The sequence below is a fragment of the Haliotis asinina genome, chromosome 4, assembly GCF_037392515.1.
Source record: "Haliotis asinina isolate JCU_RB_2024 chromosome 4, JCU_Hal_asi_v2, whole genome shotgun sequence".
Taxonomy (NCBI): Eukaryota; Metazoa; Mollusca; class Gastropoda; order Lepetellida; family Haliotidae; genus Haliotis; species Haliotis asinina.
The window spans coordinates 16229728-16301816 of NC_090283.1; the positions used below are offsets into that span (position 1 = coordinate 16229728).

General features: G+C 40.8%; 2 protein-coding genes across 2 annotated transcripts; one reads left to right on the forward strand and one right to left on the reverse strand.

The window, feature by feature from the left end:
- Nucleotides 1-2181: 2181 nt before the first annotated feature.
- LOC137280806 (serine/threonine-protein phosphatase 6 regulatory ankyrin repeat subunit C-like) lies at nt 2182-4182 on the reverse strand. The gene is made up of 2 exons (XM_067812010.1): nt 4167-4182; nt 2182-2987 (listed from the first exon to the last, which is right to left on the reverse strand). The coding sequence occupies exons 1-2, from the start codon at nt 4180-4182 to the stop codon at nt 2182-2184; spliced, it is 822 nt and encodes a 273-aa protein (XP_067668111.1).
- A 12914-nt stretch (nt 4183-17096) lies between these two features.
- Nucleotides 17097-28741, forward strand: LOC137281330 (acetylcholinesterase-like). The gene is made up of 4 exons (XM_067812505.1): nt 17097-17389; nt 22798-24252; nt 25443-25630; nt 26909-28741. Exons 2-4 carry the CDS (start codon nt 22805-22807, stop codon nt 27013-27015), a joined length of 1743 nt encoding a protein of 580 aa, XP_067668606.1. The 5' UTR covers nt 17097-17389; nt 22798-22804; the 3' UTR covers nt 27016-28741.
- The last annotated feature ends 43348 nt before the right edge of the window (nt 28742-72089 follow it).

Here is a 72089-nt window from a genome sequence, read left to right on the forward strand (position 1 = left end):
CACTCATAATACATTCATTCGAATTTTGTGTTATTTGTTCCGGTCCCCATGACAACTGTGAATGAAATAAATGTAGTAGTTATGGTACCACGACGAAACTAGACAGTCATTTGTACCTAACACGACCCCACTGAGGGAAAGTCATCTTTTGTTACATAATTGTCGGATGTATGCTCAGGTGAATCTCCAACACAACGCTATTTTTTCCTTTTCAGATGGTTGGCACTATCGTGTCCTATGTCATTGTCATCCTGCAGTTCCCTTCCGGCTCCTACCAAGTCCGATCCAATGCAACATTACATCCATAGTCACAAAAGTCATTGGACTATGAGAAAACTGAGCGTTAGTGGTTTGTACCTTTCGGGGTCGTTCATATTGTGATGGTAGTCAAGCTGTCAAATAGAAGTTCTGCTTGGGTTCTCATGTGATCCTACACTTTTCTTGATACCAGATATACACGATATGATAGGTATTGCATGTGCCAGATTGTGGAAAAAGTTGTATTTGCCTCTTAGTAGCTTCACCATTTAGAATTTATGTTCTGTTGTACTCTGTTGTATGTTTCTATCAGTTGGTCATGACACTTTTGTTACAGCATGTTTGTATGCATGACATTTTTGTCTAGAAAACAGTAATGGGCAATATAAGTCGATGATTTTCCTCGTGCAGTTGTGTTGTTGTGACTATATTCCAGGTGATAGATATATATAGGCGAGCTAGCTATACCCTCTCATCTCACATTACATCTCAAGTTAGAAGAAAACCAGCACGAAGTGCGACGATCATTACACCCTTGGAACTCTACGTCCTTAAAACTGATTTACTGTTGCAACCGGGTGAATCTTACAATCAGTGTCTTTATTGTTACAATCACTACCCTTGCTATATTGTAAGTTGTTCACTGGTTAGTAGAGGGACATGTAGCCTCGATGTTTGTTTATGTTCAATGAGCCCTATGAATGCAGGAAACATACACAAGCATGGGGAGCCCTCAACCCACAGACCCCGAGGGACCTGTGAACAACCTATTTATGCACACCTCAATGTTAATTCCGAACTGTTTGAAGCAAGGGACATTTCAGCCAGCCTGTGTAAATCAAACGATTCGAATTTTGCATCTTGCTGGGGGTTTTGTTCGTAGATATTGTCTTAGTTAAGTCGCCGCGGTGTAATTCCCTTTTTTAATATTCACAGACACTGCATTTCAACGTTTTGTCAAAATGTATCTATTGGAATGTGAGGCAACTCTTTTCGCAGCCTTCACCTGATTTTGCAAACGACACAATGAAAAAACAAGATCTCGAGTTATCTCCGTTCCATTGATTTGTATTAGCAAAATATCGCTGACTCAGTGTAAATCGAGATTAAGACGTACTACCATGAAGTACTGAGTGAGTTGCCATTGACAGCTGGGTACACTGCAAGTAAGTGGGGTACATTGAAAATAACATAAGAGCGCTTAGCCAGTCAGAGAACGACATTCATGCGTGAGGCAAGATAAATTACCTTGGACTCCCTTCACTGTTTCATGTTGCCATGGTGATGCCTATGTATTGATTTGTGAATTTCCCTATTCTGGAATTCTGTCGTTTACAACACATTTCAATCGTTTGTTCATTTCTCAAATAGTTCATGTGTGGACACAGTATTTTCACCTCAACTTGGGAATCGGAAATATGATTTTCCGTTCAGTGACACTCACCTGTGTGTGATATAGTGGGTCAAGTGTCATATTAATACTTGACACATGTGTACATTCACGCTCCCATCAACATTATACACATCCAAATATTTGAGAAAAAAGTAAGGTGGTACTTGAAGGATATAAACGAGATGGGCACAAGGTAATCTTTTGTGTAATTAGTACAGACAAATGTCCTTCCACTGAATACTGATATGTCCTGATCATTGGTTGCACAATTCAAGAAATGTTGGTCGCTGCGAATGATGACATGTCATTGTTTACACTAGTATTTTCTGGAAATATGTTTAAACTTGAAGTCCAAAATACATGTACAGTTCTTCCTTCTACTAAAACAGCTTTTCTACTGGTTTCAAAACAATATAGTTTCACTGGATAGTTAGCAGACTTGTATTCTGAGGGGTAAATTGGTTTGGGTGCCCGACCACCTTTTAATATGTCAAAGTTAAGTTAAGTGTCACACAACATGTGTGCTTCATTCACCTCTGGGACAAAATCAGTTCTTGCACTGATCCATGGCCGTGGTGTTTCGCCACAGCAGAGGCTGTGAATCCATAACTGTTCCTGCCATCCCTATCCACAACGTTGCTCGAGAGGAGATACTTCACGATCTCCATATGACCTCCAGTACATGCATAATGAAAGATGTTGTTCCCAACGAAATCATGTAGCTTCAGGTCACCACCCCTGTTAACAAGCAGATCAAACACGAGTTTGTGTCCTAGCTGTGCCGCCCACATGACAGGCGTCCTCAAGAATTTGTCAATGGAGTTGATATTGACAGGAGTCTGTGACAGGATATACTTCACTATATCTACATTTCCTCCGTAACATGCCGAGTGAAGGATGTTGTTACTGAAAGCATCTTTTAAAGTCAGATCAACTCCCTGGTTAACAAGAAACATGAACGCATCAACTCTTCCATACGAGGCTGCCAACACCACTGGGGTCCTCTGGTACTCACCTCTGCTGTTGATGCTGGCTTTGTGTTCTGAGATAATGTACTTCATGATTTTCACATCTCCTCCAACACTTGCATAGTGAAGGATGTTATTACCGCCAGCATCTAATATTGATAAGTCAGCTCCTTTAGCAACAAACAAGTCAAACATGTCACTGTTTCCTTCCTGTGCTGCGCACATGATTGCAGTCTTCCCGTCCTGTCCACGATGGTTTATGTCCTTATCGTCACTTGACAATATGTGCTTAAAAGCAGTCAGATTATTCTCAGCGTCATGGACGTTGTGTCCACCTTGGTCCTTGTCTGGGGATGGTGTCTGCGACTCTGTGGACAGAATGTACATTTAACAGCAAATTTACATCCAATACCTCGTGTCCACGGAATCACTTGTGAGCAGTCTTTAACCATGACATTGGTACGATTTCACATGCACTCAAGCATCTGTTTCGTGAAGATGGGAATGGGAGTTTTAGTGGACGGTGGGTGTACTGATTGTGCACAGCTTTATGGTTACATCGTCACATCATATTTCTCTTGCTCTCTGTTGGCGTAATGTAATTTTCATTTAATCAATTCACTGTGCATATTCCACGACCTGTTGAGAACTAGTGATTTGGCCCTATTGATGAGAAATGTGAAATTGCGTTTGTCCTCACTTTGGCAACGCACCAAATGCAAGAACGATTATTCATGAACAGATTTAAATTCTAATCGCACGCGCAACAAACTAGCCTGTGCCAGGGCTGTGTTGCTGACTGCCACCGCGGAGTATTCCTGTGCCACGTACTTCCGCTTTTAGTCATAATTTGTGAATGTTGGATGCATGACATAGTCCTTTCCGCGAACACCTGTTTTACACACAATGTTCCCTTTACACCCAACTGCTTTTGCTTCTGAGGATAGTTAATACTGGAGACGGTTTCACTAAGTTGGAATTACTCGTACCCTTTCTTGAATAAATATGTTATATTAAGGTTTTCCTTTGAATCGATGTTCTCTGTAAATCAACTGCACCAGCAATACCGACGTTAACATATGGTGCATTTCTTGTCTTGTTACTCGTGCTACGAACCTATACACACGCACTCACACGCATATTGACTTTGACGTTTAGTATATAGCTACTACAGGAGAGCAACACTCGCACTCACACGCATAATGACTTTGACTTTTAGTATATAGCTACTACAGGAGACCAACACATGATGACAAAGACCAAGGGAGGTATTCAGCCAAGTAGATAAAACGTTCGTTTATGCCCCCTCCCAAGTCTCAGACGGGTTGCCAACATCGGTACAATTCAACGTATGGATCCAGCTTTTGTCTTTTCCGCGCTGATATAGCGACTAATGTATACTAATGTTACTAGGAAACAAATAATGCATTACTCACCCATGATATACCTGCATGCACTGTCACTGGATCCTCTACCAGGGTATATACCTACCACAACAGCTTGGCTGACTAACATAGAGTTCAAACATTATACATGCATATGCGTACCTGGCTGCATGTGCATAGTAGTCTGGGTGTATTAAGAAAACGCTGATTGTGTATGGACAGTACTATACACTTTTTGAAAGCGCCCGTGCATTCAAAACATGTATGTACGGAAAACGGCCCATACATTATTCATACACATTGTGCTATTCTCTTCCATACATTTACTCTTCTCATTCTTGTAGCGATTGTTTACAGGCCTCTTTTATATGGCAGTACTGCTCCATGGTGTTAGGTAACAAATAAAGAGTGGGTATTTTATGCACACTGCGTGTGTGGAAGTTTAGTTTTATGACGTGTTAGCAATATTCGAGAACTACGGCGGGGGATACCAGAAATGAGTTTCAAATATTGCACCCATGTTGGGAATCGAACCTGGATCTCTGGCGTGAAAAGCGAACGCTGAAACCACTAGGATACCTCACCGGCACGAGAAACTGGTGCTGCTAACAGACCAAGACAGCCTTTCAGCAACGAATGTGATGACTGTTTTATGTCATTTTCAAAGGCAGTGTGCATAAAAAAATCCCATATGATTCTGGAAGATAACTGAAACATTGCTGACGATGTAGATTAGCAAAAAGATCACCGCAGGCAACACTGTGGGGTCTTCATTATAATATCAAAGCTTTTCTCTTTACATTTTTGTGACTCCCGCCTTAACGTTTTACGCTCTGTCGGATACATAGTCACTCTGGCCTTAGACGCAACTGTAACACAAGCGCCTTGACAAAGGTTGTTCTAAGCAAGTGCACTTGAAGAACAAACTCTCTGTACTCTGATCATCTGACCCCGCAGCTCCGAAAGACTTATTGTATAATGTAAACAACAAAGCTTCATAGACTCAAACTAGTATTCGGAAGTCATTTTCTGTCTTTTCTTGATATGATGAAGCCTTGCTGCATCGGTCCGCACCATTTATTATACACATATATTTATCTGTTATTATATACATTCACACATTCATAAAATCACTAATATACGCTACACACACACACACACACACACACACACACACACGTACACACACAGAGAGAGACACACAGACACACAGACACGTCTCTGTAGGAGCAAAATAGTCATTTGTGTCCGAGTTATATCCTTCAACAATCAAGACAAATAATACAACTTTGCCAAGCAAGATCAGTAGAGTCGCTTCCCTTAGACTATAACTCGAACAAGTAAACAGGCTTCTTCAAACACAAAGGAACTTGAAGTGTCGTAAAACCTTCAGTTGGGGGGGCTGGGTTCTGTCGAGCTCGTTCAGTTTGTATCGATGATGTTAGCATCGAGCGCGATGCCTCGGTGATGCAATAACTGAATCAGTGAGTGAGTTTAGTTTTACGCCGCTCTTAACAATATTCCAGCGATATCACGGAAGGAGACACCAGATAATGGACGTGCACACATTGTAACCATGTGGGGAATCGAACCCAGGTCTTTGGTGTGACGAGCGAACGCTTTAACCACCAGGGACCAGGGTACCCTCCCCCCACCTTGCTGCACTGCTTTCAACGTTACGATACATGAGTTTTGTAATGTTTGTAAACATTACGCAGAACTGCCAGAGGGGAAGACCCAGTGCTGGTAGTAGTTTGTAGAGCTGGTGTAGGTTTACCGAATAGGATGGGATCACTCATCAGCAGTGGGGACCCCGTGATCGGTGGTTTAACTTTTGTAGCCCGAACTTAGATTAGGTATGACGAAGGGGGTCTCCTCAAAGGTCCGATTGTCAGTAAATGTGTCAATTCTTCCGCTACCCGGGGAATCTAGTATCGGGTGGAAGGGGTGGAAGATCCTAGTCAGACAGTCGCAGTTTATCTGATCCAGCACCACCGGCTAGGTCCTTGTTGTACGCACCTCTGCCACGTGATGTGCTTCTGGGATTGTTTGGAATTTTGTTTTGTTTTATTTGTTTGTTTGTTTGTCCCAGGTCGAAAAGTGTTTCTGCTCCGAAATGAACATCGTAAGTCGATATTCGTCGAAGTATACTGGGCCGAACAACTCTTCATGCCTCTGAATAACATCATTCATGTAAACTTTGCATCAGCATTGAATAACAACATTTATGTAAACTTTGCATCAGCATTGAATAACAACATTCATGTAAACTTTGTATCAGCATTGAATAACAACATTCATGTAAACTTTGCATCAGCACTGAATAACAACATTCATGTAAACTTTGTATCAGCATTGAATAACAACATTCATGTAAACTTTGTATCAGCATTGAATAACAACATTCATGTAAACTTTCCATCAGTATTGAATAACAACATTCATGTAAACTTTGCATCAGCATTGAATAACAACATTCATGTAAACATTGTGTCAGCATTGAATAACAACATTCATGTAAACATTGTATCAGCATTGAATAACAACATTCATGTAAACTTTGTGTCAGCATTGAATAACAACATTCATGTAAACATTGTATCAGCATTGAATAACAACATTCATGTAAACTTTGCATCAGCATTGAATAACAACATTCATGTAAACATTGTATCAGCATTGAATAGCAACATTCATGTAAACTTTGCATCAGCATTGAATAACAACATTCATGTAAACTTTGTGTCAGCATTGAATAACAACATTCATGTAAACATTGTGTCAGCACTGAATAACAGCATTCATGTAAACTTTGTATCAGCATTGAATAACAACATTCATGTAAACATTGTATCAGCATTGAATAACAACATTCACGTAATCTTTGTATCAGCATTGAATAACAACATTCATGTAAACTTTGTATCAGCATTGAACAACAACATTCATGTAAACTTTGTATCAGCATTGAATAACAACATTCATGTAATCTTTGTATCAGCATTGAATAACAACATTTATGTAAACTTTGCATCAGCATTGAATAACAACATTCATGCAAACATTGTGTCAGCATTGAATAACAACATTCACGTAAACATTGTGTCAGCATTGAATAACAACATTCATGTAAACTTTGTGTCAGCATTGAATAACAACATTTATGTAAACTTTGTGTCAGCATTGAATAACAACATTCATGTAAACTTTGCATCAGCATTGAATAACAACATTCATGTAAACTTTGTATCAGCATTGAACAACAACATTCATGTAAACTTTGTGTCAGCATTGAATAACAACATTCATGTAAACTCTGTATCAGCATTGAATAACAACATTCATGTAAACTCTGTATCAGCATTGAATAACAACATTCATGTAATCTGTGTATCAGCATTGAATAACAACATTCATGTAAACTCTGTATCAGCATTGAATAACAACATTCATGTAATCTTTGTATCAGCATTGAATAACAACATTCATGTAATCTTTGTATCAGCATTGAATAACAACATTCATGTAAACTTTGCATCAGCATTGAATAACAACATTCATGTAAACTTTGCATCAACATTGAATAACAACATTCATGTAAACTTTGTATCAGCATTGAATAACAACATTCATGTAAACTTTGTGTCAGCATTGAATAACAACATTCATGTAAACTTTGCATCAGCATTGAATAACAACATTCATGTAAACTTTGCATCAACATTGAATAACAACATTCATGTAAACTTTGCATCAACATTGAATAACAACATTTATGTAAACATTGTATCAGCATTGAATAAAAACATTCATGTAAACTATGTATCAGCATTGAATAACAACATTCATGTAAACTTTGTATCAGCATTCAATAACAACATTCATGTAAACTTTGTATCAGCATTGAATAACAACATTCATGTAAACTTTGTGTCAGCATTGAATAACAACATTCATGGAAACATTGTATCAGCATTGAATAACAACATTCATGTTAACTTTCCATCAGCATTGAACAACAACATTCATGTTAACTTTCCATCAGCATTGAATAACAACATTCATGTTAACTTTCCATCAGCATTGAATAACAACATTCATGTTAACTTTCCATCAGCATTGAATAACAACATTCATGTAAACTTTGTGTCAGCATTGAATAACAACATTCATGTAAACATTGTATCAGCATTGAATAACAACATTCATGTTAACTTTCCATCAGCATTGAACAACAACATTCATGTTAACTTTCCATCAGCATTGAATAACAACATTCATGTTAACTTTCCATCAGCATTGAATAACAACATTCATGTTAACTTTCCATCAGCATTGAATAAGAACATTCATGTAAACATTGTGTCAGCATTGAATAACAACATTCATGTAAACATTGCATCAGCATTGAATAACAACATTCATGTAAACTTTGTATCAGCATTGAATAACAACATTCATGTAAACATTGTATCAGCATTGAATAACAACATTCATGTAAACTTTGCATCAGCATTGAATAACAACATTCATGTAAACATTGTATCAGCATTGAATAACAACATTCATGTAAACTTTGTGTCAGCATTGAATAACAACATTCATGTAAACTTTGTGTCAGCATTTAAAAACAACATTCATGTAAACATTGCATCAGCATTGAATAACAACATTCATGTAAACTTTGCATCAGCATTGAATAACAACATTTATGTAAACATTGTATCAGCATTGAATAACAACATTCATGTAAACTATGTATCAGCATTGAATAACAACATTCATGTAAACTTTGTGTCAGCATTTAAAAACAACATTCATGTAAACATTGCATCAGCATTGAACAACAACATTCATGTAAACTTTGCATCAGCATTGAATAACAACATTTATGTAAACATTGTATCAGCATTGAATAAAAACATTCATGTAAACTATGTATCAGCATTGAATAACAACATTCATGTAAACTTTGTATCAGCATTCAATAACAACATTCATGTAAACTTTGTATCAGCATTGAATAACAACATTCATGTAAACTTTGTGTCAGCATTGAATAACAACATTCATGTAAACTTTGTATCAGCATTGAATAACAACATTCATGTAAACATTGTATCAGCGTTGAATAACAACATTCATGTAAACTTTGCATCAGCATTGAATAACAACATTCATGTAAACATTGTATCAGCATTGAATAACAACATTCATGTAAACTTTGTGTCAGCATTGAATAAGAACTTTCATGTAAACTTTGTGTCAGCATTTAAAAACAACATTCATGTAAAATTGCATCAGCATTGAATAACAACATTCATGTAAACTCTGTATCAGCATTGAATAACAACATTCATGTAATCTTTGTATCAGCATTGAATAACAACATTCATGTAAACTTTGTATCAGCATTGAATAACAACATTTATGTAAACTTTGTGTCAGCATTGAATAACAACATTCATGTAAACTTTGTGTCAGCATTGAATAACAACATTCATGTAAACATTGTGTCAGCATTGAATAACAACATTCATGTAAACTTTGTGTCAGCATTGAATAACAACATTCATGTAAACATTGTGTCAGCATTGAATAACAACATTCATGTAAACTTTGTATCAGCAGGGTTCCGACACAAAGTGATGGAGAAATATATGATCACATGGTAGAATGACCTACGTTTTTACCTATGTGTTTAATCTTCATTCAACGTCGAAGTACGTCTGTCTGTCTGCTCAATTAGAACAGTACGAAAATACTTTTGTATCCTGTGTATTAATGTACATATTGAGGTAAAAGGTTACATATTATCTGTCTTTGTTACTCGCCCTTTTGGGTTACTCCAGTATGGCATTTTACGACAATATTTACACTAGTGTAATGTCGCTTAATGTAAGACGGTTCCAAGTTGTGACGTCACAATACTAATGCCGATGTCGCAATTTTACTAGACCTTGCTTGAGTCGCAGAAAGCTGCGAGTTCTCACACTGAAGGCAATTTCGCCACAGTTTTTGTTCATTTATGTTGGTGAGTAATAAACAGAATACTAAACTCGCTTCCTCGAAATACCATTTTTATTAAACTTGTTAAGGATTTTGGTCATTAACAAAATCTTTAACCCGTTTAATAAAAATGTCGTTTAGTATCCTCTATGTCTGTATGCTCAGTTGACCTAGTATACAATTGACTGTGCTTCAGCAGAGATTTCATATGGACGTGGAAATGGCCCTATCGCCTGTATAATTCACGGAGTATGATTGTTAATGTGATGTGACGGGCAGTACACTTAGTTCGTTCTAAAGTGCTTTCAGTGCTGAAAGACGTGTATAAAGGGAAGGGTTATTTCGCACTGTTACTGTCACCCCAACTGTTGGGCAGTGGACATATAAAATACAGGACTAAGTCGTGATCACTGAATTGTTGTATGTCTCCTTACATGCTTTACAGACGGATTTACAGCAGGATTATATTGAATCGTTGTATGTCTCCTTGATTATATTGAATCCTTGTATGTCTCCTTACATGCTTTACAGACAGATTTATAGCAGGATTATATTGAGTTGTTGTATGTCTCCTTACATGCTTTACAGACGGATTTACAGCAGGATTATGTTGAATTGCTGTATGTCTCCTTACATGCTTTACAGACGGATTTACAGCAGGATTATATTGAATTGTTGTATGTCTCCTTACATGCTTTACAGACGGATTTACAGCAGGATTACATTGAATTGTTGTATGTCTCCATACATGCTTTACAGACGGATTTACAGCAGGATTATGTTGAATTGTTGTATGTCTCCTTGCATGCTTTACAGACAGATTTACAGCAGGATTATATTGAATTGCTGTATGTCTCCTTGCATGCTTTACAGACGGATTTACAGCAGGATTATGTTGAATTGCTGTATGTCTCCTTGCATGCTTTACTGGATTATATGGACATATAAAATCACAAAGCACACTGAGTCTCTACTACATGAACACACATTCCACCTGTGGCAGTATCCAAGCGGTTAAAGTATTCACCTTGGTAAAGTTTCCCCAAAGTGGGTCAATTTGTAAAGTGTCCAGTTCAGTGATTTTATTTGATTGGATGTCATCCTTTCCCGCGTTAATCGAATGTGATATATGAGACCGAGAGTCATATTATTGCTAGAATACTGCTGAGAGCTGCCTTAAAGCACTCAATCAAGCCAAACTTCTCCACAAATCATTATTACATTTCTCTCTTTATACTATCAGTCTTCAGGTGAGTTACCACATACGGCTGCATCAAACACTATTAAATGTCTGCAGGGCACATTTGCTTCCAAAATTGACGAGGAAGGAACAGTTTTTTATTTGTTTCTCTCAGAAATACAGTTTGGAATGTTTAGCACATGTTGATGAGTTGTAGATTCAGTCACACTTACAGACACTCATTCTTATAGTGGACAAATGGATGATCCTGACGCGGCCAAGTCAACATTATTTTTTTTAATGCGGCTGTAAAAAGTTGTTACGCGTACAAATAAAAGTGAGGCACCGATGCCCGAGAAACATTTCACTTTTTTCATTTAGTCTATTTTGCATTCATCCTGTTTTTGTACCGTATTAGCACTGTTTTTATTTACATACTAGTTTTATACTCGTAAGTGTGAATAGATAGATAGATAGACAGACAGACAGACAGACAGACAGACAGACAGACAGACAGACAGATAGATAGATAGATAGATAGATAGATAGATAGATAGATAGATAGATAGATAGACAGACAGATAGATTATTTGCATTTAAGGCCATTAGACCTACAGTACAAAATAGTAGGTTATATAGATGCGTTACCCGATATGTATATAATATGGGTCAAAGAAGCAAATTGTACTGGCAGTAATTTAAGAGAATACACTTAGTATAGATACATCACAAGGTTGTGAATTATGTTACATGTTTGAGGATGTACAGAGACACTGGATGGAGATAAGTGTCCGGCTGTATATAACATGGGCACCACCTTCGACAGCTTTTTGTAAATAGCATGTATTTATGGTGACTTGCTTTAGTAACGATATGGCCGAATTTGTATTGATATGTAATGTTGACTCGCTCGCTATAAAACTGAGAAAACTCCGATTGCTTGGTAAAGGGCTTCTTGAACGAACACTTAGACCTCTAGTCTAACCATCTAACCATCATAAATTAGACAGGTACATCAGGTAGATGAGTTTTATCCTTTCAGTGAGTGATTTTCAGTGATTTATTGATATACCAACACTGTTGTGTCGACCATTGGTGTATCTAATGTGCAGTTATCTCAAAGTTGTTCAATTGATAAGTTAATCTCGAATCTTGTCCGAATTGAAGTACCCCTTCATCTTCAGCACAATCGCCTTTGAGTGCAGGATCAACCTTGATATTCCCTTTTATAGCAAATGAAATCTGATTCATCGGAAATCAAGACTAGCTATTATCTTAAATTTGAATTAAATATTAAAATCTTCATTCATCGTGGTCAGAAAAGAATTATTTCTAGTCACATCACGTCGAACCTTATATTTGGGATTACACTGTCTCAGTATAATACAGATTCTGGTTCGTGTGTGTGCAATCTGTATGATTAACACACGCCTGCGAAAAGAAATGGACCATTTTCGACCGTACTGGTTGTTGGGGCGTGTCTGTATTGACCACCCGAGGGCCGAAATCCATATCAGGCGGATTGGACGGCTATTACTCAAGCAAACGCTCGAAAATCCATTAGGCAGAGCCTAGTCTATTTTAGAGTTCCGTCCCCTGTGTCGTCTGCTCTGGAATATTGCTAAGAGCGGCACAATTAACGTCTGATGGGGTACAAGGTGTTCCAGTGACCTGGAGCTGTCGGGATCAAGCCCACCTGTGACCGGGTGTAGAATTCTTAGTGTCAACTTTTTGTGCAGGCTGCCACAAACCCTATTGTACAGTACACAATAGTACACAACGCTACAAAATCTTTTCACGCCTCGCTTCATACATTTAGGCTCGGCATCGAAATCTACAAGCTCCGACCGTCTGGTCCAACGTCCATGCGCCTAAATCATAAACGTCTCAACTTCCGAGGTTCGCACGCCCATGTGTTCCCTTTTCAGTCTGTATCTCTCTCTCTCAGTCACATTACCACAAAATAAAACCCAAAACCATGACTGCCACACCCACACCCACACCCACACCCACACCTACCACCGCTCATAATACATATGCACAATACAAACAACTATGCCATACACATGGGCGGATCCCTCCTTTTAAAAAAGGAGAGGTTGCGCTTTTGTCATTTTTATCTTCAAAAGGGGAGGTGGGGAGGGGGGGGGGGGGGAGTTGATTGGGAATCAGAACATGACTTCATATCAACTTTATCAGTGGCGGATCCAGCAAAACCCCACTCCTCGCTGGATCCGCCACTGATACATACGCACAACACACACACACACACACACACACACACACACACACACACACACACACACACACACACACACACACACACACACACACACACACACACACACACACACACACACACACCTGCATAACAACCCCGATTGGTAATGCCTATCATTTTTATCATTTTAGGTCCTTCTCTCCTTCAAATTCTTATATATAGCAAACCATTTCGGTTTTCCTTTCAATTCCTAAACTTCAGCTTTTTGCTTATTCATAATTTCATGTTTTGAACGTTTTCATTCTTCATTTGAAGGTAAATCATAGGGCTGCGCAATATAACCGGTTAACCGGTATTACCGTTTCAGAAAACCGTTTTTCTTATGTCATGCATTCTGAAAACTTCGTAACACTCGGAGATATTCATCTATTTCCGTTTTTCACACAGCAAGTAAGTTTCGATTTGGATTTGTGTTCATAATTTATTTACAAATGTGTCCGCAATGTGTTGGATGTATATGTTAGAAGTATTTACGCATTAATGACCAGTGGTCTCTGATATGTCCTGACCGGATCATGTTTCTGTAGAAAACCTCGGGGATATTTGAATGGGTCGGGAGAAGATGGTGAGAACCCACAAATTCCTACTTCCCTGCTTTTGAAAGTTTGGTCATTTATGAAAAGGATTAGAGTGGCTTTTGAAATATAATAAAAATATGATGATTTATTTATACTTCTGGTAGTGTGCAAAAAAGACGCAATATGATTCGATAGCAGAAAATTGTGTTCGAAGATACCTACTGTAAACATTTTGTGTTGGTTATCACATGATATGTGGTGTGTTTCGTGATCACTGTTTAACTGTTGACAGGATTATACCGAAATGCATTAGATTTGACAGAAAGAATCGTGACGCCCTTAAAAAAATAGATGCAGTGTCAAAAAATTGGCTCACAAATTTAGTATCGTGTGTGTCCACTGTTGTCCTTGATGCAGACTTGACATCGATGACGCACAGACACAAAGTGATTGAAGAAAGCTTGGGGAATGTTGTTCCACGTCTGATCCAACATTCAGCTAACATTAATGGCTGATTTTGGGGCCATGACGTAGGCAAAATGTATATCGAAATTAACATATTTTCCACCAGATTTAGAGTCTAGAGAATAATCTGCTGTTCTTCATTTCTCAAGTGTCCAAAACATGCAAAAAGAAAAAGTTCATTGTGCACAAAGTGCACATGCCACATACGATGTGTGATATCAGGTTTCATGGAAAGTGCTTAGGTACATGTTTGTTTAGGGTCAGTTAGGTTTTGGGATAAAATATCAGTCAAAAAGACTGAGATCACTTTTTCAAATGGATGTGAGTATAGAGTGACATCCCTCAAAATGTGACATTGTACTTGTACCAAAACGATAATAACACATAATTTTGTTGTATATCTCAGCTTTAGTACAATCCAGATCATACAAATTATTAAGTAATGTGTTTCTAGCAAGAACATGATAACCCACTTGAAATAATGAAAGAGTGTAAAAGTAGCATTTTAAACACTTAAATGTCAAGAAATGTTAGAAACAGTTCCTGGAGAAGTTTCTTCATTGTCGGGATCATGGGTCCATTCATCAAGTCTGCTCTGGGTGGAGATTACTCTCAAAACATCTCCACCAGACATCACATGTCCTGCCAGGATTTTGTGACTTGTCATGTTCTTGCCAAAAGGGTGCAGCTCTGCACACTGCCAAGTTAGGGGAGACAAATCATGCTCATATAGTAATACTGGACCTTGGAGACCACTAAATAAAATTATTTGGAAAAAGCACGACGTGTGGGTTGTACTTTACCCCGACCCCTTCTTCTTCTTCAGAGTGGGGGAACTGGCAACCACTGTGTTGATGTAAAATTGTCCTTTCCTTGTTTCCGTATATTGTTTATTTTGACACGATTAAAAGTTAAATCTTAATCAAGCCAGGGAGACTATACCGTTTTAGATTATCCTTGATCAAACATAGTTTGTTATGTGTATGTTATGTATAGTTTTGTTATCGTTTTGCTTTCTATATCAAGTATCAACACGATTATAAGTATTTTCTGTGAAGAAAAAGTATTCTTGCAATATATTGCAAGCGTATCGCAATATATGCTTCCGCATCGGAATATCTCGCCATATGAAAATTCTCTGCAATGCCCGTCCCTAGTAAATTATGAGAACGCATTAAATATCTATTACACTTAGTTCTAACTACTGTTTCAGCGGTAGGGAGACAGGAAACGTGGAAAAGAGACTTTATGGGGTGAAATTGGTGCCGAAATGAGCAATGAGTCGAAAGCTATTTATCTGAAACAGACAACAGTTCTTTACTAATTACTGTGTTGTGAAACTGTATTACAAAGGACACTTTCTAAACGTCCATTTTGAAATTTAGCTTCATAACAAAAGACCAGTGACGCAAAATTCTAAAACTGAAACTATTTAGTATGACGGTCACTGTAAAGGGAAATGGGTAGGAGGGGTCGTCTCCAAAGCAAAATCAGGACGGGTGTCGCAAACGGTGGTTGGCTTGGGTTGGGGTGATAGAGATATATCACCTAACATAAGATGTTTCTTCTGGCGAAAAAGACTAGGGAAGTAAAGGGTATGTCACAACAACTGACCAAAATATTAACACATGTTGTAGCCAGCCATGTCGACCCTCGGGTGATCATGACACTATCATATTTTGGGACACGATGGCTGATTTAAGCATTTCTATCACACGCTTTTGTATAGCTAAGCATAAACATTATGACAGAGAGACATGTAAGATGTTCAGCAAACATAAAGAAACAAAAAACATGAAATTCTCTGAGATGACCCCTGGTGCCTCTAGGCAGCACGTGCATTCCATTCCAGGTGAGTCGACGGCCCATCGTCATGCTTGGCTGAGCGACGTAATTGTCATCTGTAATCTGATCTATTGCTTTCAGCGATTGTTCGTAGTTTTGAAATAAATTTTAACCCGATTTTACGAGTAAACCTGGTTTTTTTTCTAGATATCCTACTACGCATCCCACTCAACGCCCAATAAGGCCAGTATGGGTTATTTCGACATATGCTATTTGAATTTGTGTACATTTTATAGATACATAGCAACAGACTAAAAACATTTTTCTCCATTTCCGACTTAAGGTCCCACCTACCCCCGTCGGCGACGTTGGCTACAGACAGAAGCCGACGTTTAACCCTAAACTAAATGCTAAGGAAGCTAGCATCCATGAACATCTTGCCTTTCGATTCAGTATATATTCAGGTGTTATGACAGCCATAGACGATGCCATAAGTCTTCCAGTCTTACCAGCGTTGCTTGCTTTATATAGAGAGACCCATAAGAAACAAATATCTAGTAAACACGCTACAGGTCATGTGGACGTATAGACACAGTAAATAACTCCACAGGTAGCACTCCCGCTTTCTGTGAACCCATTCAAGACTAATTAGATTTTGCTGCACATTTTGCCACGTCAAACATTGAGTGAAACTTTCTTTTGTTAAGTTCCGAATGCTTAAAACTGATTCCTTACGATGCATTAAGATTTGAGAGCCTGTTGAATTTTAAACGCCACATAGTGTGACCCACCTGCTTAACAACAATAACGATGAAATGTGAAAAAACGGAAGACGTTTCACCTTTTGTTGTGTCATTCGTCAACTGAATATTAAATTTCAGAACGCAGTGGCGAGTTCAGTGGGAAACTGTGTCAGTGGCGATGAAAAGTAGTAACCGGTAGCCGTCGCTAGCCTCTTGTGTCATTCGTAGAGGAGTATTTAAGTTCAATTCGTTCAATAGTGAATTCAAGCGGAACTGTTAGGGAATCGTCAGACGTATATCACATAACGTGAACGGTGTTAAGTCAGCGCGGCGGCTGAGAATACACGGGAACAGGTGTGCTGGGCACATTACACAGTTCTCCTCGGTTTCGTAATTCTGTGAAGGTATGATTTGTCTTTATCTGTTTCATAAATGTTAACATTGCGTAACACACATTTTATAACTTAAGTAATCTTAAAAATATAATGAACATTTCAAGTATTTTGCTATTGTGCCAAGCTAACGTTGTTTGTTTGTTTGGTTTGGTTTGTTTGTTTGGAGTTTTTTCTTGTTTTTGGTGTTTGTTTCTTTTTTGTTGGTTCGGTTTTGTTTTGGGTTTGTTTTGTGTCCGCAAAGAATTTGACGGCTTTGCTTGAATGATTTCGTAAATACGTAGCTATATTATGAAATGATTCGAACAGAATCAATTGTCTAAGTCATTTCCGATGGTAAATGAAAAAAAATATCATATCCCGTACAGATGGGTGTATTTACCATATCGTAAAATGTATTTTTCTCAAATTGCTCGTTAAATTTAGTCTTCGTTGACAATTCCGGTTTGAACATTGAACTATCATGTCCCAAACTCAGATCACTGCAATAACATATATTATTATGACTACAACCGAGACACCTTTCGAATTCTGTAAATCTAGTAGCGGGCAGGGGGTTAATATTGGTGGAGGGTGCACACAACACAACGCTACTGGTGGTTACAGTTTGCAGTCATTTATTCCCATTAAAATGAACGTTTGAGATCAGCCTGAAAACACACATACATGTAACTACATATTTGAGCGTAGCATACAATACATGGCATACATATAGATGTATTACACTTTCAATATATTCACGGAATACAGCTAGCCCCGAAAATGCACTAGCACAAATGCATTTTAAATATAAATTAAACATGAAAACTATTCATACGTACAGATATACCTATCACACATACACCTGAGGAATACTTATAAGGTCCTATAAAGTACACCTACCACTGTGTGGCAAGGAGTGAATACAACCTCTCATGCAGTCGTGTAGTCGCAGATCATTCTAAGAAAATTAAAACACAACCTTCATAATACTAACAGTGGTATATAAGATACGTTATGATAAAATCAACAAATCTCACATCTACCCTCACCATTTCATATCACATTCACACGATTATACATTCACACCATGTGTTAATTGTGTCTAGTTAGTTTTAAACTGGTAGAGACCAACTGCATATGCCATATTTAATGTAAAAAGGTAATTGATATTCAATAACGTAATTTACACAAATTTCACTGAAATTCCACATCCAACCGACTGTACTGATAGTTGGAGAACAATAGAAGATTGAGTCATACACGGAAGCATTAATATAACACTTCTGTAAGGAGTACACTATGTACAACACCATACACTATGTACAACACCATACACTATGTACAACACCATACACTATGTACAACACCATACACTATGTACAACACCATACACTATGTACAACACCATAAATGCATATACAACACATGCACCAACATAGTAAATAAGCTCCTCATTAATTTCCAGAATTGTTCCACAAATAATCCAATATATTGATCTGATCCTCTGTAAATGATCTGTGTCGGCTGTCAAAAAATCTATGTGTAAAACAAATGTTTAAAACTTAGCAGGCAATAGGTGGCAAGCTGGCCAGAGAAACTGAGACAGGACAAAAGAAGCATGTGCAGAGTGTAAGTGCATGGGTCAGAACCTGGCCTGACCCAGTAGAGTGGCTATTGCTAATTTGAGTGATTGTGGGTGCATACATAGTGAGTGAGTGAGTTTATTTTACGCCGTACTCAGCAATATTACAGCTATTTGGCGGTGGTCTGTAAATAATCCAGTTTGGACCAGACAATCCAGTGGTCAACAACATGAGCATCTATCTGCGCAATTGGGAACCGATGACATGTGTCAACCAAGTCAGCGAGTCTGACCACCCGATCCCGTTAGTCGCCTCTTACGACAAGCACAGTCGCCTTTTGTGGCAAGCATGGGTTGCTGAAGGCCTATTCTACTCCAGGACCGTCTCGTGTCGGGTGAATGCATATATTTAACTGAGAGTGTACGTTTTATTTTATTTGTAAACAAAAAAGCTGACACATATAAACTATATAATAACTATATACAAGTACGTAAAATTGAAACGTATTAACTATGAAAACAATAATGATTAAACCTTGACTTAGCCACGCAAACTCGGAGTCGGATTTCTTTTAAAATGACGGTTATGGATAGACTGTTAGAGAGTAAATACATGTCTGTAGGTTCATTAAATTATTCATTGTAACTAAGAATTGAGTTATTTTCTACGGATTGTCTGATCTGGTTAAATCCACGTTGGACAGGTAAAATTTTGAAATTTCCAGCCCTGATGTCTGGCTGTTTGTTGAAATTGCTTTCATCAATGAACAGACTAAATCTATCGTGAGTGATCGAAACGTTTCGACTATCAAATTTCATGATTTGTTTCCATAAATGTCACGGAAACATTTTATTTCATCACCAGTGTAGCGAGGCTTCTTTCACTCTTTGGCTCACTCGCTCACTCACTCATTCAACGCCCGTGAGTCTGGGCCAGACAATCCAGTGATCAACATCATGAATATCGATCTACCCAATTAGGATCCGATGACATGTTTCAATCAGACCCCCCTTACCTCCCGATCCCGTTAGTCGCCTCTTACCATAAGCATATGGGTTACTGAGGGTCGTATCTAACCCGGCTCTTCGCGGATTATCAGTTTTTATAGAAATCATGGGACATTATTAGCGCTATATATGAAGATTTGTTTATGATTTTGTGTTTAATGACTTTCGTGACTTGAACAATGAACCTCAAGATCAGTATTACGCCGACTTGCCTTTCACAAAGACGGAAGGGACTGCGTCATGTTTTATCGCACCTACTTGAAAGACGTTTGGACGTGGAACTAAACCATGGGCTACCGATCAGATGCTGCTAGAATATTGCTAAAAGCTGCGTAAAACCGTACTCGGAGCGAAAATGTTCGTATCAAGGACACCGACGATATAGCCTGCTGACATACCGTGCCACCCGCCTGAAAACGAGAGGCCCGACGGAGCCGTTGTCACGTTCTCAGTGAGAAACGTGTCGTTGACGAAGCTGGGCTAACAATGAGTGACAACGAGGGTTTACGTGTGTCACATGGTGACGCCGAGAGAGTGCGGAAGGTGAGGAAGGATGTAATACCGCAGATGGTGAAAGCTCTTGGAATAGGCGGGCCGTGACAGTGCGGATGTGTATGACAGTCACCGTTGGGTCACTGTCATGCGAATATTTCGCTTTAAGCTGCTCGTAATTCTCAAGACTCCATCATGAAGAAGTTTGGGTTGTCCTTGTTGGAACTGTACAAAGTGTGGGAATTCTGTAATGTAATTGGAACGGGGTTTATTATAAGCCATTCAACACTGAACTGTAATGTCGGAGGTCTGCTCACACATCTCAGGATGAAATTAAAACAGCTGTAATGTCCCTGGAAAAATAATACTCATCCGTTCTTTAAATGTGCCATATTTATCATTCCGCATTTAGAAATGTTTGTTTAATATTGCATTTATTGTATTGTATTTTGGATAAAGGTGTGTTTACAAGTAACCGGAATATTGGTCTAATTGTTCCACCATATTATGGAATATTCAGCAGTTGAACAACATAACTCTGGGGGAATGTCTTTACTAAATGTAATGGGGAAGTTATGTACGTCTAGTCTGGCAGCAAGGCTATGACGTTGGCTCATGAGACAGGTAATATGTGAGTCACAGTCGGGTTTTAGCGAGGATTATTCAAGTTTTTTATCACATATTTGTGTTACAATCTCTGTGTCAGAAATATTTCAGAAACCCGAAACATCGTTTTTCTCTCTTTGCAGCCTTCAGGCCTTTTCACCTCGTAGACAGACATACATTATGCATGCAGACACCTACTATGCGTCAGGTGGTGTTCTCCCTGTACCATGTACTGGTGTCGATTAATGTGTTTGGAATCTAGTACATACCCTAGGGCATGTTTTGTAATGCTTAGGGTTTATGCTGACAGTTTTAAAAATGTGTGCCAAGGGCTACGTTATTGCTATTTTACGTCTTTTTGTCATACGTCTGGATCTCCCAGGACATGTGGACATGCTGACATTATTTCATAGCTGCAACAACGGTGTAAAGATACGCTCCTGGATTGGCATTATGACATTAACATTTCACATTAACACAGTGTAACGTCCGAGTTGCAGTCACTGTCAAGTCCATAAATGGACATATCTTCACTTGCCTGCAAGGACATAATCAGATGAATGTTGTTCTGCAAGTTTCGTTGTCATTTACATGTTTGAATATTCAGCAGTGTCGGAATGAAAAGCTGCTAGAAACGCTGTAGCCTGTCCCAAGTGTCAGCTACAACACACTGTAGCCTGCCCGAAGTGTCAGCTACAACACGCTGTAGCCTGCCCCAAGTGTCAGCTACAACACGCTGTAGCCTGCCCTAAGTGTTAGCTACTACACGCTGTAGCCTGCCCCAAGTGTCAGCTACTACACGCTGTAGCCTGCCCCAAATGTCAGCTACAACACGCTGTAGCCTGCCCTAAGTGTTAGCTACTACACGCTGTAGCCTGCCCCAAGTGTCAGCTACAACACGCTGTAGCCTGCCCCAAGTGTTAGCTACAACACGCTGTAGCCTGCCCCAAGTGTCAGCTACTACACGCTGTAGCCTGCCCCAAGTGTCAGCTACAACACGCTGTAGCCTGCCCCAAGTGTCAGCTACTACACGATGTAGCCTGCCCCAAATGTCAGCTACAACACGCTGTAGCCTGCCCCAAGTGTTAGCTACTACACGCTGTAGCCTGCCCCAAATGTCAGCTACAACACGCTGTAGCCTGCCCCAAATGTCAGCTACAACACGCTGTAGCCTGCCCCAAGTGTTACCTACAACACGCGGAAGTACTTATTAGTACTTATTATACAGAAAGTCGTCAGACAAATGCACAAAAGCACAGCTGTCCTCATATATCATATTTGCACACAAGCGCTTTAGCATTTGATGCATGAAACTCGCTCAGTTTATCTGCATAGTGTTTGCTGTTGCAGGTTTCCTCCCCCACCCCCACCTCTCTCTCTCTCTCTCTCTCTCTCTCTCTCTCTGTATATATATGTATGCACGTGTGCGTGTGTGTAATGTGCGTGTGTACCTTTTGATGGAAAGGATACCTACATATCCTGGCTTAAAACTAAACTCAATATGTCCAGTTTGAAGTTTGATTTTGTTTTATTTCATTTATTGGATGTATCACAGTTCATGGTTGTACAAATAGCCTGTCAAGTGACTACGAATACGAGATGTCATTCAAATCCATTGCTTTTGGGAGCACGCACTCACACACTAACTCACATTGCATTTGGAATCATTCACTCACATTGCCTTGGGATCACTCACTCCCTCACACCTCGCGTACTCACTCACTAATTTTTAATTCGTTTCGTTTCGCAGACAAAGCATGACGCAGATACTTTTATGCATCCTGGTCTCCCTCCTCACAACACATGGAGCTTCTGGACAGCAAGTTAACACCACGCATGGCACAATTGTGGGTCTTAGATCTACCGTCCTTGGCAAGACCGTCGACACATATTATGGTATTCCATATGCCAAGCCGCCCATAGGTGATCTGAGGTTCAAGCACCCACAGCCATTGGACCCCTGGGGATCGAAGGACGCACGTTCAATGAAACCGTCTTGCTATCAACCAATTGAAATTGCTGACGGAATGCCATGGAGATCATTTCCCCCCAACTTCAGTGAGGACTGTCTCTACATCAATGCATGGGCACCAGCCAATGTTCCAGCAGGTACAAAACTTACAACCATGGTATGGATCTATGGTGGAGCGTTTCTGACCGGATCCATCAACATGGCTTTGTACAATGGACAATACCTTGCCGCTGAGAAAAACGTCATCGTAATGGCTATGAACTATCGTGTAGGAGCTCATGGATTTCTATATCTTGGGCCTGACACGTTTCCTGGCAACCAAGGACTTATGGACCAGGCTCTTGCCCTGCAGTGGATTCACAGCAATGTTGAAAGATTCGGTGGGGACTCAAGCATGATCACCTTGTTTGGAGAAAGTGCAGGTGCAGCTTCGGTTGGTCTTCATTTGTTATCCCCAGTCTCGCGTAATTTCTTCACGCGAGCCATTCTTCAAAGTGCGGTTCCGAATGCATTTTGGACATCCAGTACACCTTCGAAGGCTATTGGCAACACTAGAAGTCTCGCAAAGCTGTGGAACTGTAACGCTAAATCCGATGCTGACATTTTCCAATGCATCCGAGATATACCGCCAGAAACGATAATAAACAACCAGGGCCTCCTACAGTTCCGTCCTGTCGTGGATGGTCATTTCTTACCAGATTCTCCAGCATCACTCGTTGAAAAAGGGCAAATTAAGCAAGCGGAAATCCTTCTGGGAGTGAACAAAAATGAAGGCACGGAATTCCTCCTGGACCTATTTCCTTCAATGTTTTCAGCATCTACAGCTCAAGTTAATATCAGCAGAGCACAGTTCCAGGAGATTGTAACAGCCGTTACTATGGAAGGGCCACCTGCTGTTGTCCAAGCTGTTATAGCTCAGTATGCCGATATTCACGTCCCTTCTCTACATCCAAACTACGCCGAGACTGCTGACAACGCCTTTGGAGACGGTTACTTCAAATGTCCAGCTACCAATTTAGCTGCTTCGCATTCAGCAAATAACAGCGTTTACTTGTATTCCTTTGAGCACATGATCCCATCGTTACCAGTACCACAATGGATGGGAGTTCCTCATTCGTACGAGATAGAATCAGTGTTTGGGCATCCACTCGGGGATGCCTTTACTTCGACAGATGTGGATAAGTCGATAAGCCGGAACATGATGACTTACTGGGTGAATTTTGCGAAGACTGGGTAAGTACCTTATATTGTAGATATGAAAGAAATCGTGATGTATAATTGAGTGAGTGAGTTTAGTTTTACGCCGCTCTCATTAATATTCCAGCTATAAGGCGGCGGTCTGTAAATAATCCAGTCTGGACAGACAATCAAGTGATCAACGGCATGTGTATCGATCTGCGCAATGGGGAAACGATGACATGAATCAGCCAAGTTAGCGAGCCTGACCACCCGATCCCGTTAGTGGCCTCTGACGACAAGAATAGCCATCTCTTATGGCAAGCATAGTTGCTGAAGGCCTATTATACCCCGGGACCTTCACGGGTCTTATGTATATTTGACAGTGACATATCCCACTGTGCCTAATCTCATGCTGTCTCCTTGTTTGGTTAAGGCCATTAGCGGCATGGCAACAATAGTTATATCCTGTTTATAGTTCATGTCTGCTAGCAACCCATGCTTGCTATAAAAGACGACTATGCTTGTCGTACGAGGCGACTAACGGGATCGGGTGGTCAGACTCGCTGACTTGGTTGACACATGTCATCGGTTCCCAATTGTGCAGATCGATGCTCATGTTGTTGATCACTGGATTGTGTGGTCCAGACTCGATTATTTACAGACCACTGCCACATAGCTGGAATATTGCTGAGTGCGGCGTAAAACTAAACTCACTCACGTCATGTATGCTAAGGGATATGGTGCGCTTGATTGCCTTATAAGGTTGCCAAGAGGTAATAAGGTCGAACGCTTTTATAACGCATCCCTTAACTACACATTCTCTGTGAAATTGTAATGTGGGTGTTACGGGCAGTATATATGTCTCATATCACATCAGTAACAATCATCGTGCTTTTACGGGCAGTATACGCCTCATATCACATCAGTAACAATCATCGTGCTTTTACGGGCAGTATACGGCTCATATCACATCAGTAACAATCATCGTGCTTTTACGGGCAGTATACGCCTCATATCACATCAGTAACAATCATCGTGCTTTTACGGGCAGTATATATGTCTCATATCCCATCAGTAACAACCATCGTGCTTTTACGGGCAGTATACGCCTCATATCACATCAGTAACAATCTTGTATCAGCTTTTACTATCTCATCGGGACTACATAGGTCCAGTAGCTGTTTCTCAGTTGCACAGTCTCACTTTGTGATGTAAGTGTAGTGTAGTGAAACCATTTTTTTCAGAAACCCCAACCTCCCTGAAACAACAAACTACCAATGGCCGACCTACAACTGGATGGATGAGCGTTTCCTGGTCTTCTCATCGTCCGGACTTTCCACGAAGCAGGGCATGAGAAAGCCGCAGTGTGTATTCTGGAACACTCTCGTGCCACTGATCATGAAGAGCGAGGACCCCGCTACAGGTTCGGGCAGTAAGTCTCATTTATCTTCTAAAACAGACTGCCAGAGCGGACATCGCTTGTGTGAGATCAAACGATGTCTACACTGATATCGCGGCAACTGAATTGTCAAAACATCACTTAATGACCTCACATTGCTTTGATATCACAGATGACAAAGCTATTTACTTTGCAAAGCTGATGCTATAATTACAATGTTATGATATCATTAGCTAATGACGTCACAATGCTATGGCGTAACTGAAAGCACTGCTCAAGAGGTATATTGACAGTTTGGTGTTCAAACAAATTCAGTCTTTTACTGATAACAGCTGAAAAATGATTTTGATGATAACGAGTCTTCTGAAATCAAACTAATCAACTCGTGTGGACATATTTGATATCAGAGGACACTTGGCGGAGACACGTCTATATTTTGTGTGTGCCATAGACTTGTGTGATGCTCAGGGAGTCAGACTACTAAACCATATAGACGCATTGTTCATTTGACGAAATGGCGTTGATCCTATTGAAGAATATCAGTGCTATTGTTTAAGAAAATAATATGATCTAAGTTGCTGCAATCTTGATCTCGGACTTTGTGTACTCCTCCGATAAGTGAAAACTGCCACCACTCCCGTTGCTGATAGGTATGAATACACAAAGCAGTTTAGAAAGTGGTCAAATGCAGCACATATTGGGATTACACTTTTTTTTAGACTTTGTGAGTTGTTCTCTCACACTAAAGGTGTGTCCCTGATTGGACTCGACCCAACAAAAGCAACAGAATCTGTACTTAGCTAAGAATGTGTAAACCCAAATAAAACATGTGTTAGAAGTGGGTTCCGCATGTCATCTTGAATTTACTTATCGTATTTACTTGTTCAATAGAACGTTGGTATTTTCATTTGTGACTCAGTATTTTTGCAAGTTAATGGGGGAAACCAGAACGAGAAAAGCGTTGATAAAACCTCAATAACGACGAAATCAAGGTTGAAAGTACACAAGTTAACCCCTATCTATAAATTTAGAAGGTACATATAGCAGAAGCTGAACAATTATAGACAGACACAAAATGTCAATACTTTGACAGTGGATCATGTACTTTTGCATGTAGATTATGATATCTTTGTCAATTCAATTCAATTCTTTATTGCATGAAAGGTCGTACATGAAAGAGGTACGTGTCAACAGTGAAAAAACTATATCATAAACTCCTGGCTTAATTAATTGGTGGTTGTGCTCGGTAATGAAATTAAAATGGACTGCCTGGAAGCCAAACCTAGAACATTTCTGGTTCTTTTGTTTCAGCAACAACTGAGAACGTGGTTTACAGGTGTCACACCAATGGAAGCAGGGCGTCATTTGCTGTGAGCACGTGGCTCATTGCTGTACTTGCAGCATTAGTGGGTGTATAGACATGGAGCGATATACACAATGTATTCACAGAATGATGACAAAATATTCCCAGAACAGGACGCTCCTCTTACGTAATCATGGGATATTACAGAACTTTGTTTTGTTACATTTTGCTTCTCAGAGAAGGGTTCAATTGAAAACTGTTAAATACATACCGAACAACAAAATAAACCTTTTTGTCATGTTTTAAGCAGATTACACAAACATGCACGCTTACCTTTATTTTCGAAACTTGCGTTTCTTTTGCTGTTCAGTATATACGGCAAGAAGTCTGTGTGTCACAATGTGTCATGTGTTGTCATGAGAGGCTTATACACAATCGATGACTACCTCAAATATATCCGAAATTCAAGTGACATGAATTATACTACACGATTCAAAAGAGAACATTGTGACCGCTGCTATTTGATAATAGAATATGTTATATTGTGCTATTTGTGAATAGATGGACTCGGCTAGACTACATTCATTTTGCACCAACAAAGATACTTTATGCTTGGGTACGTAACCATGGTATGTACACGCGTGTTGCACGTAGACTCTTTACTAATAAACAATGTTCTCTGAACAAATATACATTTTACTTACATGTTTATATCTCGTAGATTATTTTCATGTACGTATGTATCCGCACCAGTGCATACATCTTTTCAACAACGTGGTTCATTTAGGAGCCAACTAAAAACCCATCTTTTCCTAGCCACATACTAGTTTCTCCACTTTGTTTGCACAGGGCCACTGAGCAGCACTGTTTGGACATTAGGTGCTTAACAAATAGATTACTATTAATATTATTATTATTACTACTACATTCACTTGTATGATTTCTAACACCTATTGTTTGTGTACGTCATTTTTAAATATTGGATATTTCTCCAGCCGAACATCCTGTCGTTTCGGAGATGTTTTTTCACATACTGCATGTTAGTCTATGACTTAAGGATGTGATATGACGATTAAGATTAGGATTTCTAACGTGATCACTAAAAAACTGGTGTCTTGTACAAGGATATTTTAAACTTTATGTATAAGATTGCATATTTTTTTTCTTCTCGTGCTCATTTTGTTTCAAAAGTAGCGAGGGCGGTAGGACTTTATTTTTGATTTTTGATAGAAAAAGTGAGGAGGGAAGAACACATTTTTTTTTCTCACAGAAATACGACTTGGAAAGTTTAGCACGTGTCAATGAGTTGTAGATTGAGTCACACTCGTTGCAAACTCATTCGTATAGTGGACAAATCGATGATCGGGACGCGGCAAAGTCATTTTTTTAAATGGCAATAAAAGTTGTTGCGCGCACAAATAAACGTGAGGCGCCGATACTCGCGAAATATTTCACATATTTGCTTTAGCCTAACCAGTGACGGAAATGCTCTCTGCTTCCCACCGAATTATATTCATGCACAAGCAACGTTATTTGACAATTGTTTAAAAGAAAACCTGAAATAATGCCAGACTTGGATTTGACAATATATCAGTAGTATGTTCGCGCTGACACATATATATTCATGTATTAAATGTCTTTTGTTTCATATTTTTGTGGGGCGGTGGGGTACCGTGAAAGCGTTGCTCGTCACGCTGAAGTCACGGGTCCTATTCACTACCTGGGTACAATATGTGGAGCCCATTTTTGGTGTCCCCCAATGTTATATTGCTGGAATATTCCTAAATGTGGTGTAAAACAAAACTCACACACGTTGGTGTAAAATAAATAATAGCACTCTAGTTTCAGTTTCTGGTTTTCTTTACGGACAGAATGATCAAACTGTTCCGCTTTCATGTTACATTGGAGAATGGCAGACGCAATATCACCCGAAACGACGTTCGTCGATATTCCTCGATGGAGGGTTTGGTTCCACAAGGAAGGTTTCACTCATGCCTACATGTAGGTCACATATCTGCTTTATCAATGAAAAATTAGTTTACGATGCCCGGGTGGGTTGAAAATCAATTCCGAACAGAGACCTGGAATCATCATTGGTTTTGATTCTGACATTGGAGGAACCAGCTGACTTATCAAAGATAAATGTGATGTAACACAGAGGTGGGCGAAAATTTCTTGCATCTGAAACTCACTGATGGCTCGATGGCCCCGCCTCGGCCGGCGACCATTGAAAAATTAGGTATATGTGATCAAAGCATTTGTCCACTTCTCCTTTGAATCAATGTGTTCACTGCCACTTCCTCTTGGAGGAAAGTTTGGCCGCGTCCAGGTCTTCCCCGTTGAAAGTTTGCTAAAGTCCTATTCATACGCGGGAAAGTTTTGACTTCAAGCTTTTAAAAACAGACTCATGAGCTTGATATATATTTAACATTCACGACCTTAGTAAAGCTACCAAGACATTGTCCGCCACTACTCGGATAGTTCCCGTTCGTAGACCGTTAGATATGTGGGGGACATTTCATGATTTCACACAATAATGACCGATGCAATTTCCAGTTGCATTTGTCCCATACAATCACACTGACTGTTCTTACATTCAGTCCTCAAGAGTGCAACTGCTGGAGTAGGATATTCTCAATTTTATATGCATGTGGGAATGGCCTCCTCGCTATTACTATATTACCAGAGTATGACCAGCATACCAGATTGCGATGTGTCATCTGGTTCGCGTGAGTCGGACCAGACGGTTAATATGCTTTCACAAACATAATGCTTTCAGTGCTAAGGATTATCTTTCTCACGGCCCTCAAAAGACCAGTTCTAACCCGGGTCTCGTATATTGTAGAGGGGTGTATAAAGGGAAGGGTTTCGTCTCATACTGTTACTCTATTCCCATTTATTCGGCAGTGGGTCATATGAATATATGACGGTTTCATTGAATGGACGGGTGTTTAATGGTGGGGATACTTTTGTGTCACCGGCAAATGTTCACCATTGTATGTATCTAGCATTACGACATGTCACATTAAGTCTCTCTTATCCAAAGCCCGTGCCTCATACTCTACATAGGTTCAGTTTGTAAAGTGTGTTACTAGTACCCATGCCACCTCGAGAGAAAGGTCAGCTACTCACATTCCAAAGCTGCGCCTAAAGAATACAATTTCTGTCAGCTCCAAGATGTATTTACTGATCCACCTGCCTTTCTCGACTGGAGGCCCTTGAAAGAATACAGTCACAGCCATCTATACCTGGTGGTGGGTGAGCGAGTGAGTTAAATGTAAAATCACTCTGGCGGTATTTCAGTCATATCGTGACTATGAGAGTTGTATAATAAATACAAACTTTAACAATATATATATTCCGACGAAGGACACTAAAACATATATGCTATAAACCTACACTTGCATGGAATCATCTAGTCGGTCGTACAGACCCTGAAGCAAATGTGTCCAAGAAAGCCCATGCAAGTCTAGAGAATGTGACACGTAAAGTCTCAGGGCTCCATTTCATTATATTACTGTTTTTTAACTATGAATTCTTTTCAGTAAAATATGTTCATTTCAGAGACTAGTTGTTAGTCTAGCAATCGTGAAACGATATTTCTACAGGATACAATATAAAAATGAGCTTTAGATCGCCAAAACCTGAAGGTAGATCACTATTCGTGGGAACAGGGGGAATATACTGCATTTGTTACCTGGGTGCATCCTAGATGGATTAACACCATCCCTTCAGTCGCTTGCGATATTGGGGAACTGTAACCAAAATATTCTGCGTTTAGAACCAGTGTTAAATAAAATGGACTTACTATACTTCATCAGGCTATGGTTGTAAGGAGAGACTAAAATATTAACAACGGACAAACTAACATTGCCACGTGAACGAAAAAACACAATTGAGAATTTTTTGTATGTCAAAACCCTCTGCCTCTGGGGAAACGCCATATAACTCTGCTGTAGTGACACACACCGAGTCGATGACTCAACAATTCTCCACTATTCAGTTTTGCTTGGATGGCGTGTCGTGTTACACAGTTCTCGTTTCCTTTCTCACAAACAGTGATCTATATGTGCGACGTTCTTTCTTTCAAGGACTAAGTAGCACATTCACAGCATGAAGTATTTATTTCAAAAGATCCTCGTGAGATTACGGCGAGAGAAAACACAGTGATAATTGATAGTGCATGTAGTCTTATGATATCTACAGTATTAATAGCACTTACAAACAGTAAATTGGTCCTCCCAGTTTTGTATTTTCCTTTTGTTGTGAACATTTAATTATTAACTCCCGTACGCTGCATTAGCATTAAGCTTGTCTAATTCTTAGTGTTATATAGCATGATCGGCTTTATCTATTCACCCGTACTCTTCATTTTGTATGCAAATGACTGTTACCTGTCTCTGGAGGACGTATTTCCTGTGAAATTAGCAGATGACGCAGTTGTTGCCCAGACAGAGCTGGTGGGTCTGCACTCAAGTGTATCGATACGTTGAGAGCTCATTATGCGTGTACAAGTGATCTGTTCGATTGGCATTTTAGAAGTATGGACTTCCGAAGTATGTCGTAATGGGAAATTAAGATTATTTATGGATAACAACTTCAGGAGTTACAACGGCATAAGCATTCATACTGAAATGTCGCATCATATACAATAGAAGAAGTTGTTATCCTTAAGAAATAGAGATGCTGCGTTTGTAAATACATGCTCTCTCTGCATTTGCGTTCGATCTTATCAACCAATACTGAAATGGTGAACTACTGTGCATCTGGAAACTGTCGTTCGTCCAAGTACAAACCACGACTTGGAACTGACAATCTGAGTTTGCACCGGTTTATTCCGATCCAGTCATCAGAGGAAAACGGATGCAGTTTTTTTGCAAGCCACAAGCATAACAAAATGTCAGGTATGACACCTGCTTGTCTGTGTAATTACATAATGTGACTGAGACATACCTCAAGTGCACGAGCCATAAATCAATGTAAACTAGTGGGCAAAATAAAGTGAACACCCTTATTAATGATCAATAAATCAAAGCAAAACATACTCAGCTTTTTCGTTTTAATGAAGCATTTAATGAATCCAGCAGATGGGACAATGCACCAACAATATCTATGAGAAACTCATCACAGATGAAGAGCACTGGTAATGGACAGATGGTTAGGAATAGCACAGTTCATACATGTAACAAGTCAATCATAGAATATCTCACTCATTACATGTGTTTGGTCACGCATACACACCTAGTAGACACACACACACACACACACAAACACACACACACACACACACAAACGTGAGCGCGGAGACATAGCAGCAATACAAGCCCATCGGCTGTCAGCGATGTCGTCAACCAACGAATGACGTCCTTCAAAATCCTATTCCACTCGTTCCTCAGAGCGTCTGCAAGTTCTTATCGGTTCACTGTGGGTCGTGGTCGTATTCTCACCTGGCGATCCCACAAGTCTATGGGGTTTAAGTCGGATGAGAGTTCTGGCCAAGAACTTCGATATTCTGAGCTTTCAAGAAGTTCTGGACCACTTGCGCTGTGTGGGGCCTTGCGGTATCGTGCTGCAGAAGTGTTCACCGTTGTTGCTGGCGAAGAAATGGTATTGTCACGGGTTGACAAATGTCATCTCTGTGTCTCTGAGCGTTCACGTTTCCACGCACTACGACCAGTCGTGTACACTGATCCCCGCAAATTCCTCCCCATACTATCCCACTGCACACAGTTCGGCGCTAGTCTTTCTACCTTACGACGGTATATTCGCGTCACTATGGACCTTGTTCAATCAACTTTCGTCTGTAACAAACATTTGCTGCCAAATTCGTTCCAGGCAGCGACGTATAGTCCTTGCTGACTGTAACCTACGACAACGATGTTCCTGGGTCGATGCCTTTCCATTCAGAGGTCGTCGACCTCTGACACCTGTTATAACTAGATTTCGTAGCACGGTATGTTTCCGTTGCCGTGATGACCCGATTGCGCAGATGATGAGTACGCAGACGGCGGTCTTCCCGCGGGATCGTCACACGTGGTCTGCCTGGTCGTGGCCAGTCTTGGGAGCTGCCAGTTTGCCTGTAACGCTGGAACAGCCTAATGATGGTACCATGTGTACAGTTCAGGGCCCTTGCAATATGGCTGTTGTTGGCGCCCATCTACCTCTTACCTCTGGCGCTCTTTCTCTTGGGCTCATAGCCGTGACATTATTTCGGTGTTGTTGGTTTTTTTTGTCAGCTGAGATGGGGGGCGGTGGGGTAGCCTAATGGTTAAAGCGTTCGCTCGTCACGCCGAAGACCGGGTTCGATTCCCCACATGGGTACTATGTGTGAAGCCCATTTTCTGGTGTACACCGCCGTGATATTGCTGGAATATTGCTAAAAAGCGGCGTAAAACTAAACTCACTCGCTCACTCACTCAGCTGAGATGTGTGACCACTAGATCTTATAATACTTCTCCACAAACATTTAGCATCTCCGAGATGCACGTTTCGCTATTTTTGGCAAATGTGCATGCTTCTTCACAGCCAACATGTTGCGTTTGGGCGCACGATTAGTCTGTGTGGGAGCGAACCGTTTTGTCCTATCAGGATTTTCCAACTTGGAAAACTCAACCAAAAACTCAACAAAATAAGCGTTCACTTTCGTTTGTCCATGGGTTTATTCTGTTTATGGGTATATCCCGATAGGTGCTAAGTTCAAAGTACACATGGCCAGTGATTGAAGTTGTGCATATGATATTGTTCTTAAAATAAATAAAGCAATCAATACAACAGCAGCTTATCACAATCAATATTTTTTTGGTTCCACATGTGTACAGACATGTGTTAACATCTTTCAACAATTGTTTTAAACAACGACACTTCAACGAAATCTCAAAGCTTTAGATGACGACACTGTATTACCTTCCATTGGTGCAAACATTATTTGTTGATTTCGAAGTAATTTCCCACACTGATCCGAGGTACTTATACTATACAGAATGTCACCTAACTGGGGTGTCTTGTAAACCTTATTTTGTCTTATTTAATTCAATTTGATCTCCAAGATACACGTTCAAGACCTTAGATGACGATAGTGGTTTTTTTTCAATTTGTGGATACATTATTTGTAGTTTAGGAGTAAATTGTGCCAACATACATTATACAGAATTTCACCCAAATTAGATGCTTTGTAAAGCTCATTTTGTCTTATCTAATTCAACCCGATTACCAATGTACCTCACGTGACCACCTCCAGCTGCTAACGCTGCCCGACCCCACCTGGATACAGATCGAATCAGTCGTTGGATGTTTCGTTGTGGAATCTTTCTCCATTCCTCCTGCAGCGTGTGGAACAACTGTTGAAGATTATGTGGTGGATTACGACGTAATTATCGATGGTAGGATTATCGATCTGATCCGAAAGGTGTTTGGGTTTAGATCCGGGGATCTAGAGGACCAGGGGAGGGTATTGATGTTGTAGGTAGTCCACGGTGGCACGTGTTGTGTGGGGCCTGGCGTCGTCCTGTCGGAAGAGCTGCCGTTGACGGTCAACAAGGTGAAGGACGTGCGGACGGAGAATCTGGTTGATGTATCGACTGGCCGTCAAATTGCCTTGGACAAGCACATGGTCCGGGCGGTACGGTGGCAGTCACGTAGGTGGGTTATCCGAATGTACCAATCTTGGGCAGGTGTGGTAACTCTTGGACTTCCTGATCATTTGTTGATGTCGATCCCACAGAACGCTGAAGATCCTTGCCACGTCACTCTTTGGCTGGCCAGCTTGCCATCGTCCAATTGCCTGATTTCGATCGGCAGCGTTGGGACGTTGCTTTGCACGTGATAAACAATCATTGTGCCTGATATTCGTGCTGAATGACATCCACGCATGACAATCCTGATTGATAAAGCCGTTCAAAATCATTTTTAGTTGCGTTTGGTCAACCATAATCTTCTAAAACATTCCAGAAACAATGTTTGAGTTAACATATATGTACAAAATTGTATCATTTATGAATTACATTTTGCGTTTCTTTGGTTTTTTTTAAAGTGTAGTTTCCAATTGTTTTTCTGATAATTTCTCAGGCGTGCACTTCAATTCCATGAAATGCATGTTCTCGGACAGAAAAATCTTGGTAAATCACGCAAAACATAGCGTGTGACTGCTGACGCAGAAGTTCAACTCGGTGTTGAGAGACTTCGGGGAACAGACTCAATGGGTAGCCGTATTCCACTGCAAGGACAGAGATTCGTTCCAGGAATGCTTGACTAGAACGGGAACGGGTGAAGAAACATCTCGCCGAAACTAAGCATGCCAAGCTTGTGTTGACAACCGACCAATATTTAGTAATGTTTTAGTAATGTTTCCGTAATGTTTCCGAAAAAAAACGCCGTAGCCAAGCTCCGTAAAAATAATTACACTTTGTGTGTGATTGTAGGTAGCGTAGTTGACACTGCTGTTGTTTAATTGTTTATGTAATTAAAACCAAAACAAGCCCAACCACAACCGTCACCAACATCCCACGGGGTGATCGACCCTCATATTATGTTATAATTAAAATTATATTTTCCAACAATATATATTATGTCTGAGCGAATAACATTCGTTAACGATGCATGCCACGCCTTAGTGGTTTCCGGATTAGCAATAGGATACACTCGGTTGACTAAAATGATTATCAAACAGTCGACTATAAAACTCGACTTCGACCTGCAGGACATGGCCATGCTTACTATGAACATTGGTATGGCGATGGCCACCAAAGACGTCCTTGTAAAACAAGGTATTGTACCTGAAAATATTTTAAGCTAATATATATAATGTGGCCGCGATAGCAATGATGCTCGAGTGGGGCTCTTGAGACTGCCCGGGCATTTTCCGGGACTAATTATCCATTTTCTCAATTACGAGAGTCACACGCGGCTGAGGTAGAAGAGCTAAAACGACACAATATAGCTGTGGAAACTCTGCAGGCCGCACAGGCTGAATACGTTAATTCACGCATGAAGAGACTAGATTTTATCAATAATCACCCTGTTCGAACGTTCAAGGACGTCGACGAAGCTATGAAAGAATACAACGTGTTAACAGGTAAACAACTAGAACCATTAGGTAATGCACCAACGATTTCTCAGTATTACACACCTTCCGAGGGGCAGAAGGATCGTGAGTTGGCCTTCGTGGCACTGGGTTTAGCAGCGACAGTGTTACTTGTGAAACAACTGGACTAATTACGCAAATTATTATATCAAAGATGAGACCAGCACCGTATCGTTGTCAATGTGTTCTTATTGCAAAAAACTGAAATTTGTGGTAAAAAAGCCGTATTGAGGGTTATTGTTGTTTTCACCGTAATGATGGTTAAGCTAATAAGACATGTTCATTGTGAGTGAGTTTAGTTTAACGCCGCACTCAGCAATATGTCAGCTATATGGCGGCGGTCTGTGAATAATCGAGTCTGGATCAGACAATCCAGTGCCCAACAGCATGAGCATCGATCTGCGCAATTGGGAACAGATGACATGTGCCAACCATGTCAGAGAGCCTGACCACCCGATCCCGTTAGTCGCCTCTTACGACAAGCATAGTCGCCTCATATTGCAAGCATGTGCTTGTAGGGTACAGGAGTCAAAGATCATTACTGATTATGTAGGTTTTTAAAATTTTATTATTTTTTTTATGGCTGTGGTATCATTTGTAATTCCTCACGTACGAATCTTCTACGCGGTCCGTCTTTCAACCAGCATATAGGTTAGGTTCCACATCTTTTATGTCCACTCGATCTATATATAAAACTAAACTCACTCACTCTAATTTCACGTCGGTTTTCTTCAGTAATGCATCCCACGAGAGCCCAGGACTTGAATAATACCATGCCGGGTCCAACCCGTAATGCTTCGAACACGTTTTTTTCTGAATATCTCGTATACATCGGTCTGTTTTCAAATACAAATCATGGTAATCACCTAGAATCTTATAACCCTGTTTTCCCCATACGTTTTTCGCGTGATGGTCATCGTCTTGTGTGATAGACGCGTCGGATAGCTTGCTATAGAAGCGGTCAATAGGAGGTAACTGTGCTTCGTTGAACTTACACCAGTCATCCATATATTCATACGGTTAGATACTCTTACGTAGCAGCAAAGCTCGTGTTGCCTCTTCTGTGTGACGACTGGTTATAGCCAAACCGTTCGGTGTTAGTAGCCTTGACCAAGCTGTATAGAGACGACAACAGAAACTGAGCACTATCTGTGAATCTCAACCCATTTACCGAAAAGGATATATATCTTTCCATATTGTTGGGGATACGAGTCATGTTGCCTTCAACCTTTGAAACAGCTTGCATAATCAAGCATGAATCATACCCGCGAAGATTGTGAAACACCACTGGGATGTGAATAGGGGTGTATTCTCAGCTCCAAGTTACATTCAGTGTGAGTTGCACCTCTGTTTTTACCATTAATGTGACAGTGAATCACCACACTGAGTCACCATTCAGAGTTTCACCGCACACGTGATAGTGTGTCGCCCCACACGCAGAGGGCGGGACGATACAGTGGGGGGACTGGCAGGGTATATCAGTGTATATCAGTGTATATCGCTGCACGCTTCTCTCGTATACACGAGGACTGGACAGACTGCATCTTCTTCACAAGCAACATCATGTATTCACAAACCAACAAACCCTCAATATTTGGATTCGTGTATGTAATAGATAGTGATATTTCTGTACAGTCAGGCCTTACTGGAATAGGTCTCCTGGAGACCAGACTGCATGTGCTATTAGGAGAACACCCTGACGCAACAATTGTACTTTTTGGTGACTTTAATGCACGGGTTGGTGACAAACAATATTTTATTGAGCACGACTCAACAGACTATATACCCATTGATGACATCGACTGTACAAATGGTACTTTTAACATCCCAAGAAATTCTAAAGATAAGATAATAAACCCAGAGGGAGCTAAATTGTTAGAAATGTGTCGCAATTTCAATCTACATTTTCTAAATGGTCGAGCTGGTAATAATGTTAGTGAGAATCTACATTTATTGGTCACCGAGGCAGCAGTGTTGTTGACTATTGTATTGTGTCAACTTGTGTCTATAAATACTTGACCCGGGAAGGTCCCGGGGTAGAACAGGCCTTTAGCAATCTTTATGCTTCTGCAACCTTTATGCTTGTCGTAAGAGGCGACAAACGGGATCGGGTGGTCAGGCTCGCTGACTTGGTTGACACATCAGTACCCAAGTATCAGTAAATTGGTTTTTTAACCTTATATAAGATGTTTGTTTAACCATGTTTTGGAGACAGGCCTGTTTCCCGATGCGTGGAATATTGGCTTAATCGTGCCATTGTGCAAATCAGGGGATAAGAAAGTTCCCAGTCACTACAGGGGTATAGCCCTGATGAACACTGTAAATAAGATATTCTCTACTGTGATAGATAATTGCGTCAAACTCTGGATCTCGAGTCATAAACTATTATCAGAGAGTCAGGCAGTTTTCAGAGAAGAATACTCTACTCTTGATCATATTTGCACCATGAACAGTCTTGCACACAAATATCTTTGTGGAAAATGTTAATGTTTTTGTGGATTTCCGAAAGGCATTCGATCGCGACTCTGTGAATACATCCAAACTCATTTATGTTATGATGCAGTCTGGTATACAAGCTTCAACGTTTATTAAAGGTCACTACAATCAGACATAATTAAAATACAATTATCAATTATTCGTGACATATAATATACATTGCTGCTTGCAAAAAAATAAATATGGACAATTATAAGCGTACAATGGAGATTCAAAAGTGCAATATTTTGTACTTGGGCTTACTTCCCTCGAAACGAAGCCCTCGGGAGACCGATCCCAGTCATGGCGGGTGGGGGTGCACTCGGCTTCCGATTGGCTGGTTCATTTGCTGATACGTTGAGGGCACATTGTGTGTACAGAAAGATGACCTGTTTGATGATCATTTTAGAAGTATGGCGAGTCACAAGAAAGTAAGATTCTATATGGATAACAACTTGTTTTATTGTACTTGATGCGTCGTTTCAGTATGGATTCATATATCGTTGTCAAAAAAATCATGTGCAATAGAAGAAATTGTTATGCATAAAGAATGTATATAGAGATGTTGGTTTTGTTGATACATGTTCTCGGAATTTGTGTCCGATCCAATCACAAATCATCTCTGTAGAGCTGGTAAACCGCTGCGCGGCTGGAAACTGTCATTCGTCCAAGTACAAAGCAGGACTTGAAACTGACACCAGTTTCTGTCAGATCCAGTCATCTGATAAAAATGGATGCAGTTTGTTTGCAGGCAGACATATAGGTGTCAATGAATCAGACATTGAGCTTTCTCTGTGACAGAGGCTGCTTACCACAATCAACAAGTTTGTTTTTTTATGTAACGAGTAGATTATTTACTTGTTTGTGTACACAACCAAGATTAGACTACTGCTCACGACCTCATACTCCGGGCAGGCATTCTGTTTCAAGCTCCGCGAAGATATTTACTGCGCATGGGTTATGGGCGCAGCGCAGCACAGCTGTTGAAACCACTTTTTCCCCCAACGCTGCAAGATAAAAGCTGCAAGGTTTTCTAAACGTCCGTATCATCACCTTACCACCTGTGGTCATTGTAACCTCACAGAGGATGAATACCATATATTTCTAGAATGCCCTAATCATATTTAAAGGGGCACTGATGCGGAGCAATTTCCGTGCTTGTTCCTTTTGTTATTGTTTTTCTCCGGTGTGTACCCGGATGATATCCCGGAATTCTTAGCTGGTTCGTGACCTCTGCTGTGCAGCCCGTACGCGCAATTTAGAGTTAAATTATGGGCAGATCAACTATGGTGAAGTCATTTTCACTTCGTTACAAATGTATTATGAATACAAATAAAACACTTTGAAGGTTAATCATCTGCCAATGGAAGAAGTGGTAAAAAACGATTAGGACGGAAAAATATCGAAGCCAATGTACGTCTTTATATTTTGTCTCATAACCCTTATTAGTTTATTGTCATATTTGTATGAATTTGAAAATTAATAAAAGAACACACGGTCTACTTATACTCATGGTACATTTCTAACATGACTGTAAGATTTAAACATTGTATAGACTGCCAGTGTCCATCCTGTATCACACACGCCCTATGCGCGATCTAGTGTGTGTTTTCTGTCATACAGATTCTGCTGAATGCTACAACAAATAAATTAAAACGAAATGCAAATACTGAATTTAAAACAGACTAATGTTATAGCAACAATGTCAGGCTACTGCCTTGTTCAGGAATGTATCCACCAATATCCACATAAAAGAACGATATTCCATTCATCTGTAGCTGGTAAATAATCCTGCTCTAAGCCGTGTGTCTTACAAAAGTCTAATTTGCGAAAAAGTGAAACATCGTTTCAGGTCTTACACATTGGTGAAAACCTGATAAACCTCTCATTGGTCACCCAAGAGAGCACACCTGGCAACTAATTGTATGATGTCCGCCATTCTAAGTAATTTAGTTAACCAATAAATAGCAATCAATCAACGCAATGATGGTTAATTCTTTGAAGGGAGGATGTTGTTTTTACACTCGCGCTTTATGACAGGGTGTAGTCAGTATAGATTAGTACATCTACACACACTACCGTGTGACAAATCTGCTGTGGAAGTAATTAATCAGTGTGGTATCGGTTAATCCTTTGATCGATGTTTGTTTTTGTAACTCAGCTGATAAACCCTCTTGCATCACTTACATGTACATATTACATAACATACAATACATTTGCCACTGCAGACCTTAATTTATAATGTTGAGTATTTACTCCAGACAGGAGAAATGCCAAATGGGAACCTTTGTTGAGTAATCTGAGTGGTGTTACCACCAATTATACCTGTTATAAATTCATTAAAAGACCAAGTGAATGGTGACAAATAACGTATAGGTTTATACCATCAAATGCGAGTTAGAGCAAGGAAGATGTAATCTCTGTGTTGCATGCTGCCTGAAAACACACGGAACTTCATTGTTACATAAGAAATACACACAGGCATTTGCTGTGTACTTGGGTAAATAGGTGTAATCATTTTGACGTAAGAAAATTTTCAGATTTCTCTGCCAATGGCAAAGTCGCTGTTTTTAGTTCATGAATTGAAATAATTCAACTGTGTGTCTTTATTGTCATATATAATAATCTAGGATAGCTACCATAGCTACCAAAATTTACGCATGATTTTTGCTATGACAGTTGGGCCAACCCCCAAAACTATATAAAAATAAAGCTTTGCAATCTTTCGGACTTATATGAAACAACTAGCTTACTACGTGCCTGTAGACGTCATATTTTCACATGACATGATTAAATATGGAGGTAAAACACATAAATAGGATCAAATTGGATAAATCTTCCAGTCTTCCAGGCATCAGAAAAAACTACACTGCTGGGATATTTTGTTACAATCAGATAAGGAAAACTAATGGCATATGATGGGCAGCCGGCCTCCTGACTGTTTAGGGTGAAGAAATTCTGCTAGTGTAGACAAGGAGCCCAGTCCCTTTGTCCGTCACGGTCGAGGGAGCGGGTGTTGACCAACTTGCATCTTGGTTTCGTAATTACACCGTTGGTGAGAAACATTCGCACCGCATCAGTGCCCCTTTAAGATATACATACCTACCCCTCTATCTGTATAGACAACCATCAAAAGAAATGTTTACTGCTGTTTTAGCAACGAATGACGTGCAATTACTGTTCAAGATAGCACTATTACTGTACCATATAAATCGCAATAAATCACACCGCCAATAGCTCTGTATTACAATTAACATTGCCTATCTGTGGTATACTATTTACGTCGTATTGCGTGGTAGCGCTGTCACTATGTACATGTCAATATATTTACACTGTACTGTTGGCCTCCGGGCCATATATTACCCGTGAAGGTCCTGGGGTAGAATAGGCCTTCAGCAACCCATGCTTGCCATGAAAGGCGACTATGCTTGTCGTAAGAGGCGACTAACGGGATCGGGTGGTCAGGCTTGCAGACTTGTTTGACACATGTCATCGGTTCCCAATTGCACAATCGATGCTCATGTTGTTGATCACTGGATTGTCTGGTCCAGACTCGATTATTTACAGACCACCGCCATAAAGGTGGAATATTGCTGAGAGCGGCGTTAAACTAAACTCACTCTCTCACTCACTCACCGGGCCATATATACCAATAAAATCTGTCTGTCTGTCTGTCTATTTAATGATAGATTCGAAGTCGGCGTAGATGACATATGGCACCGGCATTTGATTTTTGTGGTTGATAAGTTTCAAGATATTGTTGTTTTCTCTCGGGCATATCTATTCGCAGGGCTGTCTCCCCTATAAGTGGGCAATCTATCCTGTGCGAATCGAACAGATCAGCCTTTGAAAACCCATGAAGACACCTTTCACGAAAGTGTTTCTTTTCCCTGTGTTTCGATTGATGGATTGTACAACAGTCGGCTAAAAAACGCAATCAATGTGTAGTGATATTTTTCACCTTGTTGGACCATAAATATATTGATCTTTTTACGACCACCCTTATACAATAAAGGACTTATCCTGTGTGCTATTACGTTGATGCCTTCGTGTCCGAATACGTTGATGGCTAAGTCTGGATTCTGTTGTTCTATGTTTTTTTTTATGAGAGATACGGGTGGATTCGTTATACCTTCCCAGTTGAGCCCGTTATCTTCTACGTAACTGTAAAGTCTATCGGAATGTTTTTCAGCTGGAAATTTAGCAGATCTTATCACTACCCTTATACAATTGTTGCCTCGGTTTTAAACGTCAACCATGGCTTGTTTTCCTTGAAATACTCAGACGCGGGTAAGTACGTTCCACCTCTCAACGGTGTATAATTTGCTACATCCAGACAGACCATGTTAATCTTGTCAACAACCCAACCAGACCCATATTATTGTAACGTTATAGGGTTTCTCGCATTTTTTCTATAGATAGTTGATAGTGTCTGGTTGCGTTGTAACTTCTTGATTACCTCTGACGCACAAATTGGTGTATTCAGTTGTTCTTTTCGCCTTTGTTTCTCTTGTGTCATCTTAGACGTGAGTTGAAATTTAATACCTCTTACATCTTTCAGTTCATTTGCTTTGTCAAATATCAGTGCTTTTTTAATCTTCAATGTCTATGTTTCTTTGAACTTCCAACCTCTCAAATATTTACCTACAGCATGCTCAGTAGGCATGAATTGTAACTCTGTAGGTTATTGCTCTTTCAGTAATTCAATGAGCGCAGATTTCCTCATACGAGAGTAACCTCGCACTCCACGTGCTTGCTTTGTTAGTTCTTTCACAGTAGGTGTCTTTTGCTAAACAGCTGTTGTAAAAGATATAGGAATGTGCAATCTCAGGATATACCCGTTAAACTGAGCACATGTGAGCTGGTCCGCAGTAGAGCAATTGGTAGCGAAACTGACCCCCAGGTATACCGCAGCGCACCCGTATATTTGTGACTTCGTATCTGACGTTGCCTCTGTGATCCCCTTGCAACTTTTGTACAGCGAGGAACTTGAGACCCTTGCACATTCCGTGAAGCACGGGAGCGAGTGGGGCACTCTCATGGTGTCAGCTAGGTTAGGTAATTAGATTAGTTAGTTGTATTTGCACCTGTAGAATTAGTTTAGTATAGGCATTGTGGTTACTTATATCTTCAGGGGAGGAATAAAGTTTTGCAATACAAACTGTTCTTCTGTTGTGGTCACTTTGGTATGTGACATTTTGGTGGCAGCGGTGGGATAATTGGATTATTTGTCACTATCAAAGTGAACCCGAGTTGTGTTCTGTAGCGCATTTGATGTTGCGTTGTTGATTGTACATCGCTGGAGACTCATTGTGTCCATTAAGAGGGGAGAGAACATCCGGCACCATATCTGCGTCCTTGAGTCTATGATTTGGAATCAAGGGTGGAAGGTGTATTGTGGTTATTGGTCAGTTAAGGCCATTGGTTTGTCGTGAAACATTTTGAGCATTGGGATATATGGGAAATCACCTCCGGTTTTATTTTTCTTGGTAGGATCCCTATTTCTGTCAGACAGTTTGACTTTGTGTGTACCCTGCTTTGCTCTCATACAGACAATTATGGACATTGACAAACGTATCAAACTGGGTCAGAGTTTAGGGTATGAGAAAGATGGTTTGAGAGTGTTTGTGAAAGAGCAAATTGAGTTGGAGAATGTGAAAGAAAAAGACAGACTCGAACGAGAGGAAAGAACTAGGGAGCGGGAAATTAAAAAGTTAGAACTGGAGGAAAGAAAGGAGAAAGAAAGGTTAGAATGGGAACGAGAGAGAGAAAGATTAGAATTAGAGAAAGAAAAGTGTAAAATACAGTCAAATGAAAGAAAAGAGTAGAAAAGAGTAGGGCAGGAAATCAAGAACGGCAGGTAGGAGAGAATAGATCAGCAGCCATTGCCAAGATGCCTAAAATGCCTCCATTTCACGACCACAATGACAACATTGATGCATATCTGCAAAGGTTTGAACGTGTAGCTACAGTACAAGGCTGGGACCTGCCCCACTGGGCAGCTTACCTGTGTACTCTGCTAAAAGGTAAGGCTTTAGAAGAATACTCCCGATTAAATGCCTCTGAGGCTGAAAATTACAATGCAGTTAAAACTGCATTAAGTAAACGTTATGAAATGACTGAGGATGGATTCCATCAGAAATTTAGGACTGCTAAAACTGAAACAGGTGAGATTTTCACACAATTTGTAGTTCGAATTGAGAACTATTTCAACAGATGGATTGACCTGAGCACAAAGACGTTCGAAGGTGTGAGAGATTTGCTGCTGCGTGAACAGATTTTGAATGTGACTGGAAGGGATCTGGGTATATTATTGAGAGAGAGAAAGCCAAAAGACGCTATGGAAAGGGCCAGACTAGCAGAGCAATTTATAAAAGCTAGAGGTACGAGTCATGGAAGATACAATAGACCAGTTATTCCAGGTCAAACTGACAAGCAGGTTTCCAAAGGGAAAATAGTCGAGGGTAGCGCATCAGGTAAATATGGTACTTGTTCCAAACAATTTGTTCCTATTAAGGAAAAAACATAATACAACTGCAATCAAACTGGGCATTTGGCAGCACAGTGCAGGAAACCCAAGTTAAAGTGGCGAGTATCCAAGTGAGTGAAGACAATAAAAACATGTCTGTAATACATCTAGATAATACAAAAGTAGAGCCCTGCATACATTGAGGTTCTAGATGGTGATGCAGCAACTTCTGAGGAGGTTAGTGAAGCAGATGTAGCCTCAGGGAGTGTGCTTACCAAAGATCACATGTCATTTTATCAGGGAAAGGTAAACGGCACTCCAGTAGATGTGCTTAGAGACACGGAATGTAACGGTGTAACAGTGAGGAGCTCAATGGCAAGAGATGCATGTTTGGACTTCAGAAACACAATCTTGTAAATGAACAGATAGTATGATCTTGACACTTCCGGTAGCATGGATTACGGTAAAAACACCCTTTTACACTTGTATAGTAAGAGCAGCATGTGTGGACACACCAATCTGTGACTTAATATTAAGCAATATTCCTGGAGTTAGAGAGCCAGGAGATCCAGACTTGGTGTGGGATAAGAAGAACATCAAAACAGTAGGTGCTGTAGAGACAAGGGGCCATAGAAGAGTACGCCAAGAAAACATGGATCCCTTGAAGACACTGGAAGCTGTTGGGTTGACACTGAGTCGAGGGTAGTTCGTGTCCCTACGACATAAGTATTCAAGTCTGAACAAAATAAGAAAATTAGTGGAAGAAGGTAAGATTAGGGAGACCCGACATAGTACTTCCTCTTACTTTGTGGAGAATGATATGTTGTATTGGAAGCATACTTCCAATAAAACGGACAATGGTAAACAAGTTGTACAGGCGGTAGTACCAGTCAGACTGCGCACACAGGTAATGAAGGTATGTCATGAAGCACTGGTGGGTGGACATCTTGGAATCAAGAAGACTCGAGATAGGGTAATCTCACAGTTTTATTGGTCAGGAGTAATTGGTGATGTCAGAAAACATGTTCAGTCTTGTGATATTTGTCAACGTACCATGCTGAAGGGAAAGGTAAGGAAAATACCACTGGGACAAATGCCATTAATTGAAGTGCCATTTGAGAGGGTAGCTGTTGATTTGATTGGTCCATTGTATCGTGTCAAAAACAAGGGTAATAGGTACATACTGACGGTGGTTGATTATGCAATACGATACCCAGAAGCAGTAGCTTTACCCAGGGTAGAGACTGAATATGTTGCCGAAGCTTTGTTCGAGATATTCAGTAGGGTTGGTATCCCCAAGGAGATATTAACAGACATGGGAGCCCAGTTCACTTCAGGCGTGATGAAGGAGGTAAGTAGACTATTGTCCATGCATCAGCTTACTACTTCCCCTTATCATCCAATGTGCAATGGCCTGGTAGAGAAGTTCAGTGGAACCCTGAAGACGATGCTGAAACGGATGTGTGCAGAACGGCCAAATGACTGGGACAGGTTTGTACCTGCTTTGTTATTTGCTTACCGAGAGGTACCTCAAGAGAGTTTGGGTTTTGCCCAGTTTGAACTCTTATATGGACGCACTGTGAGAGGACCAGTGCAGATTCTAAGAGAAATCTGGACACGAGATACACCAAATCCAGAGGTAAGAACCACATATGAGTATGCGCTAGATCTTCAAAACCGTCTTGAGGAGACTATTCACGTAGCACAGCAAGAACTGCAACAGAAAGCATGTAAATACAAAAAGTTCTTTGATGTGAAGTCCAAGCCAAGACAAATGAAGGTTGGTGAGAAGGTATTAGTTCTGTTGCCCACTCATTCAATCAAACTGTTGCTGCAGTGGAAAGGGCCATATGAAATACTGGATACCTTTGGCATTGGCAATTACGGAATACAGGTAGGTAACAAGATTAAAACCTATCATGCCAATCTACTGAAAAGGTACATTGAGAGAGAGGAGGTCAAGGACACAGCTGTATGTGACGTCAGCATAGCTCATCTTGTGCATGTCAGTGCTGGTCTGGTTGATGTCAAGGCTGAAGAGGTGAGTATGTTAGACATAGCTTCACCTACTTTAGTTTCTAAGGAAACGTATCAGGATGTATACATTTCTGAAGATTTGACAGAGGAGCAACAAAATGAGGTGAGGGAGCTCATAAGTGAATTTAAAATGTACTGAGTGATTTACCAGGGAAGGTACATTATGTGGAATATAAGATCAAGCTGACATGTAATGAGCCTATACGATCCAAGCCCTATCCACTTCCTCATCACATGAGAGATGCTGTAGCCAAGGAGATACAGCTAATGTTAGACATGGGGGTGATAGAACTGTCTCAGTCACCATATGCATCCCCCATTGTACTTGTGAAGAAGCCTGACTCGACTTGCAGATTTTGTACCGATTTTCGCAAACTGAATCAGGTGACCGTATTTGATGCCGAACCAATTCCATTAGCTGATTCCATCTTTGCAAGGTTACGGAACTGTAAATATCTTACCAAACTTGATGTAAGCAAAGCATATTGGCAGATTCCAATGGAAGAGAGTAGCAAAGAACTGACAGCATTTATAACTCCTGATGAATTATACCAATGGAAGGTGATGCCATTTGGAGTAGATAATGCACCTGCAGTATTTTTCCGACTGATGAGGCAAGTATTGCACAACATACCAAATACAGACAACTTCATAGACAACATCATAGAAGGAACTGAGGACTGGTATGGTATTGTATGGTATGGTATGGTATGGTACCACATGGCAAGTCGGAGAGCAATATTTACAAGGTTAAGACAATTCCTTCTTACAGCTCGACCTTCAATGGTAAAAGTGGAATGTAAACATCTGGACTTTTTAGGGCACAAGGTGGGTAGTGGTCTTATTCAACCAGATGGTAAGAATGTAGAAAAAATCCTAAATGTGGAGCGACCTCAAACCAAGAAACAAGTGAGAGCGTTGTTGGGACTAACTATGCAGTTTTAGCAGTTCCGCTAACTGATCTCACAAAGAAAGTAAAGCTAAACAAGGTAATATGGACAAAAAGCCAGGAATTAGTTTTCACAACGTTGAAAACCCATATGTCAAGTTTTCCTATCTTGAAACTGCCCGACTTGCAGAAACAATTCTTGGTAAGAACAGACGCTTCTGATGTTGGAATCGGAGCTGTACTGCTACAAGAACAGGAAGGTGAGCGATTTCCAATATTGTTTGTGAGTCGGAAGTTAGTAGATCGTGAGAGAGCGTATTCTACAATAGAAAGGAGTGTTTGGCTATTCTGTGGGCAATACAGAAGTTAGAAAGATATATGTATGGGAGAGAATTCATCTTGGAGACTGACCATAAACCCTTAATATGGATGACCAAAGCAAAACCGACCAATGGACGAGTAATGAGGTGGGCCCTAACTTTGCAATCCTATAGCTACAGATTTCTAACTGGTGCAATCACAGGAAGTGAGAATGTTGGGGGCTGATCTCTTGGGCCGGTGTTCACCCTAGTCATACTATGTGTATGGCAGTGAGTAAATAATGTACTCTTTGCATCTCCAGATTATTTGTCAGCAGTTATTTCTTATGTATTATTGTGCCATTGTCCATTTAGACAATTGTGTTTTATGATATTTATGCATTAACACAAACTTAAATGTGACTTGAGTGTAATATGTAATTGTACTTGTGTACAATTATTTGAAGAGGGGGAGTGATGTCAAGATCACAGATGATTTTATTTATATAATTAGTTTATGGTACTGTAAATAGATGTAGTATGGTATTGTTAGAGTGGGTTATAAATCGTTGGGGGAGTTGTTGTTAGATAATATTCGGTAATACTATGGGAACAGGGTTATGTTCAGGGAAGCGTGACCAGTTATGGCCAGAGAGCTGGGGAGTTAATTCATAAACAATAGAGAGGTGTTGAGTAGCTTGGGTATGGGAGGTCAGTATAAATAGTGGGGAAGGGTAGTAATCTGCACAGTCAGCCAGAATCACCACTGTGTTCACCTGCATGGGTTCAACTTTCGTATGGGATTGCATCTCACGCTGGCTGGCGTAAGTTTTTATTATCATTATTACTTTTGTATTTATTGATTGAGTAGATGTAGCAAGAAATTGTTTAACTGATGTAGTATTTCTAGATGTATGTGTACATTGTAACATTATATAGCCACAAAGCCAGTCAAAATGTGAATATTACCGTTCCACAAAAACTGTTCCACTTTCACATTTGGTAATGGGAGTAAAGTACATGTATAAAGTATGAGACATTGACACATGTCTTAATGAGTAACTGTAGTTACTTATATTGTATTGTAGTGTCCCGGAACTGGCCGGTTATCCTTAAAGTAAAGAGAGGGGAATTATCTCCGCCTGTAAGGAGACAGACAAGAGTCTTGCCTTTTGTATAAGGAGCATGTATCTCCTAGTAATGTGCGATGTGGATGGCACAGCCATCAAACATTACACAGGCCCCTTAAACTCCGTGAGGGAAACCATCGCCTGAGTGTGAGGGATACCACACAAATACCATTGACGTCATCAAGTGGAACCAAAGTGCACTGACATTCTGATTACATCATATAGAGAAAGTGTTCTCTCTGAGTGGCAAATTCCTTTGTTGTTATTTAGTTCAATTGTTTAGTTTCCAATTTGGATTATATGTAATCATTATCTATATTAGTGAGGGTATTAGGATTTTAGTGTAGTTAGTAGTAGTAGTGTTATTATAACTTTAGCAATGTAAGTGGTTGACAGAACGGTATATGCAGCTAGGTTAGGTAATTAGATTAGTTAGTTGTATTTGCACCTGTAGAATTAGTTTAGTATAGGTAGTGGGGTTACTTATATCTTAAGGGGAGGAATAAAGTTTTGCAAAACAAACTGTTCTTCTGTTGTGGTCCCTTTGGTATGTGACAAGAATAATAGTTGATAATACTTGATAGTTAATCCTATCCGTCAGCACTGGTGGTCACAGCAATGATGGTCGTACGCGATAAGGCTGGTAAACCTCTGAGATTTGACGTCTGCCACTGACGGCTGAGTCACTGTGAAGTTTACAAGATCCGAGAACAAATGTAATGACGTCATGATTACGTATTTGACGTCACCGGCTTCAGACCGCCTGTCAAAGTTTATGCCAGAGGCAGATTTATGTCTTGTCCGACTGGTTAGAGAACACAAGATGGCTCTTATAATATTGTTGTTTCTGTCCATGATGGAGATCCAGTTCCCAGCCCTACCTGCTGACATACCACCATGGCAAAGCGGTTTACACGCAATGCCACACCACCCTATGCCACCCACGTGTGTTGATGTTAGTTTGATCCAGCCACCCGACAGGCACACATGTATTACTCGTTGTTTTGTAGTTTCTTTGAACGTAGGACCTGGTAAATCTTGAGAAGCTTGTTCTGAGTACCCCATAAACAGGGAACTAAGGCACTATAAGCAAACGAATCATGTTAGAAGTGGGGCGCCCCTTTCAGAGTGTCGGGATTAGGGCGTCCATGTCGAAGGTGAGGCATCTGTTTGAGAGTGTTATGGTTTGTGAGCCTTGTTAAGGGTGGGGCATGACTTTTACAGTCTTAGATAACCATGCTATGGTGGGGCACCGTCTTTTGGGGTTTTAGGGCTAGGGAGCAATGTTTAGGGTGGGGTACTCCCTGTAGAGTCTTAGGGGTAGGTAGACATGTTAGGATGGGGCACCCCCCTTTTGGTGCATCGCGAGTAGGAAGCCATGTTAGGGTTGGGCACCCATTTAGTGTCTTAGGGTTTGGGAGCCATATTAGAGAGGGTCATTCCCCTTACCGTCTTAGGGTTACAGAGCCATGTCAGGGTGGGGCACCCCGTTATAGTCTTACAGCTAGGAAGCCAATTTTGGTGGGGCTCCTGTTTAGAGCCTAACCTTTAGGGACCTAACCTTAGAGTCCTGGGGTTAGGGAGCTATGTTACGGTGGGGCACCGCTCTTAGTGTTAGTTGATTTAGGGTGGGCCACCCCTGTGGTGTCTTAGGGTAAAGGAGCCAGGTTAGGTTTGGGCACCCCCTTTAGAGTATTAGGGTTAGGGAGCCAGGTTAGGTTTTGGACACCCCCTTTAGAGTATTAGGGTTAGGGAGCCATGTTATTGTTGGGCACCCTTTTGGAGTCCTTGGTTTAGGAAGCCATGTAAGTTTGGGACACCACCTTTAGATTGTTAGGATGGGGCACCCCTCTTAGAGTCTTAGAGTTGGGGAGCCATGTTAGGATGGGGCACCCCTTTTCAGAGTATGGGGGTTAGAGAGCCATGTAAAGGATGGGGTACGCCTTGAGAGTATGATTGTTAAGAAGCTATGTTGAAGTCTTTGGTTACAGAGCCTTGTTCAGGGTGGGGCACCCCTTTCACAGCATGATGCTTTACAAAACATGTTAAGGGTGGGGCACACGTTTTTAGAGTGTGAAGGTAAGAAATCATGTTAGGATGGGCACCCCCCTTGACGCGTTTTGAACGATGAATGTGTATGTAGAGGTAGCATGTCCGACCAGTCCCAGTACATTTGGGCTTCTACATAGTACAGCTGTGGAATGCCCCTGGCACATCACACACAACAGAATGGGTGATTTTAACCTTGAATACATAAAACATGTTGATTAAATAACTCACGTTTGTTGATTTTCATTTATGAAAACCAGCACCAAAGTCAGATTGTTTTTAGGGTGAGTGAGAAAATTGATTGTCTTTGTAACCCCTGATAATGCTTTCCATCTTAAGAGGATTAAGTAAATTAGGGAAATAATGCGTTTTACTGTTCTTAATTGAACTGTACTGTGCTGCACTCTATTGTGCTGTGGTGAACTGAACTGTGCTATGCAGAACTCTTCTGAAGTTCACTGATCTGTGGTGTACTGTATTGTACTGAACTGAAAATGTACTGTACTGTACTGAACGGAAATGTTCTGTACTAAGCTGTATTGAGCATTGCTGTACTGTTTTGTACAGTAGTAGTTGATCACTCTGTGAGTCAGTCAATCAATCAGTCAATCAATCAGTCAATCAATCAATGATTCGATGATTTTAAATTGTAGAAATTGTAATTATTTTTCATGTATAATGTTTTTTCACAACTTTTATGCTTCATACCGTTTTCGTGTAATTTCAGACCAGAAAGAGACATGGTGACGGCAATGATGACATACAGGGTGTTGAGCCCGAATAGAAGACATGGGGTGTTGCCTCAATACATCACATGTGGATCACTAGCATCTCTTGTGGGTGGTGATCCTGCTTTCACAAACTATATGTGCAGTTTCAGGAGTTTCTTGTCTACGCTTGTCACATTTCTTGGCAGAACACAGCAAGGGTAGAGTAAGATCGCAGGGTGCAGTCTTTCACTTGATTGTCTAATCCACACCGGATTTTGTCAGTTCTATACTAGAATGTACCCAAGGGTAGAGTTGGGGTTTGTGTTAGGGTTGGGTACACTGTCATTTACATCACAGCAAGGGTCGAGTTAGATCACATTGTGCAGTTATTCACTCACCATATCAATCACTTGATTGTGTAGTTCACACCTGATAATTTATGACTGGTAATAACCAAACGTTTATGGTTTCACAAAATACCTTTAAGTGAAGCTTGATTTGATCTGCAGGTTTGACTTAATTACATACAGAAAAATAGTGCACTCAAGACTGAAATTTCAACCACTATTCAGTTACCTTAAAACTTCTTTTATTGCTATGAATATTGGGAATACCAAACACTTGTTTGTCTGTATGGTTGTTTGTGTTTTCTGCACTCAGTAATATTTTCAGCTATATCATGAGTGTAAATATGTAAATCTGGACCAGACAACTCAGTGACTGAGATCCTGAGCTAATCTACACAAGCTGGGCATAATGAATTGCATTACACAGAAACACACCTGTTCCACTTTGTTCTTATAACCAGCAAATGACGCTGGAGAACTTCAAGTCTATCACAACACTGGCATGGAGAAGATGTATTGATTGTGACTTTTCTTCAAATGGTCAAGTGGTTAAGCTGACTCTGGATATATCCTAGTATGGATGGATCTAGATAGCCTTCAGAGTGACCATACACACCACAGACCATTCAAATATTGAATTGGTAATACAGAGTTTCTAAAGGGTTCCATATCTTTAAGGTAGTTTATGTAGGTTCAAGGAGAGTTGTGTGTGGTTTTGTACGTAGTGGATGGTCAACATAGGGTGAATGGTCTCTGTAGGGTGAATGGTCTATATAGGATGTATGGTCACAACAGGGTGCATGGGCTCAGAAGGGTGGAGGATGATGATATAAGGTAAGGGCATTGCACTCGCGTAATATCTGAGGGGTAAAGGTACCCCATTAGTAGCCAAGTGGTATATATAACCTGAGTACTCTTTTGTGACCTTTGCACAATGCAGGTGAACTGAATCTATAATGAAAATTACTGTTTGCTGAAATTATGATATTTTTTTCTGGGTTCACATATGTATGGGCTATTAAGTGGTGTGTGTTGGTGGTGTCCAGGTTAGCTACAGGTATGGATAACATTCAGACTGCCAGATTACATTAGAATATCTTCATTATTCCAATCTTTGCTTTAAACATTGTCATGATAGACAGGGACACACCAGCCACATGTTGTCCTGGGAGAGAAATATATTGTGGTATCGGTAGAGTTCTCAAGAAAATTTAGTGAGTACATTACATATTGGTGGAGTGGAGTTCAGAAATAATAGCATTAAAATATTTGTTTGGTGGTGTTTATTGGCCGTTAAAGTCAGTCCCTTGAGTTGGGACAATAAGCTCGCACGCTCACTACGATGACTGAAACAGGTGTCAAACTTTACACTTGAAATAGCCTGTTCACAAATTACGCCCCAGTTTATTTGAAGAATATGGCTTTAAAAGCGTAATCTTCCTGTGTGTGTATTCCTCAAGTCTCCAAATGGCACAGGAAATTCCACGTAGCTGTGCCACTTAACAGCACTGACAGCTAGGCTATGTGTTTTTCAATTGTGAACAAATATTTGGTGAAAATACGCCAACACTGAAATTACGAGCGAACACGAATCTGTATCATTTGTCCTTGTTAAACATTGCTCGTTGCAACAAAAACACATGTGATACATAGTAACAATGGTCGAAGTGTGGAATGGTATCATCGAACTAGCTGTGGCCCTCTCGCCGGTTCTCAAGCATGGCACTGATCACGTGACTTGGTAGATGGAACGTTGAACGTAATATAACTCTTTTTCAGTATATAACTCCCTTTGAAAAATCACCCCTGTCTATATTAATGCGTGAAAATTAGGAGAAAAATTATGGCAGTTGTCCAACTCCAAATATGATACCATGCACATACACGCTAGGCAGAAAACGCTTTCTAAAATTTACCAGTTTTCAGGCAGAGGTCGATTGAAATTCGGTCATACTGAGTGACACTTTTTCTGGCCACTGCACCAAGGTTCCAGTACAATGGTACGTCATGATCGCCTGACCTGACGTCACGGGGTTCCAGTCGGCTGAGGGCTTGAGTATTCTGGCGCAGTCATGCGGCCGTGCCCAAGTCGATGCTGTAAGCTTGGTTTCGGAGTGTCCCAAATATCACTATTTTCTTATCAACTCAACACAAAACATTTTCCTAACATTTCGTAACAGTTTCTTTAATTTAAAAACATGAGTACTTGTTGTAGCTTTTTAGATATGTTTCACAACTCTGAAAATGATATTGAAATGTTCTGAAGAAATTCTGATTATGTTTAGTCATGTTTAACAAAAAAATTCTGGACACTACCAAATCGTACAAATAAGGTGTGAGTGTCTCACAATTGATATATTTGAAAGCCTCCTTCATATGTTAATTGTATTTTTAATTTTGTTAATATGTTAGTTGTGAATTTCAATCTCTTGCATCAGCAATTTCTTGACAGCAAACCTTTCCTGAAAGAGAGAGCGAGTTGTTTTCACCTTGAAAACAATTTTGATTGTTGCTAAAGGGATTCGAAAGAAATGTCCATCCACAGGTTACCCACACGGTCCGACCTAGAATTTGTACTTTACTAAGAAAGTGAAATCCCAAATATGATATATGTTGAAGTCTGCACCAGACAATACGGTAATCATTATAAATAAGAGAATGGTTGTCTGTCTCGTAACAACATGGCATTGAGTTCGGGGCCAACTGCGTGAAACCAAACGTCTGTTTTTCACGTCACGACATCATATCATGGATATATTGGAGGTTAGCCGTGCTTCGGGGGTACCAGGCAGTAAGAATCCACGTGCATGTCGCAGCATACAGGACGTCCGCACGCTCCCGCGCATTGAAAACAGGGCTGGTGTTCACACGTATCCCGGCTTTAATGGCAAATATTGCACCTTACGTTTCTACCTCCACGTCCACCCACAATTTCCCATCCAAACTGATTGGTCCAGACAAACAAATGACTGATATTATTATTGATATTATGACGATCTTTCTCCGGCGCTAAGTAGCGACCCTTCTGTCAACAGCAACAGCGGTCATTCTAAACATTCTGTATCTATCTGTAAAGATACACCAGCACGTCTCTTCAGTTTGAATGCTCTATGGTGCAGCACGGTGACACCGACGTGGCTTCAAAACGTTGCCGGAGGTTTGGGTTAATCTAGTTTGTAAAGCAGTTTGAAGTCAACTTCTGTGTGCATTCTTTCCGTGTTTTCACAACCCCCTGTATACAGTGCACATCCCTGTGCACTTAAATGAACCCACGAATCCGTTGGTATGTGACCAGATGATGGCCACATGAGTATGTGTAAACATTTAGTTGGAGGTACAGTAAAGTTTAGTGAACTTGGACAAAGTACTGTAATTATGTGACAGAGTCCACCCAGCTGTGAATGGGCACCTTGTTAGGGCATGATAGCCACAATAAACTCGGTGCACATGGCGGCAACAGTTGTATATTCCCCGAAGATTTGAGATTGATAATACAATGTGACATTGAAATGGATAGCCAATGACCGAGGGAAACAAATATCAGCACCTTGAGCAGGCACTAGTTGCATGGGTATGTGAGCTATGTAAATATCCTGTAATATAAATAAACGTTGAATGTTATTAACTTGTTGGAAGTTCCCACAGTCCTTTCGAATATTTTGTGTATAAATTGTAAAATTTACAATGTGTAGGGTAGTGTGGACTGTGGTGGTGTTGTTGGTGTTGTTGTTGTTGTTGTTGGTGGTGGTGGTGGTGGTGGTGTTGTTGGTGGTGGTGGTGTTGTTGTTGTTGTTATTGTTGGCGGTGGCGGTGGCGGTGGTGGTCTGTTGTTTAACGCCGCGTTCTGGGCACACAGTGCAGTAGTCAGCTGCATGGAAGGCAGACTGACTGTGAGTTAGTCTGTTGTACAGACCCTGAAGCAAATATATCCAAGAAGGCCTATGCAAGTCTAGTGGCAAGTCTAGTGGCAAGTCTAGATTCCAGTAGTTTCAATGAAGAAAGTCTCAGGGCTCCATTTCATTATATTATTATGTCTTAACTATGACCATTTTTTCAGCAAAATATGTTTATTTCACAGGCTAGTTTTTAGTCCAGCTGTGCGTGTGACCATGCCTTAAAGTGTCGGACACCATACACACATTGTCATACCCACTCAAAACTTCAGTCAGCCCAGCCCAGCCCAGCCCAGCCCAGTCCAGCCCAGCCCAGCCCAGAACGCATTGCTGCCTGGGTCTAGTATCCAAGGTAACATGCACTGTTTCCCTACGATTGGGACCGATTTGCGAAATATCATTTACATAATGATGATGATGATGATGATCTCACGATGGAACTCCAAACCGCAAGTCTCACATACTGTCAAAACTAAGTACAACGTCCACTCGAACACCACAGTTTTTGAAATGAATTATATATTGTTGCTCTCATGTCACCGATATGCACGCACGCATGGATGGATGGATGGACGTTCATGCAATTGATCACGGAATTGCTTGGTACAAACTCAAATATTTCTGTACCGTAGGCGTATAGCTGGATAGGTGCTGAGTGCGGCATGAAAACCGTGCACAGTGCAACATTCAAATACTTCCGTTCTACATTATATGCATGGTAGAGGGGAGAAAACATTCTTATCACATGGCAGGCCGGCTGACAGTGTGGCGGGTGCTATCTAAATGTGTAAACCCGTACACATACAAAGTTTCAATGTAATCATCTATGTGGGTGGTGATGGCGAGATTGACATTGATAGGTTAAAGTTGTTTCTTACAGGGAATACTACATACACATATCTACCACGACACCGTTGAGTATTTACATTTTCTGATGAAAATAACGTGAGTGTTCGGCAGGTTACCTACTTGATTGTATCGTGTATTACATTTCCTCCTCTAGGTTAACAGAGGCAGGGCTAACTAAGTGAAGCGGCCTACAAATATCTGAAAACCAGCCGTTCACGGAAACTCATGCTGGCGACGTGTCTTCAAGTCTGATCCAAAGTAAGGGATAATTTCCACGGGTTTACTTTTACGTACACTATACTCATCACCGTGTTCACATCAAGCTATAGAAGTATTTTTCTCTGTGCTTTAGTATGTCTGTAAAGAAATATTTTCAACGTGTCTCGAGCGTTTCGAACCCATGACGTTCAGGACGAATTAGTTTTATCAAACATATCTGACCACTGGTAAAACGTTGCTGCTGATATCTGCCGCAAAGACGACATTGCAAAGTGACTCTGAGGCGGGGAATGATTTGAAAAATAGGGGCGTTTTTGTGAAGGAACAGCGCGTATTGGTAGCAATATTCCAGCAATATCACAACGGGGAACGCCAGGAATGGCTTTAACCATGTTGACAATGAAAACCGGCGTGAAAAGCGAACGCTTTAACCACTAAGCTACCCACACAGGCCAGTGCAACATCACTTGTTTTGTGGATGTTCACATCCAAAGTTTTACGTATCATTGTAACATTTCTGTGCACACACGTGTACAAAGAATCACAAAACAGAACCTGAACTATGAATGATAAGATATACGCTGGGGTGAAGGGAAAGGGTGGTCTGATCGCCTGGTATCGCCCAACCCTCACAAGCTATAGCTGTATCCCGACATGGGCAATGCAACATGATGTACTCTGCTGCATATATGTTATAGTACATATATATTCTTTGATTATTAGGTTTGTGTAACTCAAACTTTCGGGAGTCATTTAATCATTGAGTGATTTCATACGAACCTATATGTATCAATATCTACACTAATCCCTGCTTGTGGTGAAGTCTTGATCTTGACAGCTTGGACGAGCAGCAGAGGAGTGGAAACCTGTGACGTCATTGCTGTACTTGTGCTAGTAGGCCTTGGTCCGGGGACGGCAAGCAGTGGCGTGTTATGTGCACAAATTTCAGTCAACCTGTACAGATACACTATCCACTTTTGATGGTGTTTCGGTGTCTGTTAAACTATCTACCATTCGCCCCCGCACTTGGTGATTCTAATGTACTCTGTGGCTGGGTATTTTTCGCAAACATAAATTGATTGAATGCACACGACAGTAACAAATGAAAAAAGAGTCCAAACATGTTGCGTTGTAACTGATGAACACAAAAGCAACTATATTATGATTATTCAGGATCTAACCTATTTAAAAAATAATGCATTTGCGTGAATACCACCAGTACAGGTCGATGTGAAGATGCTTAAATTGTTTTCCATAGTATATCCCGCTATATCATGTCTTCACGCTTCATGTATTAGTGTTTGGTTTGAAATATTTGCTACACTTTCCTAAAACAGACCATGTTTCTGTACAAATTGTTAATCGTCAGTACTTATTACTTGACACATTACATAACAGACTTTTAGGAGGACGAGGGAATTTATCATGGCATTGCGTATTTTAACACGGCGAGTGATAAGAACGGAACTATTGTAGTTTCAACATATGATATTTACAGTCCACCAGGACGATGCAAACACCATTACAAGACACAAACAAACATTTGGCCATTTGTGGTACTTTGAGTATAAACTAACATCGATTTGTATAGCCGTAATTTGAGTAATTACATAACATTATCGTCTCTAACACAGGACCTGCAAGGTAGGGCGGCCATAAGTGCACATGGGAAGGACAGCGCCCTCGTCATAATCGTGCGGTTAAGTGCCTATGACATCTGGATGAGGTCACGGTAGGACGATTCCAGCATTAATCGGCATTTCTTGATGGAAAACGAGGCAGTCTTACTTTTTGGAGTGATTGGATTGTATCTATTTTTAAAACTGATTAGTTATGGGGTATGGACAATGTAACGTATTCCTGGATAAAATAGTGATAGTGTTTTTACTGGGGAACGCCCTAACACTACCTGGAATGGCTAATTCTATAATAATAAAATGTCCGAAATACGACAGTACCGACACAGATTGACGAAAGGAAGATATTAACGTGCAATTCAATATATACACATGCACAAAAGTTAAGGGCCACCCACTTTTTTGTGACCCGTCACTTTGGATATCCAATGGTTACTATCATCACTGTCAGATCTATGCCTGTCATTGACATCATTGGTTTGATCATGTCTGGCAGCTAAACGGGTGATGACGCTGTGATGACGACCCATCGGCCTTGCAATGGCCCTGCATGACATGCCAGCATTTTTCATGCCTATCACCTGTCAGCGGTAGTTAACTTTCTCCGCAACATGAGTGATTTCCTAACTCTAAAGTGAAAGAAGAATCTGAGACCGGTGAAATTAAGAGTGTGAAACTTGATTTTCAAGATTGATTTTCAAGATTCAGGTGTAGGTGTAGGTGTAGGTGTAGGTGTAGGTGTAGGTGTAGGTGTAGGTGTAGGTGTAGGTGTCGGTGTCGGTGTCGGTGTGGTGTAGGTGTAGGTGTAGGTGTAGGTGAAGGTGTAGGTGAAGGTGTAGGTGTCGGTGTCGGTGTCGGTGTCGGTGTGGTGTAGGTGTAGGTGTAGGTGAAGGTGTAGGTGTAGGTGTAGGTGTAGGTGTAGGTGTAGGTGTAGGTGTAGGTGAAGGTGTAGGTGTAGGTGTAGGTGTAGGTGAAGGTGTAGGTGAAGGTGTAGGTGTAGGTGTAGGTGTAGGGAAATGCATCTGCACTTGCAGAACGTTTTCCTTGTTATAATCTTAGGTTCAAGAATCTAGGGAAGGCTAATTCAGTCATAAACATTTATACCTTATATTTCTGATCCTCTTCAATGGTGAAATCAAGACACTGTGAAAATAGTGGCGCTTAACGTTTGTGCATGTGTATAAATTTCCAAAACGGCATAAGGTGCGTGATGATCCACCGCCCCGCCGTATAGGACTCAAACGATAAACGTCTTTCTTTCTACAGCTGACACGCTGCGAGGTTGGTCGACGGGTCTGACGTCATACCTTACTTGTACCAGGTTGCCATTGCAAGACACTGACTTGTCCGAGAGGGTCTACAAAACTGCAAACGGCAATGTGGCTGAAATATGATAATATTTAAACGCTTAATACAAATTGAATCAACACTACAAACCGTGCCCTTCACTAACCCAGTCGCGTTCACACCCCCACTGAAATACTACCGAAAGGAGGAGTCGTTGTGGGCACAAATACCACATGTGCTGACATATATCCCAGGTATCATCCTATCCGAAATCAGAAGACGGAGCAATACCGGGTACGGTACCCAAAACGGAAATAGAGACCAAAACGATCTACCACTGTAGGTCCGATTCCCCTGATTGAGACACAGAGTACTGTACGTAATACACTTTGAACGTTTTTGAATAGCTTCAGTGCAACAGTTCCGATTCGAATCCGGTCCGGTCCGGTCCGGTCCGGTCCCATAACTACAAATTTTGCACTGTGTATGGCAAAACATGGTGTGTACAGTATACATTGATAACTTAACATCTTTGATGCATTGCGTGCTACTTACTATTTTAAGTTATTTATAACTTTACGATCTCATTGCGACATAAGGAGTCTGAATTTGGCTTTACTTGGTTGATATAAAAAGGCTTGAAGTTGAAGTGAAGCTGTTTGAATTTGGAACACACGAGGAGAAAGTGGTACTCACCCTCAACATAACCTTCATCACACTGTAAACATAACCTATCATTTCTATCTATGTTATATTCCCTTAGTTTCAATACCTAACAGTGAAAAGCGTCTAAACTGCGCGAGTGCTATTCTAAACTTTTTATTGTAAATCACATTTAAATACAATTGCTGGACAGTGATATTTTGAAAAAAGAATAAAACTTAGATTTGCTGCCATTTTGAAGTGCATTGTACCAATTCTGTTCATGAATACATTTAAGCCGAGTCACAAATTCAGTTAAAATCGAGGTAGCAGAATGAACAGATTGCTGTTTCCAGACAAAACCAAAACCAAAACCATTGCTGGTCCAGATACCTATCGGTGAAGATCTGGGCAACAGGCGACTAGCGGGATCGTGCGGTCAGGCTCGCTGATTTGGTTGAGTCATGTCATTCATCTTATCCCATTTGTTCAACATGTGAATAATTACCTGGAGTGCCACAGACTGCAGTCATTTTGCTGGAATATTGCTGCATGTGATCTTACAAACCAAACACAGAATCATACAGTCCACCACAAAGAACAAAATCTTGTACAGAGTTAAGACACTGTTTTATTCTTTTCATCTTTAAATTACACACTCAGATGCGGTTGTTCAAACAAGTATTGAAGAATGAAGAGGCATTGCCAGAGCTCCGGCAATATTTTCTCTTTGGTCAGCACCACTCTCTGAAAAAAAAATACAAATTGATGTAATCCGTAGGATACATATTGTTATTGTTACACTCTCATATCCAGAACTGCTTTTAACTTTAAATAACGTTCCTTGTTTGCAAAAACAACCATGTAACAACGTTGCATAACTTTAGGGAACACTGTTACTACAGGCTGGCGTGCCGCGAGCGAGACATACATATGTAAGTATATTGGCCACTGTCGACTTGTCGACTGCACATTTCCACCTACGATCCACCGTCTGATGTGGGCATATTTGTGACGATGAAAGTAATAATTAATACATGTAAACTGAAATCTGGAAGATGGACTCATTGGACGATGGTTAAAGTGTTACTGTGTTTCTTGAAAACTGGCATTGCGTCAAGTGTATGGTGTTTGTGTTATGCATTACTACCTGCAAATACTGTATACATGTATATAATTTCTACTGAGTTCTTTTGTTAAAACAATTACACAAATAAACAATCACTTTGAAACACTGATACAACCAATCCATTGATTTGCTGTCGACAGATTATAATTATTAAAATTTAGACACCAATCAATTTACCTTGGACCGACACGGCGACGGTCAGGTGACCTAGTAATTAACTAGATGTATATGTGTTGTCGATACATTCAGGGTATTTCTGCGGGAAATATGGACATTTGAAAAAAATAATTACAGCAATACTTGGAGGATTTATTGGGGTATGGAAAACGGCCACTGATTAAGTCAAAATTCGTTCACAGCTGATGCTGCAAACAAGTCAACAACAAGTTGGTGGACAGCCCAATGTAAGGACACAGATAAACATGATGTCAGTATCGCCAGATAACACAATAATTCTGCGGCAGGCCTTCGGCTGAGAGACTGTTTTCACCTCTGAGAGAGAGATAACAGTGGGAGAGATAACAGTGGGAGAGATAACAGTGGGATGTGGGGCATTCTTACATCTATGTATATGATTGTTCCCAGATGAGTGAGTGAGTGAGTGAGTGAGTGAGTGAGTATGGTTTTATTCGACTTAGCAAAATTACAACAATATAACGGGGAACCAGAAATGGGCTTGGCACATTGCACTCATGTGGGGAAACGACCTCGGGTTTTCTGCATGATGATCGTAAGCTTTAACGGCTAGGCTAGGCTAGGCTAGGCTGCCCTGCCCTGCCCTGCCCTGCCCTGCCCTGCCCTGCCCTGCCCTGCCCTGCCCTGCCCTGCCGCCAATGTTCCTAGGTGGACATATAAGCAAACATTTAAGCAAACATTTCACCCTTAAAATAAAGTCTTGTCTGTTCACGATTCCGATTGTGGTGGTGTTCATTTCACCGTCCATGTAATATAATGAAATACAGAATACGCAGAAGTACGCATGCACACACCACACGATCATAGAAGGCACATCTATTTTTCACCTTACATCGTCTAATAATTAGTTACTATTTGACAATCTAATCTGTGTATTCAAATCACTTGATGTGTCCAATGATAGGCTTATAAAAAATCGGTTTTCAATTTCAGAGTAGCCAATTAAAACGGAATTATCGCGAAAAAGCTTCAAAGCCATGTTTAACCCTTAAAGAATCTAGTGTTGCTTGGAGACGTGTTTGCTTGTATTAGTTACACTATTACTTGGACAGCTGAGTGTCTGACAGACCTACATACTCGAGTGCACACAAGCAGCTTGTTTTAAGGTGGTCTTCTTGTAACAACTAATGTGGCGACTTATATCAAACTATTCATTATCTTCATGGCACATTTCATTCCTGTTTGGACATCCACAGCATACATCCACAGCATACATCCACAGCATACACTGAGCCGGACAGGATATAATTCGTTGGAACCGGAAGTAGACTTCATCAATACCGGAAGTAAACTTCGACGGAACCGGAAGTAGAATTCGTCAGAACCGGAAGTAGAATTTGTCAGAACCGGAAGTAGAATTTGTCAGAACCGGAAGTAGAATTTGTCGGAACCAGAAGTAGAATTTGGCAGAACCGGAAGTACAATTTGGCAGAAACGGAAGTACAATTTGGCAGAAACGGAAGTACAATTCTCCAATACCGGAAGTAGAATTCGGCAGAACCATCAGTAGAATTCCTCAATACTGGAAATAGAAATCGGAGGAACCAGAAGTGGGATTTCTGTTACCCGGAGGTACAATTTGTCGGAACCGGAAGTAGAATTTTTCTGAACTGAAAGTAAGTAGAATTTGTCAATAGGAGAAGTAGATTTCTTCGATACTGGAAGTCGAATTTGTCAGAGCCGGATGTAGAATTGATAGGACTGTAAGTACAACTTCTCAGTGCCAGAAGTAGAATTTGCCCAGTGCAAGCTGTACAGATTGATACTACCAGATGTACAGCCTGTCAGTACTGGATATACTGGCTGTTAGCACAAGACACAATAGCTTTCAGTGTCAGATATACAGTCTGTCGGAATGGGATGAATAGACGGTAAGTACCGGATGGACATGCTGTCATAGATATGACATATAAATACTCTGTGCACTGAATATAAGTACCAGATGTACAGGCTGTCACTACTGGATGTACAGTATTTCAGTATCGGATGTTCAGATAGTCACTAAGAGATGTACAGAAACTAAGTGTCAGATTTACAGACTGTAAGTACCAGATACACAAACTCTAAGTACCGGATATACAGTCTGTAAGAATCTATGTACTGAAGTAAGAAACATATTTACAAGCTCCAAGTACCAGATGTACAGACTGCCCGTACCCGATGATGTACAGGCTGTGAGTACCAGACGTACAGGTTTTAGTACCAGATGAACGGAATTACAAGAAATCAGTGCTGGACATACAGGCTGTAAGTGTCAGATGTACGACGTGTAAGTACCAGACTTACAGGCTGAAATTCATGGATGTACAGGTTTTCAGCCATAAATTCTATTATTTAATCAGAACTCAAAACTGGTTGAATATTTTCACTACTGTTTAATGAAAGTCATAATACTTGTTTCATACCCTCACTTCAGGTGGCTGAAATAAAGGGAGTGAAGCAGTCAAAATAGAATGAAACTTAGCTATCAGCTGAAATTTGAAATCTGTCAATTGTACAAACTGACATCATGGTTGTTTTTTAAAGCGACACTGATCCAGAGCAATTTCCGTGATCTGGTTGTTGCTTTTGTTCTATCCCTTGAGTACCTGGATGATATCTAAGAATTCTTGGCTGTGTTTAGATTACTGCAGTGCAGGAGAGATGTAGAAAATATCGCCTCTCCACAGGACTGGCTGGTCAAATGTTTTTACCAGTCCTGCAAAATTCACCAGTCTCGGATGTTTAGACTGTGTATTATTCCTTCACTGGTACCTGAATGATATTCAAACATTCATGGCTGGGTTTCAATTTCTGCAGCACCACCCACAAGCGCAGTTGGTCGTATAAGGTGTATCCTTACATTGAACAACAGGGATGAAACACAGTTTAGACTGGAAATTACTTGGAAAAACTGTTCCTCTTTATAACACATTAACATTTTCATCTTCAATATCATGATAAGACACATCTGCCAGTGGTAAATAATTATAGAATTGAAAGAAACCGCAGTCAATGTATGTCTTTAAATTTTGGTTTTAGAATCCTAGCATAATTAATATATATTAATATTCTTTTATGCTTTGGAACCTCATATCTACAAAAGAATTTTGGATGAATTTTTTAACTATAATTTCTAGATGTGTTAGACGCTGGATAGTAAATCATATTTTACAAACACATACAGTTAGTGTGGCTTATGTGCATCCTGTCTGTCTCACATTGAAGAACTTCATGGTGACAAAATCAAAGAGTAATGATTATGGACACTGTACAGTGTCCTTTTAAGAAAATGTACAGTACGCAGGTGGTTGGTATGCAACACAGACTCTACATTCCTTTCAAACAGTGTACAGCAAAGGGGTGCCTACACATCCTTACATCCCTCTAAGACTGACGGTGCACACTACAGGGATGACTGTTATCCAAAACCGACCATAGTACTCTACATAACTTTGGAACAGTGTGCAGTACAGGGGGGACAAGTGTTAAACACTGAGAAATGTATCCTACATCCCTTTCAGACTGACAATGTACAGTAGAGGGGTAGCCAGTGTGCCAAACTGACCAGTGTACCCTACCTCCCTTTCAGACTGACAGTGTACAGTACAGTGGTGACTGGTGTCCAGAACTGACCAGTGTACTGTACCTCTCTTTAAGACTGACAGTGTACAGTACAGGGGTAGCCAGTGTCCCAAACTGACCTGTGTACTCTACCTCCCTTTAAGACTGACAGTGTACAGTACAGGGGTGACTCCTGTCCAACACTGACCAGTGTACTCTACCTCCCTTTAAGACTGACAGTGTACACAGTACAGGGGTGACTCCTGTCCAACGCTGCCAAGTGTACCCTACCTCCCTGTAAGACTGACAGTGTACACTACAGGGGAAGCTGGTATGCAACACTGACCGGTGTACTCTACATCACACAAACACTGACAGTGTACAGTACTGGGATGGTTGGTATCCAAGACTGACCAGTCTACTATACCTCCGTTTAAGACTCAGAGTGTGCAGTACAGGGGCGGGTGGTGTCCAAAACTGACCAGTGTACTCTACATCCCTTTCAGACCAACAGTGTACAATACAGGGGTGGCTGGAGTCCATCTCTGACCAGTCTACTATACCTCCTCCGTTCAAGACTGAGAGTGTACAGTACATGGGTGACTGGTGTCCAAAATTGACCAGTGTACTCTACATCCCTTTCAGACTGACAGTAAAGGGCTGGGTGGTGTCCAACCCTGACCAATGTACACTAAATCCCATTAAGACTGACGATATACAGTACAGTGGTGGCTAGTTTCCAACACTGATCAGTGTAGTCTACCTCCCTTTAAGACCAACAGTGTACAATCCAGGGGTGACTGGTGTCTAACACTCACTAGTGTACCCCACATCCCTTTAAGAGAGACAGTGTACTGTACAGGGGTGGCTGGTGTACAACACTGACCAACATGTGTAACTTGGAACCTCCCTTATCCAGAAACCTGCTGACAGAGGTCAGAGGATTTGTGAAGGAACAGCGCATGTGGAGGGGTACAACAGCAGGGACAGGAGTGGGAGGTTTTAGTTTGACACTGCTTTCAGCAATATCACTGCAATATCAAGGCAGGAACACCAGACATAAACTTCACACATTGTGCCCATGTAGGTAATCAAACCCAAGTGTAGTAGCCCAGAATAATCCCCTACCAGATTATACCCTGAGGTACATTCTGGACAGGCCAAAGTACACCCCTCCAGCCTAGACAATACCCCTCAAGAATTATGTTGACAATTCAATCAATTTGAGTGTGTGACACTTGGTGATGGTCTTGGTGTCATTAAAAGGTATATATAGGTGCATTGCATTTATATTACTGCATAATACTCTAACAGGACATAACTGGGGTGAGCAGAGTGGAGTGTGGGCTGCAAATGCAGAGTTAATGTCGACAGAAAGTGACATTTACAATGCCGTTGGTCTGTCAATGCCATGGCTGACATATCCTGCCAGTTTCAGCTTGAAAACCCAGACTTATTATGCTCTGTATCTGGAGAATGTATCAACCCATTTTAGTGTGGTAAATAGTGTTTAATTGTGCGAAAAGTACAAGAAAATCATAGCAGCATTCTTAATCACTTATTTTCTGTTGGCATATTATCTGGGCTGGGGGTAAACTATGGCCTAGTCCAAAATATTCCCCGGGTGTACATGATTCCTAACTCCACAAATAATGTTGAAGGGGTGTACATCAAATAGCACGGCACAACAACCCCATGGCATTAAAGGGGAGCCTCACCCATAACATGACACTTTAAACCTATGAAAATGGTGTCACACATACAATGGCACCCTAACCCTCTGACTTTTAAAGGGCTGTTACACCCCTAGCCTGGCACCCAAACACTCAGACTTTTAAAGGGGTGTTTCACCCTTGGCATAACACCCAAACACTCAGACTTTTAAAGGGGTGTTTCACCCTTGGCATGGCACCCAAACACTCAGACTTTTAAAGGGGTGTTTCACCCTTGGCATGGCACTTAAACACTCAGACTTTTAAAGGGGTGTTTCACCCTTGGCATGGCACTTAAACACTCAGACCTTTAAAGGGGTGTTTCACCCTTGGCATGGCACTTAAACACTCAGACTTTTAAAGGGGTGTTTCACCTTTGGCATGGTACTTAAACACTCAGACTTTTAAAGGGGTGTTCCACAAATGGCATAGCACCTTAAGCTTAAAACTCTGAAGGAAGTGACTGCGAGAATTCAGATTTGTTCCTGTAGTATTTGAGTTTAGTATTTAATCCAGGACAGTTCTGACTGGTCAGTTGGTGATTGAGCCACACTGCTGAAAATATTATTAATGTTCAGAGAATCCATGCTTGACTCTCTATATTTGGTCTCAAACAATGGCATTACAGGTCTTGAACAACATCTCTACTTGCTGGCTGTTGGTACTGTGACAAGCCAGGGATCACACTCTTGGTACTTGCAGAGATGCCAAACCTGAATCAAATGTAAACAAAGTGATGCCTTGCCCAAAGCAATTCTCAATCCTTGAAGGTGCAAGTTGGGGAGTGAGTGAAAGAGCGGGATCGGGCCCCTTTTGACAGGGGGGCTCCCCTACAAAAGTACACAGTCTGCTGGAAATATGTCCTTTGGGGGCTTGCTTAACCAGATAATACTAATTCTTTCAAACACTCTAAATTTATAAACATATTGGTATTTTCTAAAAAATATCTGAGTTTTTTACAGAGGAACACTCGACCTGTTGCAGGGTCACTACCTTAGACACCTTCAGAACACAGCTATACAGCCACATAAACACTCAAACTGTTACAGATCAAGTAATTTCCTGTGAAAAGTGTTCTTTCACCAACAATCCTTTGAAGTACTTACAAAGAAACATCTTTACTGACCTGAGTGACATTGTAGTGCTACCTAGTCTACCAAAGCAGCTGCTCTCTGCATCTCAGAAGACTTGGCTTTAACAAACATATTCATAATAATACAAACATATTCATAATCATGAAATTACTACAGAAAATATGTGATGTCTTTTTCTACACATCTCTGCAATAATTATGTATGCTGTCACGCAGATACCAAGTCCTAAGGCCCAGTCTTAGGCACAGACAATTCACAAAGCTGAATCAGATATAAGCACCCCAAAGGGAGCATACTCTTCCACCAAATGTTCTAAATTACCTCCCCCTTGTCTACTGCTCAGATACAAATAAATCCAGAAATATAAATGAAACTGATCAACTACATTTGACCGCTAAACAGTAGTCTATGATGTGTAAATGAAAACCATATTATGACAAATTGGGAAATTGTTTTTCAGAAAAAGTCCTCCTTAGGGGACATATAAGCATTAAAATGTCCATTTTAAATCCTCTGACAGTTGTAACTATATTTTTCAATGAAAAAAAGAAAGAAAAACCCCGATAAAATAAATATTAATAAATAAATTCCTCCAAAGTGTATGCTCACAACTTGAATATACAATGAGACCCTGGATACCCAGAAACACTTGTTTTAGTGCAAATAACGCAGATAACTGGATTTTTTGTTTTTTGTACACCTCATGAAACATTCAAATTGTTCATGATCTTTACTACTTGAATATACACGTGTATATCAATGTCTTAAGACCTTCTTGTGCATATCATGTGCCCTTGGTGGCGTGAGTAGAAAGCCAAACCTTTACATACACCTCCCTGGTGTAGTGTGTCTGTAAGTGTATCATACCTCAGGTAATAAACCTCAGGTAATAAATAAACTTGTGGCACCAGACAAGGACAGGTTGTGCCTGATTATTTAGAACATCATTGTGAAAAAAATTCTCTGATAAGATGACATCAGTTTACTTCACCAAATTTCATGCCATGAACTACAATATTCAGTCTATGTCCATGTAGTCATCAGAGTCATTAATCAAGCCAATGCCTCATCATTCTGTATTTCAACTGAAATCTGTTGTTTGGAGAGTAAACTAGGAACATGTATTTATTGTGGCTATTCCCACAAATACAGGAACTGATGGTTCTGAACACTGGGAGAACATGGCTGCTGGCAGAGGTCACACTCCGGCAACTTTGTGAAGTGACAGCATGTGTGGATGGGCTCAGCGGCAGTGACAGGAGTGGGAGGTTTTAGTTTTATCTCTCTTTTATCTGTGTCCCAGCAATATCATGGCAGGAACAGAAGACATAAGCTTCACATTGTACCCATGAAGGGAATTAAACCCAGGTCTTCTTCAATACTGAAAAGGATGTCGACCTCCACACATAACATGGCTCCTAACACCACAAGGAATGTGAAAAACATGTCATGCCAATAGCAAGTCACACTAACCCTAGGCCATCAAGGGAGTGCCCACCCATACCATGGTGCCCTACCAGTAAGACTCTGTAAGGGGTGTCCCACTCATACCATCAGACCCTAACCCTAAGACACTGAAAGGGGTGTCCCACCCATACCATGGTGCTCTAACCTAAGACTCTGAAAGAGGTGCCCCACTCATACCATGGTGCTCTAACCCTGAGACTTTAAAAAGGGTGCCCCACCCATACCATAGTGCTCAAAACCTAAGTCTCTGAAAGAGGTGCCCCACCCATACCATGGCACCCTAACCCAAAGACACTGAAACGAGTGCCCCACTCCTACCATGGTGCTCGAACCCTGAGACTTTAAAAAGGGTGCCCCACCCATACCATGGTGCTCAAAACCTAAGTCTCTGAAAGAGGTGCCCCACCCATACCATGGCACCCTAACCCAAAGACACTGAAACGAGTGCCCCACTCCTACCATGGTGCTCGAACCCTAAGACACTGAAAGGGGTCTAACCCTAAGACTCTGAAAAAGGTGCCCCACCCATACCATGGTTTTCTAACCCTAAGACTCTGAAAGGGGTCCCCACCCATACCATGGTGCTCTAGCCCATAGACTCTGAAAGGGGTGTCCCACCCATAATATGGTGCTCTAACCCTAAGACTAGGAAAGTGGTGTCCCTCCCATTGCAAGGAACCCTAACCAAAGGGCATTAAAGGGGTGCCCCAACCATATCACGGCACCCAGACATTACGACTCTGAAAAAGGTGTTCCATCAATAACAAGGCATCCTGGTCCAATGACATTAAAGGGATGAATACCCCCACCCACAATATGGTGCCCTAACCCTAGGATGCTCCATTCATAGCATGGCACCCTAACCCAAAGACCATTAAAGGGGTATCCCACCCATAGCATGGCACCCTAACCCTAACACCTTTAAAGGGGTGTTCCACCTATAGCAGGCTACCCTAACCCTACCATCTTTAAAGGGGTGTTCCACCTATAGCAGGCTACCCTAACCCTAACACCTTTAAAGGGGTGTTCCACCTATAGCAGGCTACTCTAACCCTAACACCTTTAAAGGGGTACCATAGCAGGCTACCCTAACCCTAACATCTTTAAAGGGGTATCATAGCATACTATCCTAACCCTAACACCTTTAAAGGGGTGTTCCACCCATAGCAGGCTACCCAATCCTGACACCTTTAAAGGGGTATTATAGCAGGCTACCCTAACCCTAACACCTTTAAAGGGGTATCATAGCATACTACCCTAACCTTAACACCTTTAAAGGGGTGTTCCACCCATAGCAGGCTACCCAATCCTGACACCTTTAAAGGGGTATTCCACCCATAGCATGCTACCCTAACCCTGTGTTCCAAACTAAGGAACCTATGCAAATGACAGAGATAACATCTTGTATGGAGAAACACAGGATAGTACACAAGTAGTTCCCCGGTTGTCATGTCATGTCATGTCATGTCATGCCAACAAGTAAGTGTCTCAACTAATATAACTAAAATAGACAGTGACTGCGAGACTAGAGATTTGTTCCTGTAGTATTTGAGTCAGAGGATTGGAATCCAAACGTTTAACTGTTCATATGGACACTCTGAAACTGGAACGAAAAAATTAATCCAGGATAATTCAGCTTGGTCAGCTGGTGTTTATGGTCAGCCACATTCACAAAGGTGCTACAAAAATATTAATGTGAGAATGTTCATGTGAGACTCTCTCGGCTCTGTCACTAAATTTGGTTTCAAACAATGACATCTCAGATCTTAAACAACATCTCTATCTTACTGGCTGTCGGTACAATTATTTCCGTTGGATAAAACCTCTTGTACCTGTGACAACCTCAGTGAGTGAGTGAGTGAGTGAGTGAGTGAGTGAGTGAGTGAGTGAGTGAGTGAGTGAGTGAAGTTTTACACCACATTCAACAATATTATAGGTATATGGCGACAGTCTGTAAATAATCGAGTCTGGACCAGACAATCAAGTGATCATGGCACGAGCATCAATCTGCGCAAATGGGAACCAATGGCATGAGTCA

Bases quoted from the DNA above. Each gene is read 5' to 3' on its own strand.
- LOC137281330 (XM_067812505.1), top strand. From the start codon at position 22,805: ATGACGCAGATACTTTTATGCATCCTGGTCTCCCTCCTCACAACACAT. The intron at 24,253-25,442 runs GTAAGTACCTTA...CATTTTTTTCAG, and splicing joins GTGAATTTTGCGAAGACTGG to AAACCCCAACCTCCCTGAAA. The intron at 25,631-26,908 runs GTAAGTCTCATT...CTTTTGTTTCAG, and splicing joins CCCCGCTACAGGTTCGGGCA to CAACAACTGAGAACGTGGTT.